Source organism: Mercurialis annua, linkage group LG3 (assembly GCF_937616625.2).
Source record: "Mercurialis annua linkage group LG3, ddMerAnnu1.2, whole genome shotgun sequence".
Taxonomy (NCBI): domain Eukaryota; kingdom Viridiplantae; phylum Streptophyta; class Magnoliopsida; order Malpighiales; family Euphorbiaceae; genus Mercurialis; species Mercurialis annua.
The window spans coordinates 63,134,840-63,206,928 of NC_065572.1; the positions used below are offsets into that span (position 1 = coordinate 63,134,840).

At 30.6% G+C, this 72,089-nt stretch overlaps 6 protein-coding genes and 1 long non-coding RNA gene across 11 annotated transcripts; 3 read left to right on the forward strand and 4 right to left on the reverse strand.

Moving 5' to 3' along the window:
* The first annotated feature begins 8,899 nt into the window (after window positions 1-8,899).
* LOC126673068 (flavonol 3-sulfotransferase-like) lies at window positions 8,900-10,440 on the forward strand. Its single transcript, XM_050367034.2, has one exon. It carries the CDS (start codon window positions 8,995-8,997, stop codon window positions 10,183-10,185), a length of 1,191 nt encoding a protein of 396 aa, XP_050222991.1. The 5' UTR covers window positions 8,900-8,994; the 3' UTR covers window positions 10,186-10,440.
* A 5,479-nt stretch (window positions 10,441-15,919) lies between these two features.
* On the forward strand, window positions 15,920-17,228 carry LOC126673069 (flavonol 3-sulfotransferase-like). The gene has a single exon (XM_050367035.2). The coding sequence runs from the start codon at window positions 15,990-15,992 to the stop codon at window positions 17,022-17,024; it is 1,035 nt and encodes a 344-aa protein (XP_050222992.2). The 5' UTR covers window positions 15,920-15,989; the 3' UTR covers window positions 17,025-17,228.
* Window positions 17,229-30,235: 13,007 nt separating this feature from the next.
* Window positions 30,236-31,516, forward strand: LOC126673070 (flavonol 3-sulfotransferase-like). The gene has a single exon (XM_050367036.2). It carries the CDS (start codon window positions 30,342-30,344, stop codon window positions 31,380-31,382), a length of 1,041 nt encoding a protein of 346 aa, XP_050222993.1. The 5' UTR covers window positions 30,236-30,341; the 3' UTR covers window positions 31,383-31,516.
* A 1,612-nt stretch (window positions 31,517-33,128) lies between these two features.
* On the reverse strand, window positions 33,129-38,287 carry LOC126674822 (isoprenylcysteine alpha-carbonyl methylesterase ICME-like). 3 transcript variants are annotated; one of them, XM_056105218.1, is made up of 12 exons: window positions 37,792-38,287; window positions 37,566-37,686; window positions 36,622-36,698; window positions 36,439-36,508; window positions 36,241-36,321; window positions 35,845-35,919; window positions 35,022-35,123; window positions 34,790-34,930; window positions 34,648-34,713; window positions 34,391-34,534; window positions 33,790-33,880; window positions 33,129-33,402 (listed from the first exon to the last, which is right to left on the reverse strand). In XM_056105218.1, exons 1-12 carry the CDS (start codon window positions 38,009-38,011, stop codon window positions 33,241-33,243), a joined length of 1,350 nt encoding a protein of 449 aa, XP_055961193.1. In that variant the 5' UTR covers window positions 38,012-38,287; the 3' UTR covers window positions 33,129-33,240. The 3 variants fall into 3 exon arrangements, with proteins under 3 accessions (XP_055961193.1, XP_050225301.1, XP_055961194.1); XM_050369344.2 differs by having other exon boundaries at window positions 37,566-38,287; XM_056105219.1 differs by lacking the exon at window positions 37,566-37,686 and having other exon boundaries at window positions 36,622-36,693; window positions 37,792-38,286.
* Window positions 38,288-39,416: 1,129 nt separating this feature from the next.
* Window positions 39,417-43,429, reverse strand: LOC126674837 (disease resistance protein RPV1-like). 3 transcript variants are annotated; one of them, XM_050369360.2, is made up of 6 exons: window positions 43,203-43,429; window positions 42,773-43,075; window positions 41,584-42,696; window positions 40,924-41,504; window positions 40,739-40,767; window positions 39,417-40,445 (listed from the first exon to the last, which is right to left on the reverse strand). In XM_050369360.2, the coding sequence occupies exons 1-4, from the start codon at window positions 43,359-43,361 to the stop codon at window positions 40,944-40,946; spliced, it is 2,136 nt and encodes a 711-aa protein (XP_050225317.1). In that variant the 5' UTR covers window positions 43,362-43,429; the 3' UTR covers window positions 39,417-40,445; window positions 40,739-40,767; window positions 40,924-40,943. The 3 variants fall into 3 exon arrangements, with proteins under 3 accessions (XP_050225317.1, XP_050225316.1, XP_050225315.1); XM_050369359.2 differs by having other exon boundaries at window positions 39,417-40,767; XM_050369358.2 differs by lacking the exons at window positions 39,417-40,445; window positions 40,739-40,767 and having other exon boundaries at window positions 40,789-41,504.
* Window positions 43,430-43,611: 182 nt separating this feature from the next.
* On the reverse strand, window positions 43,612-47,535 carry LOC126674838 (cationic amino acid transporter 1-like). Its single transcript, XM_050369361.2, has 2 exons — window positions 47,360-47,535; window positions 43,612-45,498 (listed from the first exon to the last, which is right to left on the reverse strand). The coding sequence occupies exon 2, from the start codon at window positions 45,479-45,481 to the stop codon at window positions 43,754-43,756; it is 1,728 nt and encodes a 575-aa protein (XP_050225318.1). The 5' UTR covers window positions 45,482-45,498; window positions 47,360-47,535; the 3' UTR covers window positions 43,612-43,753.
* Window positions 47,536-66,568: 19,033 nt separating this feature from the next.
* Window positions 66,569-67,353, reverse strand: LOC126671493 (uncharacterized). The gene is made up of 2 exons (XR_007639020.1): window positions 66,759-67,353; window positions 66,569-66,659 (listed from the first exon to the last, which is right to left on the reverse strand). It is a non-coding gene; the product is annotated as an uncharacterized LOC126671493 (long non-coding RNA).
* Between the last annotated feature and the right edge of the window lie 4,736 nt (window positions 67,354-72,089).

Consider the following 72,089-nt stretch of genomic DNA (forward strand, 5'->3'; position numbering starts at 1 on the left):
TATACCAAAGTGGTATAGTCGTATCGACAAGCTTAGATAGCACTAATGAGATTATACGCGATTAGAACTCGACGAGTTACGTATAAGTTTATATGTCGAGTTTAATGTCTTTAAAGTTAGATTCTTACTCGAGTTATGTTTATTTTCTTCCTAAATCCGGCGAGGCAACCAGCTACCGGACAAGGAGCTCGTGAAACTTGACGAGAGTCGTGTGATTAAAGTTTTTAGAATAGCAAGTAGTGAGTTTATATGTGTTTACTTTGATTTATTGAAAATGCATTGCTTTTTAAATGCAAAGTGATTTATACGAATTGCATAACATGATTTATTATCGAAAATAATTTGTATGAAATACACGCATCATTATCTGGAAAACCAGTATAGATCCGATTAAACATGCTTTCCTATTGGACGTCAATAGGAACTACGTGATCATTAGTTAAGTCCAAGCTATATGCTTCTTCGTTGTTTATGAAGCCGATACAATGTCAGTTTAGTGGAACTATCCCGCGACCTATATCTAATGAGTCACCTAGGTCGAACTATCTCGGGACTCATATCGATCGTTGGATTTGAGTAATGGTACTAGTCACCTTGGTTGAACTATCCCGGACTCTACCAGATGGTATTGGTTGACTTGGTTGAACTATCCCGTAACCTACCATCAGGATTAAGTTAATCGTTTTGATCGCAAAGAACATTCAATGAATCGAGGATTACGGTTTCAATCGGAAGTTATATTCAGATGCATATAATCGAATGAATTATAGCATTGTTTTGTTTTATAGAATACTCACTTGTAAACGATGAACTCACTCAGTTCTGACTGACCCCGTTGTTTTAACCACTTTCAGGTAAATAGTCTTTTGACGTGACAAACTTCTATCCTTACTTCAAAAGTCTGTATCTAGAAGTATGTACAAAGAAAGTTTCAATCGATAGTACTGAAGTAGTCTAATCCTAAATGTTTATATAGGTTTTGTCAAACGGTTTTATGTATCGTTTATACTCTGATATTTTGTAAACTTGAATGGTTTATCTGCGCTTTAAACCGTTTGCTTTTGAGGTGCGAAACATGACAATGTTTGATGTTGCATCGCATTGTAAGACCCTAATTTCTATGTTTAGTTTTCAGAATGTGAATAGATATTTGATATCGTACCGTTTGAAAAGCTTTTCTGAAAACGTTTTGCATGATTGCTATTTGTTTTGATCGCAAAAAGTTTAGGGTGGTTTTAGGCTTGCTACGGGTTTCGGATCTAGCACTTCCATTCCCTAGCGCCGGTCTCGGCTCAATAATTTGGGTCGCGACACTTTTTAAATCAAATCTGAATTTTTTAAATTTGTGTTAAAATTGCAAAACACGCTAATTTTTAAAGTAATTAAGCATTAAACGATTTTTTTAAATAATACTCCCTCCGTCCCACAAAGATAGGCCACCTTTCTATTTTGGGCGTCCCAAATTATAGACCACCTTCTATTTTTGGTTAATAATTTTAACACTAAAAGTCTTAGTTACCACTAATAAATATACATTGTTATTTTCAACTTAATTAATTGCTCCATGTTCCAATATGGAATAAATGTCAACGTTTAATACCAATGCAAAATACACCAATACAGAAATTAGTTATTAATATATTGCTTATTTATTTTAAAAATATATAAAAGGCTAAAAATGGAAAAGTAAATAAATAAACTAATTTTAACTAATCTAAATATTTTTTTATTAATTCCCGTGTTTGTTCAAATTGCCTATCTTTGTGGGACGGAGGGAGTATATAAAATACATCATTTTTTATTTTAAATATAAAAAACATATTTAAACTTTGTTTGACCTCTAAACTTTACCCTTTTATTTCATGTGACCTCTAAACTAATTTTATATATTATTTTAAAAAATTAAAGCGCATTTCCACTTGCTCTCTTGCTCATTCACTTTAGACGAATTGTGTTAACCATTTTACTTACGTTACTCAGAGATGGCAAATGATATTACCGTTTAGCTCCCTTTTCTTTAGATCTGTTTGTTGTGAATAACGATATCCATAATTTGTTCTATCTTACAGTTCCATCCTCCGCAATAATCCCATTTAGGAATTTATCATGAAAAAAACCCTAGACTCTGAGATTTAGATTCAACTTTCTGATGAAGAGAACCATACCTCATACTCTACGCACTGATCGATTTTACACTATCCATGCCACCTCTGCCATAATCATAATCTGGGTTTCCCTCAATCACCTCTCTCGATCCATTCATCACTGCAGTATTCATCTCAACAATTGGTTCATGTACCGGCTCTTCATAGTCCTTATCGTTTTCACTATTTACCACATCAAAAACAATCTATAGCTTCAGATCACACAACTGGTTACAGTGGCAGATCTTGACCGAAAAATTTGGGGGCCAAACCTCCCCCCCATCCCACCCCACCCCACCCACACACACACTCACACCCAAGAGAATGAGATACACTCTCCAATTTTTATGGTGGTTTATTTTTTCCAAGGTGGTTTTTAAAGGAAAAAATTTAAAATAGTCCTAATTTTTTTAAACATTGTAAATTAATACCTAATAATTAAAAAAAAACAAAAATTAATTTCTTTAATTTAAAATTTTATATAACAAATTAACCTCCAAATTTCATATATACAACAAATTAACCCCTCAAAATTATATTTTTAATAAAAAAAATTGATTTTTTTTAAATCAAACAGACCAGGGGTCTGTTTTTCTTCCTTAAGAACAGACCCCATGGATATGTTCTTGAGAAGAACAAATCCCCGTCTGTTCTTTTGAAGAGCAAACGTGAAGGAGAAGACCCGCGACTGTCTTCTCCTTCAATGGGGAAGACCCAATTTCTGGGTTTTTCCATTGAAGGAGAAGACCCACAGCTGGGTCTTCTCCTTCAATGGAGTGGTCTTCTCCATTGAAGGAGAAGACCAAATCTGCTGGTCTTCTCCATTGAAGGAGAAGACTAGTGCAAGTCTTCTCCTTTAATGGAGAAGACATAGATTTGTCTTCTCCATTGAAGGAGAAGACAATTTTTTTAAAATAATTTTATTTTAAAAAAATTAATTATTCCTTAATAATTTAATTTTAGTTTAATTATTATGTGGTTTGATTTTTTTTTTGAATCGAGTTTGGTTTGGTTTAAATGTGCCACATATGATTTTAGTTTAATGTAGGCGATGACATGGCTGTCTGGTTGTCAATAAAATCCGGTTCGATTTACTAATGGCTATAAAAGAAGCAGAGATAGTAAAAAATGGTTATATGTGCCGATTTTTAAACGTTTGGCTATAACTGACCTCTCGCGCATACGTTTGGCATTTTATTATGATTAAGCCTTTATAATATTATATTTTAAAATTTAAAATGCAAGGTCAACAATTTAAAATAGTTTAGACTTTCGGTTTTACGGGTGTAGTATAACCATGAAATCAAACTTTGTACAGTAAAATTTTAGGCATAGTCTAAATGGCAAAATAGGATTCTATTCCATTTAGTTTGTTTAGTATATAAACTATGCTATAAACTCTCTTTTGTTTATTTTTTATTGTAATCTTTTTGGATAGAAAAAATAATTTATTTTAAACATTTTAAAAAATATCTAGAGTATTATTTATATAACTTTTAATTGGTTAACTGCGGTGTTTAAAACTTCAAATCTTAAACCTAAAGTATTAATCGTAAAGTCTAAAATATCAAACCTAAACTCTGGTATTGGATAACCATATTTTGCGTTTAGTTTTCTGATTTTGATTCGGTTTATCTGTTTGATCGGTTATTTTCCCAATTCTATTTAATCATATTGTCAGTTTTGGTATTACATGTTTTATCTAAATTAATATCCACAACGAGAGAGCCGACTTTCAACTATAAATTCTTACCTGAACAAAGAACCAATTCACCTTTTGTATTTCACACGAAATAGCAAATGAGTTATTTTCGAAGAAAAAGGGTCAGACAGACATGTACTTTGTCACTTTAGCATCAAACATGCCTCCCCCACTCTCACCTCCGCAAATGAAATACACTCTCCATTTAACATGTAAAAAAAGTTTAAAATGGTCCCTAACTTTATTTTATTTTTTTAAAATTGATACTTAATAATTTTTAATTTTCATTTATAATCTTATATTTTTAAGGATTAAGGTCATAAAAATTCACTGAATTTACACGTTTTTTCATTTTAATCACGCAGTTTAAATTTTGTCATTTCCATGCACAAGCTACCACTTTTTTTCAAATTCATACACGATGCTGAGGTGTCACGACTCCTTTGGTATAATTCGCTGAGGTGGAGGTAATTTTAAATCAGTGAATGAGTGTTAACTCAGCGCCGTATATGAATTTGAAGAAAAATAATAGTTCGTGCATGAAATGATAAAATTTAAACTGCGTAATTAAAATGAGAAAACATGTGAAGTTCATGATTTTTTTTAATATTAACTCTATTTTTTAACTTCAAATATCAAATTAATTTTTATATAAAATTTTAAGGGCTCTTTTAGCATTTTGTCCCTTAAAATTCTTCAGCCACCATACGCTAACACAAGGCTTCTTCCTCGAGAACGAATATTGTTCATCTTAAAGGATGAAGATTGATCTATTCACACCCTTGGAGAGAGAACACCTTCTTACCGGAGTAGGTGGTGTACGATGGTGGAATTGGGCGTCTACCAGTGGGATTGGGGTATCAGGCACTGGATTAGGGTGGATGGTGGCGGTTTTATATTTTATAATGTTTAATTAGTGTTAAATTAGGATTAAGTTTGAAATTAGGCATTTTCACTTTTTTTATGTGTTTTTGTCAGAGGGGAGATTTTGATGCTAAAGTGACAAGGTGCGGATCTGTTTGACCGTTTTTTTTAATGACTCATTTAATATCTCATGTCAAATATAGGGGGTGAATTGATCCTTTGTTCGTTCTTTACTTCAACAAAGGTGAGACTTGATTTCGGCATCTCATCAAGCGATGCGAAGTGTCTTGTCACATAACCAAATTTTGGTTAAATATTAAATAATTGAAACGAATATGTTATACTATTTAAAAATCCAATTATGCATTGGATGTAATCCATCAGCTTTACAACTTCAATTGAATCATGCATATAACCAAGTAGTACTTTAAAAAATTCAAGGCCAAACCCATTTAAAGGCCCCTGTACTTTACACTTTTTTTTCCGTAGGTCCTTATACTTCATTTTTGTATTATCTGATCCTTCTACTTACCTATTTTTATTTTTCAGGTCCTTTTTGAGTGTTTTTCAGTCATTTTGTGTGACTGGAGGAAAAAAATATTGTAAGTATAGGGACTGGAGGAAAAAACAATTGTAAGTAGAGGTACTGGAAAAAACTCAAAAAGGACATGAAAATCGAAAATAGGTAAGTAGAAGGACTAAATAATACAAAAATGAAGTATAAGGACCTACGGAAAAAAAAGTGTAAAGTACAGGGGCCTCTAGATGGGTTAAGCCAAAATTCAAACCTTACATTCAAAGCTTTATTTAAATATATATGTTAAGATCTATTTAGTAAGAATAGGTTAGATGCAAAGAAATTTTATATATTCATACATATCTTTTACTGAAACAATAAATATATCTTAAAGGATTTTGTGATAATTTAATCCGTTAACTTTACGATTCGTAATAATTATACCCCTACATTTAACCTATTATCATGATTTGTTCTTATGGTTGAGGTTTAATTTTTGATCTATGAATGATTTACACATTGATTTTTCATTTCATATTCGAAAGTGTTATAAATTATTGTTATTTTAAATTGAGAGTTATGTGCTCTAAAATATATTTAAATTAAAAGTCTAATATAATTATTACAAATTAAACAATTAACGGATCTAACTATAATGTTGTTAAGAATAATTTTATCATTTTAGTTAAAGGTATTGATAATTTGATATATAAAATTCGTTTACCTAAATTGAAGCAGAGGCAACTAATAAGTTTTTTTTGTGTGTCAAAAATGGTAATTGACTCTTTAGATTCTAAACCGTTAGTTGTTAGTTACGGAGGCGTGGTTTAAAACCACAACCTCTTGATGCATTTAGTGATATTTTAACTATATAAATTAGGCCCAAATTGGCAAGACAATGAATAAGTGACCAAGACTATGTAGTCAATGTATATACATAATTTAAGACAATTCAAAAAAGGCAACAAATAAAATATCGTTTGATTGGTGACTATTTATTTATATTAATAGACTCCAAATCATTTCTGGTGTTGATTAAAGAAGAAATTGACTTAATGTTTTATGATCATTTACTTTGATTGATTCAACTGGTTGTAAACTTTGCTATTACATGTTATATAATTTAGTTTTATTATTATTATTATTACAATAAATAAGGATATTAAACCTCTCTGCGTCACTGAATTATTTCAATATTATAAAAAAAGTATTAAAATTTAAATAGTTAAAAAAGTCACTAAATTATCAAATTATTTCACAGGATGTCACTCGAAGTAAAACACACTAATTTTTTTTACGTTTTTTCCTACGTGACAAAAAATATATGTTTCAGTATCCTTTTTTAATAAAAATGTAAGATTTAATACATATTTTGTAATCTCTGATTAAGTTAATGACCTTCTTTTAAGACGTTGATCTCCCTAAGAAATAATTCAATAAATTAGTGATTGTTTACTAACGATTTAAATTTTAGTATTCTTTTTTTTAATTTTGGAATAATTTAGTGACCTAAAAGAGTTTAATATCCAACAAATAATTTGAGGTTTAAATTTAGAATTTTTAGATTAGAATGGAAGGCAAATTAGTATGTTTAAAACTCTTTATTATAGGTGTGTCTTAATTATTTTCCAGCTATAGCTGATTAAAGAGAAAAGAAGAACAAATTGTCAATTTTCAGCAAGTCAAGCGTTTACATTACAAATTTTCACTAGTCAATATCGTCCTTTATTATTTTTCAATTGATATTTTATTAGTCAAGTGTTTCACACTTGGTTAATTAGATATTATACCACAATTATAATGAAATTGATAAATATACAATGAATAAAGAATAATTGCAAGTTAATCCATAAATTTCATATTCTGAGACATTTCTATCCAAAAGGTAAATAAAATATTTGATGATCTATATATGTAATAAGTTATAACTTGATATTTTAAATTATTTATAACAGTTTAGTCAGTATTTGGAGAAACATTTCCTAAATGTTTTAATAGTTAAAAAAAATTAATAACCTATAAAGTTATGATAAAATTGACTAAACAATTTCTTAAAATTTTAGGAGTTCTTAACCTAAATACAATTTAAAGTCCAACAAATAGAGTATAAATAATACATCCTTTTAGTAGCTTCGATAGATTTTTAGCGTATTAAACTTTAGAGGTCACTCAATTATCATCATATTATAATTTGATTATGAATTATTTTTTAGCAAATTAATATGAGAACCCCCACATATATCATTATTAATAATTTGATACCCTTTATTTTAAAATCTTACTTAATTGTCCCTCACTTTCAATTTCTTTAACTATCAGGCCCTTTTGTTAATTTGGGGTGTAACATCGTTAACGGAATTGAAAGTGAGGTATCAAATCGTTTGAAAGTGAGGTATCAAATCGTTTAAAAGTGAGGTATTAAACTGTTAACAAAATTAAAAGTTGAGGAACCAAATCGTTAATAAAATTAAAAGTAGGATACCAAATCATTTGAAAGTAATTGCTAAAATTAACTAAGGGATGTAATAGCTAACGGAATTGAAAGTGCGAGACTATTAAGTAGAATTTTAAAATAAAAAGTATTAAATTATTAATTATGATATAATCGAAGAGTTTTAGAGTAATTTGCTTAATTTTTTTATTGCATTTTAGTTCCTAACCATTATACTTCATGTCAACGGAATTCTCCTTCATAACTTCAAACTTAGATTGTCATATGAAACCGAATTTGTCATACTATACCCAATTGTTTGCAAGTGAGGCCTACTCTTAGAAGTTCAGTTTTCCGGGTATATTTTTTTAAAATCGTGGGTTTAATTACGACTTTTAAGTAACTTCTGCTAACTAATCTAAGTTAAAAACAGATTATTTTGGACTTTTTAAAAAAATAATATCTATTTTAACTAAATATTTATAAAAATATGTTAATAATCTTTTATTTTATTTTAAAATATGTTTTTTTAGTAAATTATTGGTAGATCACTATTAGATTATCGTTAGATGTCTGATTTTTATAAAAATATTAAAAAAGTATATTTTTAAAACAGCAAAAAATTAGAATGTATTAATATATATATATATATATATATATATATATATATATATATATATATATATATATTTAAGCGTATGAATATGATGCGTAATTTCTTCAATTATTTTCCATGTGCACCCAACCAACTCACATCAACTTTTAAAAACATTATCAAACCATTACTTTTCCCAAAAACAAATATTAAAAATTAGTATAAAATAATTTATTGCATAATATGTATATATTTAATTAATAATATAACAATATAATAATTAGTAATTAAGTGGTTGGCACATGGAAAATAAGTGATCACACATAACTTCACATAGGATAATTTAGATTTGGAATTTATGAAGAACTTTTCGTTAAAATGAAATATAATAAAGTTAGTAACTCAAATGAAACTAAAAATAATTTAGTAACTTATATGCATAACATTTTAATATCTGCAAGACAATTCAAAGATGGCAGCAAGTACAAGTTGATTTGAATAAACCTAAGCTGATTAATCTACAACTTATGAAAGCGATTGACTAATTCTTGTAATTAGACAATATAGGCGGCTCAAATTGCACATAATTCAAAATTTAAAATAATAATAATTTATTTTATCTATAAATATAGTATTCTTCCATGCTTCATTCTCACAAACGAGATTCATCAATAGCATCTTTATCAAAATCAACCTTTTTTTGTAGCCAATTTTTTCTTCTTATTCTTTTCTCATCCCTAAATGGATCTTACTTGCGGCAGAGTACTAAATATAGCTCCTAAAACTTTTGTTACAAACAAGTCCTCGAAAATTATGGCTATGCGTCCTATGTTTGTTTCACAACTCGGCGGTTCTGGTTCTCAACAAATGGTGTCGTCTAGCAATAATATGCAATTACGAAAGCCGATTTTGCCGAAAGCACTCCCTCAAGCCCAGGAAGGCAAAGAAGCCGAAGCACAACAACTTTCAATGCCACCGTTGAAATATGGCGAATTTATCGCAACCCTACCGGTGCGAAATGACTGGAAATTCATGCCTCTTCACCTGTACCAAAATGCATGGTACTTCACTCTTTACCTAGATGCTGTCTTAGAGGCTCAAGAAAAATTCCAAGCTCAACCGAACGACATCGTCGTTTGTACTTACCCTAAAACCGGCACTACTTGGATTAAGGCCTTAGTTTTTGCCCTGACAACACGCTCTCGCTACACCATTTCTGATACTCCTTTATTGACATCTACACCGCACGATTTGGTTCCATTTTTGGAAGTTGAATCAGCCCAAAGAGAAACCTACACTCGTGACCCGGAAAACCCACTCATTGCTACTCATATTCCTTATCATTCCTTGCCAGAATCTATAGAGACACTGGGATGTAAGATTGTGTATCTTTGCAGGGATCCGAAGGATACGTTAGTGTCGATGTGGCATTTCTTTCGGAAAAGATTACCCGAAGGAATCGACAAAGATGCATTTCTTAGCATGGAAGATTCGTTCAATTCGTTCTGCGAAGGAGCTGCTTTCAATGGACCGTATTGGGATCATGTTGCTGGATACTGGAAGGCTAGTCAGGAAAATCCTGACAAGGTTTTGTTCATGAAATATGAAGATTTGAAGGAGGACATTGTTCCCAATGTTACGAAGCTGGCCGAGTTTCTTGGCTGCCCTTTTACTTCCGAAGAGGAAGAACAAGGCGTAGTTCAACAAATTATCGATTTATGCAGTTTCGAGAGTTTGAGCAAATCGAAGGTGACCGAAGAAGGTGCTTATAGTTCGAATTCGCCTTATGCCATCAAGAACAGTTTGTTTTACCGTAAGGGTGAAAAGGGAGACTGGAAAAACTATTTTAGTGAAGAAATGGGTGCTCGTTTGGATCAAATTATTGAAGAGAAATTGAGCGGGTCTGGGTTCTCATTTCTTACTCCACAATAATTTATGTTATTGAGTTTTAACTTTTGATTTTTATGTTTAAATTCTAAGGGAATAAATAGAATTATGAATAAGCTATTGCATCAGTTTGCATGGCTTATTGTGTAATATCCATTAATAATTTGGTTGTTTGTTTTTCTTTTTAGGCTTTATTGTTTGATATATATATATTTGTTGTTAAAAGAAGATTATGAAAGTGGAAAAATAATCTTGAGTTTATTTCATATTATAATAAATAAATATGACTATTGTTGTTTACATACCTGTATGCTTGGGTTGTGCTTTCTTTTATTGAATTTTCAAAAGTGGGAAAGTGTTGATCCGGAATTTTAATTGGGGAAGTGTTCATTCTGGAGTTTTAATTGTAATCAAATATTATTTTAGGTAACATATATGTAAAACTTTATATAGCAAAAATAAAATCTCATACTATATACACAGCACACTAGATGTTTACTTGCTTGTTGCATTACTTAATATAAACTCTTTATACATGTTAAAACTAAAGTTTAATATGAATATTTAAAAAAGTTGAAGTCTTTAAATAATAAATATAATAATTTAATATCCATTAATTAAAATATAAATAATAAAAAAAGTTAAATTAAGAAGGATTAATGATTAAAGATGTATCTGGAGATGCGGTATTGTTTTCTATCATCTCGGGATCAAATTTCTGAATTTGGTTTTTGGAAAGGTCATTCTAACAAATGGCGCCAAATGATGAATCTGAAGAAGCGGTGTAGGATCTTTATGAGAGCAACTTGGTTTAGTGACCTACGGATATAAGACAAACGAAGAATGCAAAGAGAACTTAGACTCCGGGGTCTCAGGTTTACTTTAATGGTTAAGTCAGTGAATAAATTGGATATTGATTGATAGAAATAAATGGCCGTAATCCGGGGCTTGAGACTGCTATTTTTTTTATAGACTTCTTGGCGTGGTCCTCTTCTTGCCAGTGACGTGGGATTTCAGTTATTTTATACTATCGCATCTATTAATAATGAACATTCTGAAATGTGAAATAAGAAAGTGTTTGAATATAATTAATGTTTAATAACAAATAACATTTACAAAATAAAACTAATTTAAAAATTAAATAATTTTTTCAGAAAAAAAGTATGAAAACTAAGAAAAAGTATACGACTACAGACAAAAATCATTTTGTCATTAGATTATATTTAGAGCAAATTACGGACTCTCAGACTCTTCACATATGACATAATTCATATTTTTATTTTCGTTTGAAAATCAAATTATACGGTACTCTATTTTTTTATTTCCGTTAATATTTTAGTCTTTTATTTATTTTAATAGTTAGTTAACTGTTAATTTTTTTTAATTAATTCGTTTGACTTAGTAGATAATACACATATTTTATATAGCGTTTTTCAAGTTTGATTGTCAGCAATACTTTCTATTTTTGAGAAACTTATGCTTGGAAAGGTGTTGTTTTATAGGTAAATTATGCGAGAAAGTCATGTATCAAGAATCAAAGGAAATTGCAAAGAATGTTCATGCATGGATAGTTTTGTCCTTTTTCAAGACCTCAAATGAGAAAGTTTTCTTCATATAAATTGTTGTAGACACCCTAAACTTTCCAAAACATCAAGAATTACAGAAATCGGAGTTACATAGCTCAGTCTATGAAGTTTTGAAGATTGACGAATTGCACGTTGCATTAGATGGCTTGCAGATTTGACTCTTTTCCTGGATATTTCGGAGTACCTAGAGATCTCGAATGAATTTATCTTCTTCATATGAAATAAACTAGACATCTCAAGCTTTCCAATGGTTCAAGAACCAAGTCATTTGGAGTTATGTACGAAGAGTTATGGCTGCCTGACGTTGGTGCATGCACTGAAATTAATCCGGGCGGGCCTGCTGGAAACACTTCGGAGTCAACCTCCTGCCGGTCATGAAGGATTCCTGCCGGCCGTCAGGAATGCCTTGGGTGGCAGGAATGTGCAGCGAGGCAAAACCCGAATTTCCTATTTTCTCAAGGATTTGACTTCAAAACGACTTTCCGATTTGTATAAGGACTCCAATATCTTCCCCTATATAAAGACTACTTCATGGCTATGTAATCGATCTAGTTTTTCATTATTTTACATTCTACAACAATTTGTTTTAGGTTAATTTTTTTTAGTTCTTAGTTTATTTCAAGACTTTAATTTTCGAAGTTTTGATTCAAATACTTGTGTTCCGAATAATTACAGGTTTTTAATTCAAGTATTTTTCTTTCATATTATTTAATTATGATTATTACTTTTGAAATATTGATTTCTTCAATTATGTCTAGCTAAATCTTTAAATCTAGAATATTGTGAGTAATATGAGTTAATTCAAACCTGAATTTTAATATTTTATCTTCCTTTATTATTACAATTCTTATTATTGGAATTAATGCTTGTAATTACTTGATCACCAATATCAATTTGTGAATAAATGTCATTAAAGTAAGTTGGTTGGAAAAGATAATAAGAACGTATTTATAAAACATGTGTCCGTCTGTCCATTGTGTTTGCGTTGCGTGGCATGTGTGGATAACTATACTTAGTGCTTTATTTATAATTGTCGGGTTATTTTCTATTATCCTCTAAGCCGTGACAGTAAGGACGACTCGGGATAATCAGGTTATAATTGATAGGTTAACATCGTCTACACAATAGGGGGTTAACGAGGTCAGATCTATCCGTCATTGCAAAGAATAATTAAAGTTAGGATTGATAGAGATTAGAATAAAGATTTGAAGAATTGCCCATATGAAAACAATATTCTAAGTTTGCTTTTTATCATCGTATTTTTTAATTTTATTTTATGTTTTAGTTTAATTAGTTAAAAATCGAATCAATCAAAATTTATTAGTTGAAATAATAATTAGTTAACTATTTTCGTACTTGATTTATTCCTCATGGGTTCGACTTTTACTTATCATTATATTACTTGATTTATCGACATCGTACACTTGCGATTTTGTGCATCAGTAGACTAACCCAAAAATTGAATGAAAAAAATACAATGCTATAACGTGAATATAAGTGGAAAACTATATAATTTGATTTTCAAATAAGGTGGACGAAAATATTAAATATGACATATGTGGTGATCTTAAAGTAATTTAACAGTTTAGTCACTTACATACCTCATTTATAAATACCTCAGTACTATTAAAATGTATGCAAAATGTTTTTTTATTTTTATAATTTTAAATATTTTTTAAATATTTATAAAATTTAATTTGTACATTATGATCCGTCAATACGCTCAAATGTTATGGTGGATGACAAGTGCTTTAAATGCCAGTTTGACGTGTCATATAAACATAATATAAATTATTTTAAAAAAATTGTATAGCATCTTAGCCAAATAGGAATAGGATTATAATTTTTAAAAAGTTTAAATAGATTTTTCAAAAATTAAAAAATTTAACTTTTTAACGCCAAGCATCTCCAATGCATTGCTAAAATGATGTGTTAATGCCATAATTTAGCATTAATTTTTAAAATGCAACTCCAATGCAGTGCTATAGTCTGTGCTAAATTTAGCATATGCTATATCACGTGCTATTTAGCACCGACTATAGCATATGCTAAACTACAACAACCAATAGCAATTCATTATTAATTACAATTTTATCATGGTAATTTTTTTGTATTTATTATTTGAATATGTTATTTTATTTTTTTACTTTCTTTATTTTAAATTTTATACTTCTTTTTAATTTTACGATCTCGGTTTGATTTTTTAATAGTATAACATACATCAATATAATAAAAAAATTATTTTTATATTATTCATTGATTCACTTAATTTTTTATTTTCAATAGCTCATTATTATATCAAAACAAATATTACATTAATTTTTGTTTAAAATATAATCAAATAATTAAAAATTAATAAAATTACGAAATAATTAACATAATAAATAATTATGACACTTATTTTTAATATTATGTATTGGAGAAAAAATTAAAATGCTATACTATTTATAGTATTTTATCACTTTTTCATGCTAAATGTAGCATAAAAAATAGCACTCCATTGAAGATGCTATTAGAACAAAAACAAATATTTCTATAGTCAATTCCAACTGAAGGTGGAATGCAAAAATTCCTACCCGAAGTATACAAAGAATCAAAATTTTAAATTTCAGTCACAATATGTAGACAATTCTTTTATATTGACTCAGTCATGAAAAAGATTTGAAAATGATTTGCTGTCCATCATCAATTGACCGCAATTATAATCTGACTAATTAACGAATAATCAGCGGAAGGCAACGTTAACTGAGATAGTTCAGTTACATGATTTCCAAATCTTTATTGTGTGAGTTTATTATTTTATGAAGGGGTAATGTCATAAAAATGCACGAATTTTATACGTTTTCTCATTTTAATCATGAACTTTAAATTTTATCATTTTCATACATGAACTACTACTTTTCTCAAATTCATACACGGTGCTGAGGTGTCACGGCTCCATTGGTATAATTCGCTGAGGTAGAGGTCATTTTACACCAATAAATGAGTGTCATCTCAGCACCGTGTATGAATTTGGGAAAAAGTGGTAGTTCGTGTATGAAAATGAAAAAATTTAAACTTCGTGATTAAAATGAGAAAATATGTAAAGTTCGTGATTTTTTTTTGACATTAACCATTTTATCAACAATAATAAACTTGTGTGGATAAATATTATTTAAATTTTATAGATTTTAAGTTGAACCTATGAAAAATTTGTGGATAAATATTATTTTATGAACAATATTTTCCTGCGCAGGAACTCCTGCTATCTTGCCAACGTGGCAGCCCAATATGGGCTGTACATATAATAAACAATTTAAGCGATAAGAATTTGTTTGATGACTATTGTATTACTTTTGATCCAAAAAAAAAGATGACTATTGTATTACTGTTTATTCCTTAGTAATACTATTCTTGGTTAAAAAAATTATTTAACCTATAGCTTACATTTAATATAATAAATTAATAATATTGTTTAATATCATTTAATTCATTTCTTCTTCATGTGTGTTTTTTTTTATTAATTTTATTATTTAGCTAAATATAACTAAATAAATATATCAATTAGAATAAAAAATTATTATATAAATTTCTCTTAAAAATAATAATATTCTAGCATGAAATTATTTATCCGTTTGTATATATAAATTTCTCTTAAAACAATTATTTAAGAAACATAATAGAAAGAAAGAAAATAAGAACTAAGCATAATACAAAGATAAACGAATATTTTTGTTATGGATAAAATAATAAATTATTACTCAAACATCAACATAATATAATTCAAAGTGGCAATTTAAAAAAGATAAAACAGAGAAATGGTCTATATATTTAGGACATAATTCTTGATAACATAATAAAAAAATAATATAATTGTTTTTACTATATTTATTATATAAACAGCCTATGTAAGGCTGCCACGTTAGTAAGGTAGCAGGAGTTCCTACTACCGAGCTTGTAGGAAATTATAATTCTTATTTTATTGTTGTCTAATTGTTAATTTGATATCACTATGTCATTACATAATAATATATGATATGTGGTACTATTATACTATAGCTGTTGAGTTTGAATTTGATTATAAATTGATTATACTTAGTTTCCATTCTTAAGTTTACATATTAAATAATAAAAAAGTTTATTAAGTAAATGCCGTCTTAATTGATCCTGAAGTAGCTAGATAGCTATTATAAATACAAGTATATTTCAGACTTGATTCTCACAAAACAATCGAAACCATTAATTCTATCTCATATCAAACTTTCATTTCCTCCCAAAACCCTAATGGATGTCATTGAAACCTCACAACCCTCTACAAACATTGCCATGCACCCTGAAAAACAACAAAATAACTCAATGCCACCACTAAAATATGGTGAATTTATAGCAACCCTACCAATGAGAAATGACTGGAAATTCATGCCTCTTCACCTGTACCAAGGTGCATGGTACTTCACCATTTACCTAGATGCTGTTTTAGAAGCTCAGGAGAAGTTTCAAGCTCAACCTAACGACGTTGTCATTTGTACTTACCCTAAAACCGGCACTACTTGGATTAAGGCCTTAGTTTTCGCCGTAACCACACGCTCTCGCTACCCGATTTCTGAGAGTCCTCTGTTGACATCTACACCGCATGATTTGGTTCCATTTTTGGAAATTGAGGAGTCTCGGGGAGAAACCTGCGCTCGTGACCTGGAAAACCCGCTCGTCTCAACTCATATTCCTTATCATTCCTTGCCAGAATCTATAGAGACACTGGGATGCAAGATTATTTATCTTTGCAGGGATCCGAAGGATGTGTTAGTTTCAATGTGGCATTTCTTTAGAAAAAGACTGCCCGAAGGAATCGACAAAGACGCGTATCTTAGTATGGAAGATTCTTTCGATTCGTTTTGCGAAGGAGCTGCCTTTAATGGACCTTATTGGGATCATGTTGCTGGGTACTGGAAGGCCAGCCAGGAAAATCCTGACAAGGTTTTGTTCATTAAATATGAAGATTTGAAAGAGGACATCGTTCCGAATGTTACGAAGCTGGCCGAGTTTCTTGGCTGCCCTTTTACTTCCGAAGAGGAAGAACAAGGCGTAGTTCAACAAATTATCGATTTATGCAGTTTCGAGAGTTTGAGCAATACAAAGGTGACCGAAGAAGGTAATTACAGTTCAAATTCGCCTTTTGTCATCAAGAACAGTTTATTTTATCGAAAGGGTGAAAAGGGAGATTGGAAAAACTATTTTACTGAAGAAATGGGTGCTCGTTTGGATCAAATTATTGAAGAAAAGTTGAGTGGATCTGGCTTCTCATTCCTTTCGCCACAGTGATTCAAGTGATTGGCTTTTTTTTCTTCTCAATTTTATATGTTTTTAGTTTGAAAGAATAAAAATGGATATGAAAAAGCTATGGCATCAGCTTGTTGCGTAGCTTTTTGTGTAATATCCAGTAATGATATGCTTGTTTTATTTTCGAGTTTTCTAGTTTGATGTATTTATTATTTAAATGAAATACTAGTGTGTGTTTATTTTCTACTCCCTCCGTTTTTTTTAGTTGTCCATTTAGCAAAATATATTTGTCTCTAATTAGTTGTTCATTTAGGATTAAATATAACTTTAACTATTGTCTTCCAACTTTACTCATCCATAATAAATGACTCTATGTTTTAATTTAAAAGGCATTTATTAATTAATAGGGCTATATTAGAATTTTTCCTTAGAAGTTAAGACAAAAATAACACTATCTTAGTATGTACAATTTTTGCTAAATGGACAATTAAAAAAAACGGAGGGAGTATTAATAAATGTAATTATAAACGTTCAGGTAATTAATTGCATATATGTGTTATAGCCTTATAGGGATTTTTTTGTCAAAAATGGTAATCGACTCTTTCGAATTTCAATTGTTAGTTATTAGTTATGGAGGCGTGGTTCGAATTCACAATCTCTTGATGCACTTGGAGGTGCCTTAACCAATCAAGCTAAGCTCACGTTGACTGTTATAGGGATTAGCATCGATCGATTTGGTTATGAACTTTCTAAAACCAAAACAAATCTGTCTTTTGACCAACTAAAAATAAACTGAAATAAGGGAAAAGTTGAACTCGTTTCGATCGATTACAATAAAAAATCAATCTTTTTTTTCGTAATCGAAAACAATATTTATATTTTTACTATTGGTATTACAATAATTATGATTTTAATCTTTTATTATAAAAGCATCAGTGACATTATAATCTCGGTATCATACTTTTAATTTTTGGTAAAAAATTATTTTCGTACGTTATTATCATACTATTATCATAGCCGTATAATATTATGATACTGATATGATAACATTATGATACTAATACGCTAATGGAATCATACAAACATTTTTTTTGATAAAAAATCATTTTTCTCTGCAGTGTTATGATACTTATATGATAAACCGATATGATAATGAGACGCTATTTTTATAATTGGAGAAGAAGAAAAATGAAGAAGGTGGAGGAGGAGGAAAAAAAAAGAAGAGATAGAAAAAAAAAGAAATAGGTGTAAGAGTAAAAAGAAAATGCTTAGAATAAAAAAAACAAGTATTATTATAAAAAAAAAACCTTTAAAGTAAAAAAATAAAAATACTAAAAAGATGGGCTATAATGAGCTATGGCACTCCAACTTAAGGCTCCCTATCACCAAACCCCCTGAACTTTAAAATCGGCGGCTAAACCCTATAAACTTTAACTAATGCTCAACTAAGCCCCTTCAAAACTGCCCCAAAGAAAACCGCCCAAACCCTTTATTTTTTCAAAAATGCCCAAAATATTTCTAAAGTCAATAACAAAAACCAAATCTACCCAATCTAATCAAATCTAAAGTCATCCACCCAATCAAATCAAATATAATCCATCCATTCAACCAAATCATGCATAAATCACCAATCAACTCAATTAAATCAGACCACTCAATCAAAAACCGCCACCCGCTGCCGCCATTTTTTTCTGGCAACCACCGTCTATTGTCGGAAAAAAAATTATCCAAATAATAAATACAAATTTTTTAATTTTAAAAAATTAAATAAATAATTATTTTTAATTTAAATAATTTAAATAAAAAAATTAATTAATCCAGCAGACCCACCACAATGGGTCTGCTATAAACAGTAGGTCCACCGGCGTGGATCTGCTCTTTGTAGCAGACCCACGCCGGCGGTGGGTGTGCTGTCTGTAGCAGACTCACCAGAACAAATCCATCATCGTGGGGCTGTTCACCGGTTAATTTAAAAAAAAATTATTTAAATTGTTTAAACTAAAATTAATTATTTATTTAATTTTTTAAATTGAAAAATAATTATTTATTTAATTTTTGAATAAATTTCAGTTTGGTTAGATTATGTTTGATTTGGTTGAGTTATGTTTGGTTTGATTGAGTGAGTGATTTTAGGTCTGGTTTGATTGAATGAATGATTTTAAGTTTGGTTAAATTGAGGTTGTTTGATTTGTTTATATTTACTTATAAATTTGAAGAGTATTTTGGTTAATTTATACCAAAAAGGGTTTAGTTGATTATTAGTTAAAGTTTACGAGGTTTAACGGCCGGTTTTAAAATTCAGAAGATTTGGTGATAGGGGCTCTAAATTGAAGTGCTATATCTGATTAATAGACAAAAAAATGAGGTATTTTCTCTTTTCTTATCTTATTGAGGTGAAGATTATTTTTATTTTAAAAAATAAGATATTTCCCTAAATTTCTCTATTATAAAAAACCTGATAAAACCTAGCAGTCAACTTTCTTAGAATAGTGAAATCGTCCACTTTATCATGCTTTACTTCTAAACTAAACAAAAAAAAATTATTTTAAAGTTCTTGAGATATATTATAATTAGTAGTATGGTATCTGTTATTTTAAACGTCTATTTAATGGTCTCTCAGTTTCAATTATGTTAACTATTAGACCCTTCCATTAATTTTGATATTTATTTTCAAACTATTTAGTACCCCGCCTTTAATTTCGTAAACGGTTTGATCCCTCATTTTTAATTTATTAAACGATTTGGTACCTCACTTTTAAACGATTTGGTATCTGTTTTAGTTCCATTAATTAAACGATTTAGTCCCTCAAATTAACGGAAAGGTCTCTCAGTTAACGAATTAAAACTGAAATGACCATTACGTAGACTTTTAAAATAAGAGTTATCAAACAATTAATTAGAATATATCTCAAGAATTTCAACGAAATTTGCTTAAAAATTTATATTATTTTTTAACGTTATAAACATCGCCTTCGCACTTTAAATAAAAGAAGCATATGCCCCATTAATAATTTGCACAAAAGTAAACAAAATATTAAATATATATATATATATATATATATATATATATATATATATATATATATAAAAGTCAATTTTGATTAATTCATCATTTAGATGGTTACAAGCTGATTTGTTTGTATCCTAACATGTTCTTGTTCTTATTTAAGGACCAGTAAGAGATAAGTTTGGGATGTTTGATAGGAGTAGAAAGACTCCTATATATAGTTTATGTGTATTCTATGTTATATATATGCATCTAACATTTGATTTTAAGTTTTTTATACTCATTTTGTGTTTGATCATTTCAACCATATATAATGGAATATGTTTCATGAGTTTCAAGATATTTGGAAGTCATCGGGATCACAATTGAAAAGTAGTAAAAAGTTGTACAAATATCTGGAAAAAATAAACGCTAAAAGCATAAGTATTTACTTGTGAACTTGACATGTTGCATTGAGTGAAGAATTTGAAATAGATATTTTTGATGAATTTATATTCTTTACAAGAAATAAGATAGACATCTTAAATTTTTTAGGGGATCAAGAACTCCTATTTAGAGTTGTATACATCAAATTATGTAGTTTTAAAGATGTGGGTCATATAGTAGCTCACCTGCTCAATCATAATAGAAATTGAGAGCTTTATTGATTGAAAAGAATGATATTCAATACAATGAAATCAGCTCTAGCAACTGATTTATATACTCAAAGCTCAAAACAATAACTGCTCCTATTCTGTTACAAAAACGGTTATACGTTGACCTCACACACACATTCAATCCTCATGAGCACAATAGCTGGCAACAGCTGTCAATAAGGAATCTTCAGATTGAAGCTTCCTCAGCAGGATCAGCTGCAGTGTGGACCACATTCTCTTTGGTGTTGCTGACTTCAATCTGTGCTGGATCTGCAGTTAAGCTTAATACCCCCCCACAAGCTGGAGCATACAAATCTTGGAGGCCCAGCTTGGAAACAGCAATAGAAAACATTGCAGGAGGCAAAGCCTTTGTGAAACTATCAGCTAACTGATTAGAAGAGGAAACAGGAAGAAGATGTATAACCTTCTGATTGAGCTTGTCTCTAACAACATGACAGTCAATGTCAATGTGTTTGGTCCTTTCATGAAACACTGGGTTGTGAGCCAGTTGAATGGCAGATTGACTATCACAGTATATGACAGCAGGGTGAGAATGAGATTGCTGCAAATCCTTTAACAAGTAAAGCAACCACTGTATTTCACAGGTGAGAGTGGCAAGTGCCCTGTATTCAGCCTCTGATGATGATCTAGAGACTGTGTTTTGTTTCTTGGATTTCCAAGAAATTAAAGAAGTACCAAGAAACACACAGAAGCCAGAGACTGATTTTCTGGTATCAACACAGTTTGCCCAATCTGAATCAGTAAAACTCTTCAGAGTAATGGAAGAGTTAGAAGGAAAGAATATTCCTTTACCAGGGGAACACTTGACATATCTGAGAATGCGATGAGCAGCTTTAAGGTGGATATCTGTAGGACAAGACATGAATTGAGAGAGCTGTTGAACAGCAAAGCTTATGTCAGGCCTAGTAGTACACAGATAAAGGAGCTTTCCAATGAGTTGCCTGTAGGCTAAAGCATCAGCAACTGGAGTGCCATCAGTTTGAGACATCTTATTTGAGTTTACCATTGGTGTAGAGACTGGTTTTGAATGAAGAAAACCAGAATCAGTAAGCAAATCCAATGCATACTTTCGTTGACAAAGATTGATGCCTGACTTGCTCCTAGCCACCTCAAGACCAAGAAAAAACTTCAAATTGCCTAGGTCTTTGATCTTAAATAACTGATGTAGATGCTGCTTGATGGAGGTAATCTCTGAGACAGAGTCACTAGCCAAGATAATATCATCAACATAAACCAACAATGCTATAAAGGATTCAGCAGATGACTTTATAAACAAAGAAGGATCTGATGAAGCAGAACTGAAACCTCTGGAAATAAGAGCTTGGGTTAACTTTGAATGCCACTGTCTACTTGCCTGTTTCAGGCCATACAAAGATTTAACCAATCTGCAGACTTGACCAGGACCTGCTTGATAGCCTGGTGGGATGGACATGTACACTTCTTCTGAAAGGTCTCCATGCAAAAAAGCATTATTAACATCAAGTTGATGTAAATGCCACTTGTTGATGGAAGCTACTGCTAGAAGAGTTCTTATGGTGCTCATCTTAGCCACAGGGGAAAAAGTGTCTAGATAGTCAAGCCCTGGTTGTTGAGTAAACCCCTTTGCCACTAATCTGGCCTTGAACCTCTCCACTTCACCAGTAGCCTTGTATTTTGTTTTATAAATCCATTTGCAGCCAATGGGACTCTTACCAGTAGGTAAAGCTGTCAACTTCCAGGTTCCATTATCTGTTAGAGCTTTAAGCTCTGTGTTCATAGCATCTTGCCAATGCTTGTGTTTGGTTGCCTCAGTGTATGAGGTTGGGTCTCTGATAGGGGTGATGGCAGTTGAAAAGGTTTTATGTGAAGCAGAAAGATTATCATAAGTATGAACAGCAGATAAACAATGGGGTGAGGTCTGTTTGGATGTGAGAGAATTAGGAAGTGTGCAATGATAATCTTTAAGGTTTGTTGGTAAAGTGGTGATCCTTGAACTTCTTCTTAGGGGTGGAAAATCAGAGTTATGAAATAAAGGAGCAGGAGAAGACAATGGGGATGGAGGATTAGTCCAAGGATTAGAAGTGGTAATTATGGGAGGTTGATCTGTCATAGGATCAATAGATTGAGAGAAGGAGGGTTGGATAGAAGATTTGTTTGGTTCAGAAGGAGGGGAATGATGTTGTAGTAATGGAAATTGACTCTCATAGAATACAACATTTCTGGAAATAAACACTTTGTGTGATTTGACATCAAAAAGCTTATATCCTTTAATGTAAGCTGGAAAACCTATAAAGATGCATTTGACTGCTCTCGGGTCAAATTTGGTTCTTAATTGAGGTGTTGTTCCAGCAAATGATAGGCAACCAAACACTTTGATATGTTGATATGAAGGATGAGTGTTAAATAGCTTATGATAAGGTGTATCATTATTAATGACAGATGAAGGTAATCTGTTAATGATATACACAGCATGCTCAACACAATGGTTCCAGAGGTAGAGAGGCAAACCTGATTGAAATTTCAAGGATCTGGCCACATTCAGGATATGTTGCTGCTTCCTTTCAACAAGTGAATTCTGCTCAGGAGTATATGTACAAGACTTTTGATGTATGGTCCCTTTTGAGCTGAAAAAGTCTATCATCTCAAACTCTGCTCCATTGTCAGTTCTAACACATTTGATGCTGCTAGAAAACTGAGTTTGCACATAAGAGAAGAAGTTCTGAATATAACTTCTTGTTTCAGATTTATTATGCATTAAGAAAATCCAAGTATACCTACTTTTATCATCCACAACAGTAAGAAAATATCTATGTCCATTGATAGATGGTTTTGCAACAGGGCCCCATATGTCCATGTGAAGTAAATCAAAAATACATGAAGTTTTTGACTCACTAATAGGAAAAGACAATTTCTTCTGTTTTCCTAAATGACAAAACTCACAAGCAAACTTCTTTGAGCAAGTAATACTTGAATCAATATCATGAAGTCCTTTTATTTTCTGTTCAGATGGATGTCCCAGTCTGAAGTGCCATAAAACTGCAGAATTAAAAGACTCTGTAATAGAAGAACTGCAATGTGCAGTAGCAGGAAGGTGCAGTTCATAGAGACCATCCTTCTTATTTGCTGATCCAATCATCTTCGAGTGAATCAAATCCTGAAGTAAACAGGTGTTTTGATATAGAATTAAGCACAGGTGAGGATCATTGGTTAGTTTACTTGCTGAAATCAGATTGAAGCTGAAATGAGGCACATAAAGAACATCTATGATCAACAAAGTAGGTGTGAGTTGTATATCCCCAATACTTTCAACAGGAACTTGATGTCCATTTGGCAATTTTACCACCATGTTTTTCACAGGTTTAGACTTTATGAATAACTTTGAGTTGCAAGTTATATGATCAGTGGCTCCAGTGTCTATAAGCCAATCAGTAGATTGAAAACTTTTTGACATTAGACAGAATGCAGTGTTAGTACCTGTGTGATCCTCCTGTTTGTAGTGAGCAGAAATGTGGTTGACTTGAGCTGTACTTCCACTTTGTTGAATCAATGAAAGTAACTTTGTGTATTGATCTTTTGTGAAAGGAAAATGATTGTTCTCATTTACTTCTGCTGCATCAAAATTCTCATTCCTGTTGTAACTGTCATTTCTATTGTAGTTGTCTGCATTATGTTCATCAGCTACTGATCCTTCATTATGAGTACCATGAAATTCAACTTGATTTGCAGCAATCTGATTCTGCCTCTTGTATTTTGACTGATAGTTTGGTGGGAAACCATGTTTCCTGTAACAAATGTCCACAGTGTGCCCCTCCATTCCACAAAAGGAGCATATAGGTTTCTTATTCTGACTGAAGTTAAATTTCTTTGGTTTATAACCAAAACTGTTTCCTCCTGTGTAGTTAGAGTTTCCAGCATTTTGATTTCCTCTACTATAGCAAGCAGTGGATTCATAAGAAGCATTATATTCATCCTGTTGAGCATTTCCTTTTGCATAAAAGATTTGTGATTCAGCATTAGCAACCCCTAAGCCAAGCTGTCTTTCATGTTGAACAATCATGGAAAAGACTTTATTTATGGGAGGCAAAGGCTCCATCATCATGATCTGAACTTTGATAACTCCGAAGCTGTCATTTAGGCCTTTTACAAATCTAATAACTCTGTCATTTGAAAAATAATCTTTGATAGTTCTTAGAAGAACACAAGAGCATACTGGATTACAAACACAACTAGGAATAGGTCTGAGATTAGACAATTCATCCCAAAGCATTTTTAAATGAGTGTAGTAATCAGTGACATTATAATTGTTTTGCTTAAAAGAGTAAATTTCCTCCTGTAATTCAGCAATTCTCACAGCATCAACTTGTGAAAATCGTTCTCTCAGATCCTCCCAAATATCTATAGCATTATCAATGCAAGAAATGCTATCAGCAATAGAATTACTTACAGCTCTCGTAAGCCATGAGCTCACCATAGTGTTACATCTCTCCCATGCTGAGAAAGAAAAATCATTTCTGTTTGGCATTGGAAAACTTCCATCGATGAATTTCAATTTGTTCTTGGAGATGAGTGCTTTCTTCATCGCTCGACACCAAGAGTGGTAATTAGAACCAGTAAGAACATTTGTAACAAGAAGAAGTGATGGATTCTCACTTGGATGAACATAATATGGATTTGAAGGATGATCTTCTGGTCTTCCCTGAGTTTCTGCCATTGTTGAGTAAAGAAAAAATAACTGTTTTCTTGAATCTGTTTAGAGAAGAAAGGGGTGTTTGGTTGCTGAGAAAATTTGAGAGCACAATGGCTCTGATACCATAATAGAAATTGAGAGCTTTATTGATTGAAAAGAATGATATTCAATACAATGAAATCAGCTCTAGCAACTGATTTATATACTCAAAGCTCAAAACAATAACTGCTCCTATTCTGTTACAAAAACGGTTATACGTTGACCTCACACACACATTCAATCCTCATGAGCACAATAGCTGGCAACAGCTGTCAATAAGGAATCTTCAGATTGAAGCTTCCTCAGCAGGATCAGCTGCAGTGTGGACCACATTCTCTTTGGTGTTGCTGACTTCAATCTGTGCTGGATCTGCAGTTAAGCTTAATAAATCATGTGCCGGAGAATACAATCAATAATTCATGCTTCCATGCTCGAGCCAGCTAGCTTGAGCATCGACTCGGTTAGAGTTTGTTTTCAGACAATTTTTCACGCGTTTTGACCGCAGTTTGTACCCAGATTCGGCCCGTGAATGTTAGGAAATAATAAAGGCATAAAATATATTTGAATAGGGGTAAATTGTCCATTTCAAACCTAAAGAATCACAAAAGAAAAGAAGGATTTGAAAATAGAGGCAAACTTGGACAAAAACAGAAAATCAACACATTTAAAGAAGTTTTAATTGATAGTTTTACATTTTCAAGCAACACGATCATTCAAGGACTCAAAGGAGAAGAAGAAGACATCTTATTTGCAAGGATTATTTGTAGGATTCCATCTACTATATATTCTCATATTTTCATTGTTGTTTGCATTTAGATTATGGAAAACTAAACTTTCCATTAGGGATTAACTCTTGAAGTATGATAGTTTGATTTTATTGGATTATGAAAGTATGATCACTAGAAGAAATATATATAGCAACAGAAACAATTGTGGGATGTTGCTGCTAATAAAACGTTGTTTTAAGTAATTGGTAACAAAATTTGCTATAAAATGCTGTTATAACTTAACTAACTGCAGCAACTTTCAAAATTATTACTGTAAAATGTCTTTTAGCAAAAAAAAAATTAGCTGCAAAATTATTGTTACCAAATGCGGAATTTCTTGTAATGGATTTTAATTATGTGTAAATTATTGTACTAAGAACTTAGTTTATTTTGACCATTTAAACTATTGATGTGTGTTCTAATTTTTATTTGAAAAAACTTAATTAGAATAGATGAAATACTTAAAAGGAGGGTGAATTAGATATTAATGATTAATTAAAAAATTGTTTAAAATAGAAAAAGATGAAGTTAGGATTTAGAAAGACAAAGAGATTTTTAATATGGTTCAGACTACACACAAATCCTATCTATATCCACTACTCAATTAAAAATTGAGATTTTACACTAGAAAATAAACTTGATTACAAGTCATGAAAATGGTGCTTTATAGCTAAACGCCAAACTTGGAGTTATTTCAAAATTAAACCCCTAACTTACAACTAAGTGACTTTTACAAGACTTAATCAACAATCTTAAAAAAAAGCAATAAATGACCTAACAAACTAGAACAACAAGCAATCAATGTTAAGGAATTGATCCAAAATAAATTTGAGAGAGTTTTAAGTTGTTGAGAGCTTTTAATGTTGCAATAATTGTTCTAATCAAACTCAATGGATTAGAATAAATTTTTAAAGGCTTTTTGTTGATGTGGCAAAGTCCCATTGGTCCAATATAACATAATTCTGTTATTTTGTCTTCATGTTCATCAATTGATATGGATTTCTTCTAATTTTAACTAAAGGGAGATTAATTAGTACATACACATAGTTTGAACCACAATTAATAAATTGTGCCATAATCCACGAATCAATTATCATTGTAATAGTTTCAATTTCTAATTTCAATTCCATAAATTCAAATCCTTTCGATTTTATTTTTTGTTTATTCTTAATACCAGTAGGGTTTAAATTATATTTGCATCTAGTTTAATTTTAAATCCAATTAAATTTTTAATTGTTAAACAACGTGAACTAGATTAATTAGTGGATAGATTGATTTTCTTCATGGAATCGATAACCGGACTTCATAGTTCTACACTACTTGTTCAGGCTCTATATGTTTTCAGATTTTCCTCAATAGGGTTGAAGGAAGGCAATAGCGGGGCAAGAGGCGGCTCAAATGTCGGAATAAATATGAAAAAGATTAGTATCATTAGAGGTGGCCACGGTTCATAACCCGCCGGTTTCGGTTTGGAACCGCCGTCTCACGGTTCAAGAAAAAGTTGAAAGTAAAATTGAAATTTAATTTTTAAAAAGTATAATTTAAAAATAAAATAACACGTGAAGATAATATTACAAGAAAATAATAAATAAAACAAATTATAAATATTATGTTAATTAAAAAAAATTAACTAAAAAAATATAGTATATATCATATATAATATATATAATATTAAAATTAATTAACCTTTTATCGACGGGTTCGCGGTTCCGACCCAGAACCACCGATTCACAGTTCAAAAAATTTAAAACCGGCCCAAAATCGATCTTTTCACAGTTCCGAGCCGGTTTTAATCCGGTTCCGAGTTTGACCGGTTCCGGACCGGGTTTGACCGGACCGGTTCCGGGCCGGTTCACGGGCTAACCCGGCTCATGCCCAACTCTAAGTATCATCAATTAATAATAAATAAATAAATTATCATTATTATTGTTTTTATTATTTTTTAAATTTGCAGGGAAGACAAGTTTTTAGTACTATTTATAACATTAAATGTTATTTACAGTATATGTTAAACATATAGGATATATTTGAATTTTTTGAATAAAAAAAAATACTTTAATATTTTAAAGTACAACTGAAAGTAAAAGGTGCATATTTGGATAAAAAATTTAAATTTATAAAATAAGCATTTAATTGAAAATTGGCTTAAAAATGAGTGTATTTTTAAGATATTTTGGCTTTTAAATTGAGATTATTTGTCAATACACTATTTTAAAAATTATTTATCACTTTTTACACCATATTTTCATAATTGTCCACTCTACACTTATAACAAACATATTTATAGAAATACCTATTATATATAGGAGGCTTATTTCGTTTTAATTTAAAATTTTACATAGTCAAACTCTTTTTTCTTGTCTTCTCTCTTTTTATCTCAAAATTGTCTGTTCTTTTCTTCTTCTTTTTCGTTTTATTTTTCGTTTGTCTCTTCTGGTTGCTTTTCCGTCGACTCTTCCGTTTGTGATTCCGTTCGTCTACTTCCGATGGATTTTTCGTCTCTTCCGGTCACTTTTTTGTTCGTCTATTCTGGTCGCGTTTTTTCGTTCGTCTCTTCCATTCGCGCTTTTCCGTTCGTATCTTACGTTCAAGTTATGGATTTCTCGACATCGGTTTTAGATTTTTTGTAATTTTTTAGATTTTTTGTGATGATGTAAATATTTTCTAAATAAATAATAGTAGATTTATTATTATTTTTTTATAATTTTTTTATTATTCATATAATTATTTTGTCTTTCTCTTATTAATAGATTTATTTATTTGTTTTGATGCTACTGATTTTTGTAAATAAGAAATTGATTTATGGTGTATTTGCTGTGTTTTTATAATGTATTTATGTTATAGTGTATTTATAGTGTATTTCTGGTGTTTTTCGGTGTATCCATGTGTTTTGGCGTATTTTTGCCATTTTTCTAGTATATCTATGGTGAATTTGCAGTGTTTATGGTGTATCAGTGTTTATGATGTATTTGCAGTGTTTTTATGACATACACCATAAAAACACTATTAGAATACTATAGATACACTATATATACACTATTGTTACATTATAAAAATACCATAGTTATACTAAAACGACACAATATATACATTATAATACACCATAGTTATACTAAAAAACACGATAACAAAATAAAAAACAACTAAAAAATCTATATAAAAAAAATACATCATCAAAAAGTGAAAAAAAAAGTATTTATAAAATTTAGCAAATATATATATTTTGTAAAAAAAATTAAAAAAATAAAGACAAAAAAATAATATAAAATTATAAATAAAATATGGAATGGTGTAGTGTATGAAATTTAAAAAAATTGACGAAGTCATGAAGATTAGTATTTGAAAATGATTTTGCTACCTATCATGATAGTTGACTGAAATTCATATAGTTGACATATTAACGAATAATCAACAGAAGGCAACCAGGAAGATACGTTATTCGCGTTGATTTTTTATTTTAATTCGACCTACAATAATTAATTAAATTTATTCTTTTTTCGTCAAACTAACTAATAAGATTGTTCAACTCAAAAATATTATTTTATTTTGAGTTGACTGTATAGCGTTCCTATTTTATGAATACAATTATATTATAGCTGTTAAGATTGAATTGGATAAGTTGATTATGCTTAGTTGAGAGTTAAGCTGACTATAATTGTTCAGTGTATCTCCACAAGGAAAGTGACTTTGTTTCACTTTAATAACTAATAGTATTTTTTTTATTTGCCCATCTAATTTTCAGTGCTTCTGACTAATCCGGATGTAACCCACATCGCGCATCTGGCATGGTAGGTGAATCTGCCAGCGAGAATTTTCTGCACTCATACGACTCGAACCCGATACTTTGTTTAAACGATAACAAACCGCTTACCACTTGAACCGACCTTGTTGGTTAGTAACTAATAATTTATTATTCAATAATAATAATAAAAAAAAAAAGCTAAACCACGTTATATCTTTATCTTTAATTAGTTTCAGGTTCAATTTCTTTTTTATTATAATAAAAAAAGTTGAGAAATTGATGGTCAAAGATATCATAAGTTTACTTTTAAAATGCCGTCTTGATTGATCGATGCTAAATATATATGGCCGCTAACTATGGTGGTTGGGTGGCCATATTATAAATACAAGAACATTTCGGACTTGATTCTCACAAGCTCCACTTTCATTTTTTATCATCAAAACTATTAATTCTACCTCTATCAAATTTTCATTTCCTCGCAAATGGATGTTATTGAAGCCTCAAAGCCCTCTACAAACATTGCTATGAGCCCTGAACAAGAACAACAACAAAATGCTTCAATGCCACCGATCAAATACGGCGATTTTATCGCAACCCTACCGGTCCGAAATGATTGGAAATTCATGCCTCTTCACCTGTACCAAGGTGCATGGTACTTCACTCTTTACTTAGATGCTGTTTTAGAAGCTCAGGAGAAGTTTCAAGCTCAACCTAACGACGTTGTTGTTTGTACTTACCCGAAAACCGGCACTACTTGGGTTAAGGCTTTAGTTTATGCCCTAACTACGCGCTCTCGCTATCCCATTTCGGAGAGTCCTTTGTTGACATCTACACCGCATGATTTGGTTCCATTTTTGGAAGTCGAATCGGCTCAAAACGAAACCTATACTCGTGATCCCGAAAACCCACTTATCGCAACGCATATCCCTTATCAATCCCTGCCGACTTCTATAGTCACAATGGGATGTAAGATTGTGTATCTTTGCAGGGATCCGAAGGACGTGTTAGTATCAATGTGGCATTTCTTTCGGAAAAGATTGCCCGAAGGAATCGACAAAGATGCATTTCTCAGCATGGAAGATTCGTTCAATTCGTTTTGCGAAGGAGCTGCCTTCAATGGACCGTATTGGGATCATGTTGCTGGATACTGGAAGGCTAGTCAGGAAAATCCTGACAAGGTTTTGTTCATTAAATATGAAGATTTGAAGGAGAACATTGTTCCCAATGTTACAAAGCTGGCCGAGTTTCTTGGCTGCCCTTTTACTTCCGAAGAGGAAGAACAAGGCGTAGTTCGACAAATCATTGATTTATGCAGTTTCGAAAGTTTGAGCCAATTGAAGGTGACCGAAGAAGGCGCTTACAGTTCGAATTCACCTTATGTTATCAAGAACAGTTTGTTCTATCGGAAGGGTGAAAAAGGAGATTGGAAAAACTATTTCACTGAAGAAATGGGCGCTCGTTTGGATCAGATTGTTGATGAGAAACTGAGTGGATCTGGCTTTTCATTTCTTTCTTCACAATAACTCAGTGCATGGATTTTACTTTTAAATTCTTAAATGTTCTCCTGCAGAATAAAAATGGATTTGAATAAGCTATTGCACCAGCTTGCATGACTTATTATGTAATATCCATTAGTAATATGATCATATTTTTTTTTTGGGTTTTCTTGTTTGCTATATTTGTATGAATGAATATGACTACCGTTTTTTAGCCTTTGTTAAAAAAAAAAAAATATGACTACCGTTCTTAAGTTTATTTCATATATTAATGAAAATGACTAAAGTTACTGAACTATGGCCATGTTTGGTTCATGGAATAGGTGCGGAATGGAATAGCTATTCCGTATAGAATGAAAATTCTTTACTTTGGTTCATGGAATAGGTATTCCACGGAATTGCTATTCCATGATTTTGTGGAATAAGTACTCCTCTCAAAAATTAAAGAATGGCTATTCCATTCCTTATGAAATAACTATTCCATTCCATGCTATTCAATTCCATGAACCAAACATGGCCTATATACTTATATACTTATATACTTGTGTTGTGGTGCTTATATACTTCTATAGGATTTTCAGAGACCAAACTATTTTTTAAATTTAAAGTTTTGTACTTATTAATGACAACGAAATTTTTTAATTTTTATAATTATATCCAATTTGCAAATTCTCTTCTAAATACAACTTTTAAAACTTAGCGGAAACAAGTCTGATCTTTAATTATTATTATTTTGGCATATTCTAACAACAAGACATGGTTCTTTACAAAATCATGTTTTTTTACGGTTTTAATGACTTAAACGACATAAAATAAAGACTTCTAGATGTAAAATGCCATAATGACTTTGGACACTAAAATGTCATGATGACTTTTGACTCTAGATGTAAAATGCCAAAAAAAAAATGAAACACTAATATTTTTATGCCAAATGTTACATGTTAGTATATATAAATTGCAATATTTGAAATTTTATATGCAAATAATCCCTTTATTTTACACACATTTTAATAAAATACTCCCTCCGTTCTTTTTTAGTTGTCCATTTAGCCAAAATTGCACATATTAAGATAGTGGGATTTTTGTCTTAAATAATAGGAGTAAATACTAATATAACCCTACTATATAATAAATGCTTTGTAAATTGAATTATAGAGTCATTTATTAGAAAGGGTTAAATTTGGAAGATAATAGCTAATGTTATCTTGAAATTTTAAATGGACAACTAAATATAGACAAATTCATTTGGCTAAAGGGACAACTAAAAAAGAACGGAGAGAGTATTAGTTTATATTCATCAACGTCCCTTAGTTATCCTTATTAATTAGTAATAATTAGGGCTATTGTCGCTATATATTCCCACCTTTAACGTTTTTTTTTTAATTTAAGCACAATCTAAAAAACATCTCACCTCGCATCCTAACCTTTTCAAACTATTCACCCTATAACCCGGTTTGCATTTTATAGATTATGTTCCATAAAAATGATATCGTTTTTGGCCGTGTTAATGACCAAAACGATGTCGTATAAGACATTTAGACTATATTTGTCATAAAATGAAAGGTTGTTATATATAATGCCACGTTTTCTATATTGTGCTTAAATCGAAGAAAAAAACGCAAAAGATGGGGATATATAATAACAATAACCCTTATAATAATATCATAAGATACTCAAAGTAATACTAATTTATTTAAAAACATAATAATGTATAAAAGAAAATTAACTTAAAGTGTTTCTAAAAATTAAAATAAAACATTTTGAAAAACAAAATTGAACCTAAAATGATCAACATATATAATTCCATTAATGATATGTACATCAGTAGAAAGAATACACAAGAAATTGAACTAGTGTGGTTTTGTGGTAAATGGTTTACAAAGTGTTAGAAAGGGCTAACTTTACGAGCAATCTGAATCATAAATTCAGGAACAAGGCGTCTTTTTGGAGGAGCCACTGCATCTTTGGCCTGAGCTTCTGGATCATTAGCATGAATTATTGCAACTAAATCTTCAAACATTTGATCTTTGCCGCCTCTCATCGGATCCTAAGTTGCATATTATAATCACCATCATAAGAATTCATACAAAAACTTTATGCGCAAGCCAATAACTATAGAATATTCAATGAATGCAAATATTCTTGAGACCGAAGTAGGGGTGAGCAGCCGTTGGTTCAGACATGATGCATATTTAATATTTTATACAAATCGATACATTTCATATGTTTACTTAAACCAAAACTTTCCACACTCAAAACTGAGATGAAACCAAATTATATTCGGAATTTTTGTTTCGTTTTGATTCTGTCAATTCGGTTTTAACAGAATACTGCACACCCCTAGACCAAACTGAAGCATTAAAAAAGTATTGGATTGCAACAGATTCGAATGTGATATGCATTCTAAGTAGTGATTCAAAGTATCGGCCCTTACCTGAAGAAACACATCTGTATGAGTTTTCCCTTCATATAAGATGGATTCAGCTCTAACTCCAACTCTTTGAAGAGTTCCAGCAAAATTTTTACTGTAAAATCACACATTTCAAAGAATAAGGTACTAGAATACATGGAATATCGCTTATCAACCAGATGTAAATGGTTTCTGCTTAAACAGTAGATCAGGCATGGTCCGACTATTTGGTATAAATTGATTTAATTGAAAACCGCTTGATCCCCCAGGCTGATCTAAGATACATAAGCACATACGTGTGTATTCATTTTGAACCCGAGCTTAGCATTTTTATCTTTCAAACCGAATCAATTTTATAAGAATTTAAAACTTTCAAACCGAATCGAACTGAACTAGTAAGTTTGGTTGATTTTTCCATTCGGTTTGTACCAAAAATGAACTAAAGTTTTTTACTTTCAAAATCTAACAAAATCAACAGTCGATCTTTAAAAGAAATTCAATTCCAACCAAATTTGTTGATTTGGTGTAGTTATTCGATTTAGTTTAGTTTATGCACACCACTATACATAAGCCGTCTAAATATGGAAGATGTTTGGAAACAATTTCATCAAAGAACTGAACAAACCTGGCATCTGCTGGAATAGAATAATCTGCACTACCATGAAAAAGAATAATAGGAGGCAGGAGAGAAACTGCATCTTTCAAGTTGGGATCCTGTACAATTACTTCAGGAGAAAATCTTTGTAATGATTCTTCTCCTTCCATTATGCTATATAAGAATTTGAAAACATCAGTTCAGAAGTTTAGAACACCACAAGCAAACAAGGCATTAAGTAAAAAACAGAAACATATGCACAATAATCAGGGAAAGAAGAACTATACCTTAGGAAGACGGACTTGTATAAACCACGACCATGGAAGTAATCTATAAGATTATACAAATTGTACCTATATGAAGAAACTTTTTGTCAGTGTCAATACCAGGAAAATTACGAGTTTAGAAGAGTGTTTTACAAAAACAAACCCTCCGGATAGCCCAAAATACGCCTTAATCTGAGAAACATTCCAAGTGATGGTTTCTCGTGTTGTGGCCTCCTTGATTGCCTGGTCCACGAGAGCACAAGCTGCAATATGTGCGCCAGCAGACTGTCCCATCAAGTAAATCCTAACGAAACAAAGAACAGAAATAACAAATAATATCAGTTAGGTGCATCAGTTTGTGAAAGGAAAAGGAAGGAAACATATAATTCAACCACCTGTTAGGATCACCTCCATATTGAGCAATGTTGTTACATACAAAAGAGATGCCTTGAGAAGCATCACTCACCATGTCGCTCATGGTTCCCTGAGGGAAATTTCTGCATGTGCAAGTCAATTAGGACCAGCATTACAGGCGATCTTATGATATTCACCAAAGGAACATCCATTTACAAACAAAAGAATTTAAGCAACCAAATGCGTCAAACTGAAGCAACTCTGAGGAATGATCAGTCTATAAAAAAGATTGCTTATAAAATTATAGCATATGTAACATTTAACATAACCTCTAACTAGTTCTGAAGTCAAACAAAATTTTCTAGTGTCAAAATTCGTCCAAGGGCATAGACGTAGGTTACAGAAGATAAGAAAGTAATTAAACAGAAAGGTTAGAAAAGAAGTAAATACAGCAATTATCAATCGGGAACAAAAAACAGCTGAAGAACCAAATGCTCATTTACCAATTTTCGACTAATTGAATAGCATTGATCCCAAATCAAAGTTCTCTGAGTGTTTAGTTAAAATATATACTACTATTTATATTAAATATAGATAGTAAACATGCATAGGAAGATCTATCTTTTGAAAAAAAAGAAAAAAAAACATCCACAGGAAGACAGTGATACTTGAAACGTAATTGCTTATGTAATATGAAGCATTGTTGGAACTATTCACCAAAAGAAATGAAAAACACCAACACTAAATAAGAAGGTAACAGTTAAGAACATAGTGGGAAATTTAGATTACAGAGCTTTTCTCTTAACAAAATAGGATCTTCCGTCTACAAAGAAAATTGTTAATGAACAAGTAAAATCAATTCACCTGTAATCTATGCAGGCTACAATAATATCTCTTTCTGACAACTGTTTTCCTAAAAGAGAACCCCATGCTTTATATCTGCATCAACATATTCAAGACTTGTTAAGGGTACAAAAGCAGGTATAGATTTTAAGGATTAACAGTTGATGATTGAATCTTAAGACCTCACTAGGCAAATCATTCTTGTTCCTAATCCATAATGATTAAAAAAATTCATTAAAACGTCGCATCTATCCAGACTGAATTACATTTTCCTCTTGTATTTTCCGATTATTCAGCTAGATAGTCGCAACAAGCTATTGCATATCCTAAATTGAGTAATGTTGGGGACTTGGGGTTAATCAGCTCAAGTATTCAATACATAGAAACTGAATACACCAAAAACAAAATCTTACACACCCAATAATCCATGCTCCACCAGTTACAAATGCAACAACTGGCTTCGGCCTATCAATATCTTTCGGTAAATATAGATCAAGCCTGCATAAAAAGAATCTCCTCCGGTCAGGCAGGCTGCCAACCCATGGATATACACGGGGTTCGTGAACTTAATAAATGGAATTGCGAAAGAAATAACAACATATCATTACATCGAACCTATTTCTCGGTTGATCGCCATAAACTATACTTCTCAAAACCTGTTTAGAAAAGAAATAGTAATAACCAACTGCAAAAGAATAACAGGCTAGTTATGATCCACTACAGATAAAAAGCGGCATGTATAAGGATTACAATCATGCATGCAAAACGTTTTGCATAGGAATACTGGATGTAACGGACCTTGAATAAAACCTGGAAGAAGCATGAAAGAGTAGCAACCAAGGGCCATAAATCTCACCATCCATTTGTAGCCTACCCTAAATAAAGTAAATAATCAAGAAGTATGCGGAAAAATTAGATAAAATTGGGAAAGCATCTTGAACTGAAGTCGGGAAATACATGTTAGATTCGCAAAGCCAAAAGCATATAACGAGCAAAAATGAAATGCATCTGCTGCAAGTTTGTTATTATCATCTTCATCTATAGCATGTCACAGACCTAGATAACTCAATTGCCCCCATCATGTTAGTTTCATCATCTATTTCCTTCAAGAATTATATGATGTTACTGTGAATGTGAAGACAGAAAATCTTACGGAAACAGTTTTGTCTTTCACATGACCGAGATGCATATCATAGAGATGAAAAAATTGTATTTTCTTAATTAATCAAGTAGAGCCAGATGAAATTGGAGACTATTAAACTTTGTATGATCTCCTAACAAGGAGATAACCAATAAATAGAGCAGCCATTTTATAATGCTGAGTTCTGACCTAAGCAAAACAAACTCCGCATTACGACATTAAACACTTTGAAAAGTACATTTCCCTAAGCTTGAGCATATCCTCAAATTTGGGGACACCCTAAGGATAAAATAAGCAAACTTTTACGTACATTTTTCCTCGCACCAAATCTAGTATAGAATTCATTACATACATTCCTATACAGCCTGATTCGCATAAATTAGCCCACTCTAAGATCAACTTCAAAGCACACATTTCTATCAAATAATTAGCCATTCAGCTCAAATTATGCATTATTTCACTCAATAGCCTAACATATCAAAAACCAACCAAACCAACAAACATGCCTTGGACAACTTTCACAAATTCTAAGCATCTAAAAGTAATCAAAACTCACAAAATCATTAATTATAAAACAAAAAGATGAGAGCTTTTTGAGTACCCAAGATAAGATAAAAGCTTCAAACTCAATCTAGTAACAAGAAAAGTCTCAGCAGCAGCATGCCCCACTTCCTGACCAATAGATTGGCCACGTGGAGTGGCATCACCACCACCATCACTCCCTGAAACATCATCCAAAAGCGAAGGAATGGAGCTTTCACTAGCAATTCGCCGTCGTCTCTGTTCAGAATTGACAACAGTAGTAGCACTAGAAACACTAGAAATACCTGCAAAACTAGAAGTTCTTGACAAAAGTGGCTTACTTATAGAAAAATTCGTTTCTTTTTCTTCATCAAATTGAGAAGAAACTAAAAAATTCCCAGTTGGGTCATCAAAATTAAAGATTTCTTGTTGTAGTAACATTGGATCAGGTGGATCAAGATAAGAATTGGGTTTTGAATATGGTTGTTTGATGGTAACTGGAAGAATTGGATTTAAAGATGGCATTTTTTTAACTTTTATAAAGATTGAAACTTTTAGTAACGGTTTGTTTTCTGTTGGATTTGCGTCTGATTTTGAGGTGGTTGCTTGTAAGAATGATGAGATAAAGAGGAAAATTGCCAAATCAGGGGAGTTTTTTTGGATTGGATTATGAAGAATGGGGAGATAGTTAGTTGGGGATTGACAGATGGGTTTGTATTATTGAATTTTCTGTTTGTTTCGTTGGAAAATTTTGGAATTTGTTGTTTGCATTTTGTCTGCCTATCAACCAAATATGCTTTGACACCTAACTTCTTGTAGTCTTGATTTTTTTTTTATTATTTTATTTGTATAGAGGTTTATGAAATATCTACTGTGCGACGGTATAATTAAATTTTTCACATTCGAACTAATTTTAACTCGAGCCGTGTAGGTTTTTTTGCGGAAAATAAATTTTAGTCTCAAGTTGTAAACGGCTGCACACACATATATATATGGTGTAAACACGTAATCTCACTTAGGAGAACGTCTTATTAATTCAATTGCGCTTTGAAATTTTGTAGTTTTGATATTTAATTTAAGCTTCAAGAGACTTTTTTTATATGATTGATTATACTTAATCTAAATAAAATTAGCTCTGAAAATTCAGGAATTATGTTTTTCAAATGTTCCGATTATTAAATAGATTTTTAATTCATGTGTTTTTTCAATGAAAGAATTTTTAAATTCAAAAATCTAGCGGATTTATTAAATATATTGAATAAAAAATGACAGTTTTTTCCGATAATATTATAATTTATGTCAATATTGTCCAAACAACAACAAATAAAAATGATTTCTTTAGAATGATTTGAATCCATAAAAGAAGCTGATTTATTTGGTCATATGGTTAAAAACATTAATGATTTTAAAATTTAGCAACTGCTGCATATTCAGGGCATTGCGAGATCAACTCCAAAACTCATCTCGGTTTAGTGGCATCCATTAATTTGTGACTGGATAAAAGTAAACATTGACGGCTTACAGGCTCTCCGGGATAAGCAGGAGGCGGAGCGATTTTCATGAACGCATTATGTGATGCAAGAGGTGCATTTGCTTTTCCGATGGGTAATAGATTTTTTTATTGTCGAGCTTGCTAGTGAATATTGCTTGGAAAAAGGGATAACATTTCCTTTAGCTTGATTGATTAAATGACTAAAAGTCGATTATGTAACTCTGAGTTACAAGTTTAGAGACCGACATGAAATGACCATTTACTCGATTAAATTTACAAAGCTTATTTATTAAAATGTCTATGCAACTTTCTTGAAAGGCAGATGCGACTCGAAAATATAAGTTTGTTGTATCTTGATTTGATCAATATCAAAATTGGTTAGAGTATAATTACAAAAATTAAAAAATTAAAATACAATAATATTAATTTGTCAAAAACTATAAATAATTATTGTTAATTTATATATTTTTTATTGCTTCACAAGTTTGGAAGTATTTTTTCATATTCATGTGTTGGATCCAATACTTGCACTAAAATCCCATCTCTTTAGGACCTGATTTGGGGCCTCACTCATTATCACAAGAACAAATCTAATCTGCAACTTTCCAGCTTCTAGCCACACTTCACAAAACTCTTTTCTGGATAAACAAACAAACCATAATACGATTCTATAAACAAGACATGATATCAGATCACTCAAATCTGCACCGACCGGATCAATGTTCCGCACTTCCGCTATACTGTCATTACATCGCATATTCGACCTTCATCATTTTTATCAAAGAATCACCACTCAACAAAATGCAACATCTCTTTTTTTCAGTATAGTAATGACTAAATTGCAGCTTCTACAAGCTACAACCAACTCTATTTAAATAGTATCATTGATAAGAGTTTAAACGAGAGACATCATAGCAAAATCGAAACCTCAAATCAACAAGAATCTCATCAATCTGATCCAGTCATCAGTGAACACAGAAAGAAAAATAGAAATTCCAATAGATGTTGCTGATTTGGCAGAAATTCCAGAGAATTTGAAATAGAGATTTGGAAACAGATGACAATCCACAATCAGATAGAACAATACACGAAGAATAAAGAACGAGAGGATCCGAATGATATTAAGCTGAAAACTTGATTATGAATCAAAACATATCTGAATCAAAAGAAGAACTGAATTCAAATAGAATAGAATCTGAAATCAAAATTGATCATTGTTAGCAACGATTTGAATCTAAAACTGAAATCAAGTCGCCCGTAGGGATGAACTTGAAACCGAAACTGAACTTTGAAATGGAGTCACCAATAGCCATGCTCACAAACTGAAATCGAGTCATTGATAGTAATGCTCACAAAGTGAAATAGAACCAGATCGCTGGGACTGGACATCAAGATCATTACATTGAGAAGAAACTGAAACGCGGCAGCAACACCGGCGGCAACGCCTGATCCGGGCTCGGACCCGCTCTAATACCATATCAGAAAACAGAGAACACTATATTGACTGAGTTTGTAATATACAAAACTAAGAATAAACCTAAAGCTGAAAGCTCTACATACACAAGGCAAAACAATAACCGGTTTTCTCTAACAAACTCAAAACAGAAATCACACACTAATCCACATAGCTAATGTGGCAGTAACTTAAGATGAGGTATAGCAGTAGCAATGTATTAGCATACATAAACCGTGTTACAACCCGCAACAGAAATAAACAACTCCAAACGATCGTGATTTCAAAACCGAAAGAAACAACTTACAGATGAAGGAAGGAAGCTTACGTGACCAACTGATTTAAAACACAAAAAAATGGAAAATTCCCGTCAATGCATTAATATATAGCAACAGAAAATACAAAAATTATCGGTTCCAATGTGAAGATAACTGTTAGTTGTCTTGTTGGCACCAATAAAATGGAATTAATGAAAATAATTAACATTTTTACCGATCCACACCAAGAAGAAACTAGGCTTGTTTTGGTCTTTTAAATGGTGGTTCCTCCTCCTTTTCCCTTCCATTGGTGTTCCAGTGGCCATCTCCTTGTTTTTCATTGTCATTCTCTTCCAATAGCATTAGACTGCATTTCTGTGCACAGCTGCACAGAGGATATATTCCACACTTGCTCACCTCCAAAAACCAATTTTCACCATATATCTTGATTTCTAACCAAGGATACTCTCCTGTTCCATAATCACGCCGTGGAGCCGTGACAGGATAACATAAGGCTACGTGCTCCGACACATACACAGACGCAGTGGACTTATAACTCCTGAATGTGAAAGTCTCCTTGTCATAGTTTGACAAGTTGCATTCAATTTGTAGCAAGCTGTCAGGATTCATGTGATAGTTATCCGGAAATGCGATAACACAGCATACTGCAGCCTTGTCCCAACAGAACAAGCCATCATTAGAATGTTTACAATACGGGATTTTAATTGAATTTCCAGTGCTTGTATATGTAAACCACTCTGGAATTTCATTTCCAGGATACATCATCATCCTTCTAGTATCGTTTCTCCTATCACACTGCAAGCAAAAGATAAATAAAACAAGGTGAATATCAGTAACAAACTAAATGACAAGAAAATAGGAAATTTATCCTTACTTTATTAAGCACACTCGCCGATCGTTGCAGCTTCATCTCCATTTCTGCCAGAACCATACCCCATGATTTGTTTCGATCCAACTTCATGCAATTAGTAAATTCAAATTTCTTGTCATCAATATCAAACCTCATTTCGTCGTCAAATTCGAAGAAGGGTATAGGGGCAGATACACTTTCTAATGATCTGCAGTCATGAGCATTTAAGTACATTAGAGACCAGGGAAGATGTACCAATGATTTCAGCCTATCGCAAAAGCTTATATCGAGTTCCCACAGTTGGTGGAGCTGTTGTATGCTTTCCGGAAGTGACTCAAATCTATTATTGCTAAGATCTAGTTTCCATATCGAGGATAAACTGCTCAACTCGGATACAGATTTCAACATATGACATCCACTAGCTTGTAGACTAAAAGAAACCGTTAAATTTGCTGGCATATTTTCAAGTTTTTGGCATCCAGACAATTCAACGTTGAGAAGTGCTTCCAAATTACTGAGGCTTTCTGGAAGATGAGTAAGGTTTCTGCAACTTTGAAGCTGTAAATACTGAAGAGATTTTATATTGCCAAGGGTTTCTGGAAGATAAGCAAGGTTTCTGCAATTTTTAAGTCTCAGTGAACTAAGAGCTTTTAGATTATCAATCGATGATGGTAGCTCTTCAATTGCTGTTCCTTCCAGAAAAAGAGACCGAAAATGATCCATGGTCTCCGAGATTTCTGGGAATTTCTTTAGGCGAGAGCAGCCAGATACGTCAAGAGTTTCAAGAGATTTCAAGTTACACATGCTGCTGGGGAGAGTTTCAAGATTCATGCAGCATTCGAGTTCCAAAATAGCCAGCCTGCTGAGGGAAACGAGTGATGATGGCACTTCTTTTATTGCTGTATTACTTAAAACAAGGCATTTTAGGCTCCTTGAAAGCTCTGGAAATGCCTCGAGTCTCAAGCAACCAGAAAGGTTTAGACCTTCAAGCGACATCAAACCAGTTGTACTCGGAAAACTTATCATTCTTTCACAACCAGACACATTTAGAAGAACGAGATTCCTAGCCAATGTAAGCTCTGGAACTTTGATAAGGCAGCTGGAGTGATGGAGGTCAATGAATTGCAAGGTTTTAATCTGCAGTAAAAAAAAGAACCGAAATGTAAAAACAAATAAAGCAGTAGGAAATCGAAGTTTGTAATATGAATCATACCATTTTTCCGCTTGGTGGCGTTTTCAGTTTGCTGTAAGGCAAATGAAGCTCTACAATTTTCAGCTGATGGAAATTAGCTGGCAGAGTTTCCAACGGGTATCCGTGCCAGTACAAATATCGCAGCTCGTTGGGGAAGCTTTGCAGGCCTTGAGAAAGGTGCACCTCATCACCTGTTTCTGTTTCAGACCCATAGAAAAATGACAGTAATTTTAGATGAGGCATTCCCTCAAAAACATCTGGATTTAAGTCAATGGCTTTAATTTTGGACATGTCCAGGAATATTGCTTCAATTGCATCAGTTCCCTGCCAACGGAAAACATGCATAACAGAATGTCATATCATATTATTTAACATTTTGACACTAATACTTCAACCAAATTTCAAAATGAATAATACTGTAAAGAATAATTAAAATGTACGTAAACCTTACATTATTTTTTGTGAGCACACTAACGATTTCTTCATGATCCCATAATCTACTCCTTTTGCATGGCTCTCTAGATTCTTGGAGAACAATTTCCTTTCCCATTTCTTGCAGCAAGTCATGCATTTCTATCTTACCAGAAACAGCTATAAGAGATTTATCCATGAGAACACATAATCCAATATCTACATTCAAGCCACAACATCTAAGAATTCTTGCAGCAGAAGCTCAAGATGGTGAAGCTCAGGTTTGGATTAAAGACATCCCAATTCATTGGAAACAGCTCTGGGAGGAAGACCTTCGTTTTGGCCTTTCATGCAACATAGATAGCAGTAGTTAATTTTCTTGGTTTTTCTATTTTGTCTTGCTGTGCAAGAATTAGTTTTTTCTTAAAAAAAAAAATCTAAAGATGATCTAGTAAAACCACTTATTTGTTATATTTAGCCGATTTAAACACCAAATTGAAAACAAACATTAAATTGTCACTTTGAACAAGTTCAGACATCAAATTAATAATTATCCCAAAAATATACCCAAAAACACTAAAGAAAACTTCCCTAAATGTTGACAGCTACTTCTATTTGCAATTTCTTTGCTGCATCATAAGAAGCATGCAGTGCCACAAGCAGATAATAGACAAGCAATACCCCTGTCCAGATGGAAAATCTAATGAATGATGCCCCGTCGATGGATCCCATAATAAAAACATTTAGAGCAATCGAAGCAGATGGTAGCCATGGCACCAATGGTACTCCCCACAGTTTAGGCTTTCTTGCTTGATTCAGTGTCAGCTGTAGTGCTAATGTGGAGAAAAACCAAATCGGTACGGTTATTACATAACCAACCCAGCCATCTGAGACTGCCCAATAAACAGCGCAGGCAATTGAGGATGCTACGATTAACCCCAACAATCCAATAAGCTTCTTTCTGTCAACATTCAACGTCTCATTAGTCACATAGTATCGTCTCACCAGCAATGCAAGAGCCACAAGAGAAAATATGAAAAGGGTGGAGATGGACAAGAGGTTTGCCAAAACATCAAGGCTTGTGAAGAAAGCAACAATACAATTTGCTACAGTCATGCAAACTGTGGCAATCACTGGGGTGCCAGTTCTTTTATTGACGGAAGCAAGTATAGGCGGGGCCATATGGGTTCTGCCGATATGAGTGAAATATCGAGATTGTCCGAGCACATTAGTTAGCAAAACTGTTGTCATCCCTTTCAACGCACCCAATCCAACGATATATTTCGCCCAATTCATACCCGTAGCTTGAAATGCCACTGTGAATGGCGCATCAACATCAATCTGGGTGTAAGGCTGCATTAAGCTTAGCGTTGCTGCAAGAACGCAGTAAAGTACCACAATAACCGACATGGAGCCAATTAGTCCTAACGGAATATCTCGACCCGGGTTTTTAATCTCCTCACCTAAAGTTGCTACTCCATCAAATCCTATATATGCAAAGAAAAGCATAGATGATGCCTTCAGAATCCCGCGAATACCAAAAGGTGCGAAAGGTGTGAAATTAGCAGTATTCGCCTTCGTAAGACCGGCGATGATGATGAATGCCAAGATGAACATGTGGACTATTGTAGCAATTGAGTTGAATCTTGATGAACCTTTGATACTCCAACATGCTCCAATACAAATAAAGATCGAAATCATCACAGCAATGGGATCTAAATAGTTATAATTATCTGCAAGAAATGGGGCGTGTATGCGGAAAGTGTTTGGTTCATTGTTAAAGAGGGTAGCCAAATACGAAGTCCAAGACCGAGCCACGCCAGCACCAGAAATAATATACTCAAACAAAATGTTCCCAGCAGCAATGAAAGCTACAAAATCACCCAGCTCCACTCTAAGATACGAAAATGAACCTCCGGCTACCGGTAATTCCGTCGCGAATTCGCTGTAGCATAACACTGATAACAATGCAGCTATGCCCGATATTAGGTATGAAAGTATAACCGCAGGACCGGCATCATTCCGAGCAGCTTCGCCAGTAAGTACAAATACTCCTGCACCCATTATAGCTCCAATCCCAAACCAAAAAATATCCAACCAATTCAGAGTTTTTTTCATCTCATTATGGCTTTCGCCACGCACTTCCTGCAGCTCGACATTATCTAGTGATCGTGCTAGAACACGATCCTTGAACCGGCTTTTTATGTTAGACAATGCATGAATATAAGAGTTCCAGCTTTGGAATGATTCTTCTGGCAAAAAATCTTCTTTCTTGCAGACACATCCTCTGTTCTGAAGGCCACTGCCATCACTAGCCATCGCCCTAGTTGCTTACCCTGCGAAAGAAAAGAACTAATCAAAATAAATGGTGGAAAAAATGACAAATTTAATTGGCAAGAAAAAAACTAAATAGAACAAATGGTGAAAAAGATAATAGAACTTAAAATACCACTGCATATAAAAAAATTGATGGTAGAGAATTTTCAGTATCTAAACACTATTAAAAAATGAGATTCTTTTTTATTCTTGCGGATCCATAAAATGGGGAATTTGACTAATGTAACTATTTTTTTTTGTAGCTAAGAAAGATGGTAACAAATGTATAAAAAAAAATTGATGATAGAGATTTTAAAGTATCTAAACAAACACTACCAATTCCTAATGAAAAAAGATTCTTATTGATTCTTGCGGATCCCTAAAATGTGGAGTTTGACTAATGTAAATGTAATAATATTTTTGAATTGTTACCTTCCTAAGAGCATCTCTAACAATGTTCTCTATTTTTTAAGAGCATCTTTAAATAAATAAAGAGCATCTTTAATTATGGAGAGCAAAAATTTAAACCTCATTTAATGGACTCTCTAAATTTATTTACTTTTATAATTATTTGTCTTTTTCTTTTTTATTTTCCCTCTTCTTTTAATTATATGTCATTATATTCAATTCTCCTCCATTGATCTTTTTCTTATTAAAGCTGAACACACACACTGATAACACATATTAAAAAAAATTATTACAAAATTAGTAAAAAGATACAGCAAAAGATGATCATCATTGCCACAGATGGTTGTATCCTAATTCCAAAGGCAACGTGTTTGAATCCTTTAGTGGTATTTTCACATAAATAAAATAACTTGTTGGATGAAACGATACATTTACGTTGTTAAGCTTATGTTTTCATTCTCTTGATTAGAGTGAGCGAGAAATATAATTAACACGTTGTTTTTTTCCCCTAAAAATAAGGAAGTAGTGGAAATATAATTAACACGTTGTTTTTTTTTAAATACAGAATTGGTTTGACTCTCTAGATGTGGAAAGCCAAACTCACTCTTTATTTTATTTTTTTTAAATAAAGAGTCCATTGGACTAATATTTTTTAGTTACACTCTTTATAATAAAGAATTTTAAAGAAATAGAGAGTCCATTGTGGATGCTCTAATGAAACTCTTTAAACTTATTTTTCAATCCTAAAGCGTACCAAGTTGTAAAATTTTCACGTGATTTAAATTTTAAATTAAAAGATCTTTTTTTTTGTGAATCAAATTTCAGATTTTTAGACCTTCTCAGCTTAAATGATATTGACAAACTACAAAATTATTGAAGAAAAATAATCAAAAAGAAATATATGTTCTATAGATTAATTTTAAAATTGGCTGAAAAACTCAGAAAAGTTTTCTTCCAAATTTTTTCAAGATAATTTGTTTAAACCAAAACTAATAATAATAAATTAAGTTATTATTTTACATAATAATATTGGCCGAAAAAGTATTAACCTAAAAATTAGTATTCACTAAAATGCAGTAATCCTATTGTTATGACTAGTGAAGATGATGAAACTTAAAGTAATTTATACAGTAGCAAAATTAAAGAGAACAGAAGTACACATAAAAAAAATCGTCTAATGAGGAAATTAATCAAATAAAAATATAACTAAAAATAATCGGTTAACCTAAAAACTAGTATTCACTAAAATGTAATAGTCCTGAAATTATTTGTTATGACTAGTGATTAAAAGCAATTTACACAGTAGCATAATCAAAGAGAATATAACATAGGAAAAAGAAAACAGCTGCTGGTAATGGAGCAAGTGAAGAATTAACACCAATTTAACATAAAATAAACAAGAATTAACACCAATTTAACATAAGATATAAAGAAGAATTAACACCAATTTAACATATAGAGAAGACGGCGTACCTGGATGTTTGATAATCAAATAATAGAAAAACGTGACTGCATTAACATGAAATTTTAAATAATGGTGGAATTGGTTTTAGAGTTATGGTTGGTGGTGATTGCTTTTATATAAGTACGTACAGTTCTAGTTTAATACTATAACTTTCTTTTGAGATAAAACCCTAATCTCCCAAGATTTGTTGTCTAATTTAATTTTAAAATCTAAAAATATTCCTAAGATATCTTTTATTTTGATTTTTGATACACCTCAACTGTTTCTGTTTTGATGATTTTATAATGAGATAATAGCTCAATTTGCGCATATGGTATTCTCCTATTTAGCAGTATATTGTATTGTATTCCAAATTAAATAGGAATAAGGAAAACAAAAAGGAAATTGTTAGCCTCGCATAAATTAATTAAATAGGAATAAGCTACTACTAAATAGGAGAATGTATATTGTGTTGTACTCCAAATCAAATAGGAATAAGGAAAACAAAAAGGAAATCGTTATTCTCGCACTATAAAAATAAAAGACAAAATGATTTTTATTTTTCTTTTAACAAATTGTTATATTACTTACAGTGAAAAAATTACCCTATATGTTGTCAAAATTACAATTGCCTAAGATAAGGGAAAAGGGTGTTTATGCATCCTTCAACCTTTGATGGATGATTATTCATATTTATAATTATAAAGTTTATATTGATTTAATCCAGTCTCTAAAAATATAAAATAAGTACAAATAAGTCTTTTCTAACAAAAATAGATTGACTTAATATGAAGGGCTTGTTTGTCCACCGACTTGCCCGAGTCAAAATTTAAAGACGTATTTGCACATTTAATTTACAACTTTAAAAAAAATGGTAGTTAATACCAGAATATTTTTTATTTTTGAAAAAAAAAATTAAAGTAAAAATAGAATCAATAAAGATAAACTTAATTATAAAAATTTATGATTAATATTATAGTTAATATTTAATATATATATATATATATATATATATATATATATATGAGATATTATATAAATATCACAATGAATAATTTTCTAAATATATTATGATAACTTAAAAAAAAAATTAAATTAATTCATCTAATTATTTTTAGCGTTATTATTATTATTATATATAAAAGGGATAGTGTAAATGTCGCTCACGTGCGTAGTGGGAAGGAAGAGGACAAGCAAAATTATAACAGTGGACTTTAATAACTATAAAAATTACACAGTTAGATACAATTTATATTAAATTATAAATGTAATAAGAATTTTATTTTTAATAGGAGTAATTTATGATATAAAAAATTACAAAATGCAGAATAATTTATATTAAATAAAAAATATTATAAAAAATTACTTTTAATAGGAGTAGTCTATAATAACTATATATTAATGGTGTGGATATTGGATTATATTTCTTACTTTTAAATTAGATTTAGTAAGATTTTTACATAACTAACACGCATCGTATCAAATTTTTTATCACAAGTAATAGTTTCTATGTGTTTTTTAAGGATTGGGATTCCCTCAAGTTCATTTTGAACTTGAGGGGGTCCTATTCACGATCTACACCGTTCATTAAATGAACGGTTTAGATCAAAAAAGCCCAATTTCAATTAAATTAATCTACAGCGTTCATTTTATAATGAACGGCGTAGATCGTAAACATAACCCTCTCAAGTTCAAATGAACTTGAGGGAATCCCAATCCGTTTTTTAATTTAAATTTTCAAGCCTTTTAATACTATATTAAAAATAATTTAATTAGTACCTAATTAAATAACGGGTCATATAAGTATCACTTACATGCATAGGACGTTTAAATAAAAAATATTATATAACAATTTATTAACAACTAAAATATTTCATTTTATATTTTACTTATTATCAAGAATATAACGGATCATGTTAATATTATAATAATGGTATAGTAAAATTTGGACACGTCACGGTGATTCGGTGAAATTAAACAATAATTTATTATAATCTATTTAAACATTAAGTAGTATATTTAATAATTTAATTAATATTTAATATACACAACGGGTCATGTAAATATCGCTCACGTGCGTAGCACGTGGCGAAACGCTAGTATTATATATAAAAGCACGGATGGGGGGGACAGACAAATTTACGGAATAACCCTTTTTAATTTATATTAAATAACGGTTTTATAGTAATTAACAAATTAGTTATTTAATTAATTACTAAAAATTATTATAATTAGAGTTTTAGTTAAAATAAAATTATATCATGACAGAGGAATACTAATTGAGTATAGAAAAAATAGCTAATCTTTTCCAAATTAATAGGAATACCAATCTTTTGATTTGACTACACTAGCAACGCAATTAATATTGTTCAAATATTTGTTAGTTATGTGTAAACTTACAAAAAAAATTAATTTGATTTTTTAATTTTTTATTAAAATAATAATACATGAATTGACGAGTCACGTTACGAGCCACGTGCGTAGCACGCAAAGCGAGACTAGTTTTATAAAATTCTTCATAAATTTTGAAATAAATAAAAAGCTTAATATGGTTTTCCAATAAATAATTTAATCCAACCAAATCGAAATAAATATTGAAATATTAATAACCAACTTAATGCTTAAAATTAATTTTTGAACAATTAATTATTTTAAGTTAGGTTTTAAATCTAAATATCCTAATTTTAATTTTGATAAAATACAAAATTAAATATTTGGACTTATTCTTTTTACCGAATACATCCGGGTATAAAATTTAAATTTTTTATTGAATTAATTATATCTTTATTATTTTTAATATTACTCACAAATGAATATATTTTCTTCCATCATTATATTAAAATCGTACTTTTATATATATTTTTAATCACTATCAATGTATTGTATTTTGTTCAACTCCTTACTATGCAAATATGTGTATGTATTTTATTATAAAATTTCACTCTATATTTATATTCCTCTTCAGATATGGACGCCATTTATTTATCTATTCGTACTCTTCAAATTTCAATATTATCCATATATAACTGATTGTATGCTCGTGCTATTTTCTTAATAAAAGAAATTATACCAAAGGGTCAACGCGCTTTTTAAATTTATGACACGAAATTATCTAATCTAATTTATATTTTTTTGAGCAACTAACCTCAAAACTTTTGTTTTGGGTCAAATAACCCCATAATTTATATTTTTATTTCAAAAAATAAATTTAGGATAATTATATCGCAATAATTAGTGAAGTATCTAATAATTTTTTGCATCCCTCACCTCCGATTTATATTTTACGCATTTTCAAAATACAATTCTGGGGTCATTTGACCAAAAAATGAAGAGTTTTGGGGTTAGTTGTTCAAAAACGTATAAATTGGATTAGATGACCCCGTGGCACAAGCTTAGGAGGCGCATTGACCCTTTTTACAAAGAAATTATATTTTTTGTATTTTCAAAAAAAATTACATTTATTTCATTTAAATTTTAAAAATATTATATCAGACAAAGTTTTTGATTTTCAGTTTATTAAATTATGTTAATTATTCTTTTACATATTACAAATAAAATTTATTAGATAAAATTTTATACTAAAATAAATCAATAAATTTGTTATCTATAAGAACAATAGAAACAAATAATTAAATCTCTTAAAGTAATTCTATAAATGTATGAATAAATTATTATAATATAACTCACATTAACATATTTCATATTTCAATTAGTCCATGTTGTTTGAAAATTAAATGATATGGCCTCTAACTTTTATTTCTGTCAATGATTTAATACTTCTTTTCATTTTTTGATGTTAATCAACGAAATTATATAGTCCTCCATTTTTATTTTTCTCAATAATTTCGTCCCTCATTTTTATTTTTGTCAATGATTTTCTCCCTTATATTTGAAAATTAATTTACCTTTAAGTTCTTTAACTTCGTTGACTAACACCAGAAATAGACGGAGGGACTAAACTATTGATGAAAACAAAAGTGAAGGGTCGCATCATTTAATTTTCAAACACGACGAATTAAAATATAAATTATGTCAAATGTAAGGGGTTTCATAGTAATTTGCTCTAAAAATAATATAAATGAGGTTGTATATTGCAAAATTAATATAATTTTTATATAAAATCTTTAAACATTTAATAAAATTAAATCAACTATAACACTTATTTAAAAAAAATCAAAATGTACTTTTTTGAATAATTATTTTGTTTTATATTTAAAAAGTTTTTTTTTTTTTTTGAGAGGAAAGATATTGCTTTATTAAACTAATTCAGAGTTTACAAGTTCGTTAACCGGAAAAGGAATATTTCCGTAAAACATACTATCCTTCCCAAAGAAAACGCCCCATTTTGCTAGTGCATGAGCAACTTGATTACGAGCCCTCGGAATGTAACAGAAATTAATATCCCGATTTGCCATAATAGATAAACAGTCATCAGTAATCAGTTGGATAGGGTCTAAAGCATCGCCTGGATTCAGCAGCCGACGAACTACTTCAGATGCGTCCAGTTCACAAATGATCTTCGTGAAATTCAGCGTAGAAGCTAACTGGAGTCCCATCCTAACAGCTCGAGCCTCTGCCATTTCTACATTCAGCACTCCATGCAGCAAGGAAACACCGCAGCAAAGAACTCTACCTGCAGAATCTCGACAAACAGCGCTGGCAACTGAGAAGTTGCGATCAACAGTGACTGCAGCATCGGTGTTCAACTTCAGAACCTGATCTGGGGGAGGGTGCCAAGCTTGGCTAACCTGTCGACTTTGCGCAATACCCGAAGGGTCCAAACGGTTGACCTCCGATAGAATGGTAAAGATGCAGTTAAACAAACTTGACGTAGGCAATCTTGTGTTCTCAAAAACAACATTATTCCTATCATTCCATATGACCCATAAAACCATCACAAACATCTGGAACTCTTCCTCTTTGAGAGAGTTTTGCATTTCTACGATCCAATCAGTTATGGATAAACCCGGGCGAATGTCGAAACGAAAATTTAGAGGAGAAGCCAACCATAAACCTCTAACAAAATCGCAATCCTTTAAAGCATGGAGGACTGTTTCGTCTCTCATTTGGCAGCGAGGACATATATCTGTCAACACCGCCTTTTTCTTTAATAAATTTGCATTGCAAGGGAGAACACCATGACACACTCTCCATAAGAAGTGCTTTACTTTCGGTGGCACTTTACATCGCCAAATTCTGTTCCAGAGGCTACTGTTTGAGTCAGGTGAAGCCGAAGAACTTGGGTTATTTCTGCCCAGCCATGCGCATGCTTGATAATATCCACTTCTAACGGAATAAAAACCATTCTTGCTCAGCGTCCAATACTGCTTATCTGGTGGCAAACGACAGCTAATGGGAATTTGTAGAATGCAGTTAACATCAGCTTCTAAGAACGCTTGCTCCAACTTTGCTTTATCCCACTGCACATTTTCTGCATCAATAAAAGAACTGACCGGGCATTGATCAGTTAAACCTCGAGTTACCATAGGTTTAAAGTTGGAGCTTGTTGTAATCCACCTATCATTTTTCGCACTGATAGAACGCCCATCGCCAATCCTCCAAGCGAGAGCGGAGTCCAGCACCTTTTTCCCTTCCATCAAACTCTGCCAAACAAAGCTTGATTGTCTTCTAACAACAGCTGACTTAAAAGGAATATTTAAAAAGTTAATAGATGCTGATTACACTAGTTTACAAATATTCAAATTAGTTGCTGAGAGTCAAATAGATCGGTTTGGCCTCGAAATAGTTCAACCAAATAACCGATTGATAAATATTCTTCAACAAACAGAATTAAAGTTTAGGGTTATTACTATTACCTCCATATAGTTTGGTATGTAATACTACTTTCTCTACAAATTTTTAAAATTCAGCTATTTATTCTCTGACATTTGTGTTTTTTTAATTAATACACTCCTTCATAAGATGGTTTTAGTTAGTTAAAATATAAAATTCAGGAGGAAATAGTCGATTTTTATAATTCATGAGGAAGTAGTATTTCGGACAACGCTCACGGGGATAATAGTAATTAGTCCTAAGATTTAAGATGAGTTTATTAAACTATCACGTGCTTTTTAATTTTGACATAAAAGGTCTTATGAAATTGTTATAATATAAATTGTGGTATGAATATTATTAAAAAATTGTCCAATTTTTTTAATAAAATAGATTTAGTTGATATAAATTATACAGTACATTTTAATCATCCAAATATAAATTAAAATATATAAAAAAATATGTCAATAAACTATGATATTTATCATTTGAAATATTTTTATCTACTGGATTATAAATATAATTTTTAATATATTCTTATATTTTATTTATATTTAAACTAGTTATAATTTAAAATAAATTGAGTGATTAATATTTTATTTATGTTAACAAGGTCATCTGATTTTATTAATGAAATTAGTCTTTTTTGCTAAAAATCATGCAGCATAACCTTTTAAGATGTAATTTTATTACCATTTGTATTAAAAGTCAAAATTTCGAGGTAGTTAAATGAATTTATTCCTTAAATAAATGTAACTTAATTATTTCAAAAATATATATAAATACTAAAGGGCTTTACTATATACCCCTTATTTATTAGGTATATACCGTTCCTCCTAATTATCTCTTTAACCTTTTAATAAAAAGAATTAAAATTTAAAAGAAAACCATATCGTGCTATTTAGTCCTCTTCTCCGGTTAGATTTCGACATTTTCATTCGAGATTTTTGTTATCCGTTTTTCGTATTTGAATGTTAGTTTAGAGGATTTAAATGTAGGTTTTATAATTAGGAAAAGGTAAAAAGGCATTTAGGTAAAGAAAGGGGTGGTACCTAATGATCTAGGTGCGGTATCTAATAATTTAGAGGCGGTATTTAATAGTTCACATATTAAACCCATTAAAAAGTTAAGCAGTAATGATATAATAAGTTGAGTAACTTCATGCAAGAAAATTTAATGAACTAATCTAACTTTGTTAATTAACACTCTCCAAACTAAAATTTATTAGTTAATTTATCTAATTGAATCACGCTGGCTGCCATCTATAGCAGACTCTTGCTTTAAATTAATATTGGTGATGGCAAATGAACCCTAAACATTTTAATTAATCCATTAATAATAGCAATCTTTGATATGCTAAGACCATAATGATGATGATTAAGATAACTATATATCTTATGGCTGCTAAATACTATATATTTTGCAAAAATACATTGTTCCTGTGCATAAAATGAACAGATATATGTAAATAAAGTTGCATTACTTCAGTGCATAAAAGCGAATGTTTCCATTTACTATAAAAGTATTTAAAAGAGAAGTGATTAAAGTGAGCTAATCATGGACTCAAAATTTTGTATTTTATAGATTTGTTTAATTAGCTTTCTTATTGGAGATTCTTGGGTGACGATTGCAAACATTTTTCACAGAAATAATTGTTGCTGAAGATAAGTATTGATTTGATTCTTAAATAAAATTTTGCTAATGACTTAATTTATCGTGATATAGGAGTCAAATGTATTGGAAAACTTACGTAAGTGACGCACAACTAAATTAAAAATTTGATTAAGACTTTTTTTTTCAATTCATCCTTGTAATTGTCAAGGATAAAGTTATTAATGAAACTCATGATATAACAATTTAAACTTTTAAATGAATTAGTTATTTGACATTATATCACACTCTCTCTGATCAAAAAAATTAAAGTTCAATTTTTGATAACTCAAATCAGATTAATTACATGTATAGAGCAAAATGAGTTTGTACGTGTTCGCGTTTCAAACATTATAAATATTCGCCAGCGATAATGCAATAGAGATTGTATTTATTCACGCTTCAAGTACAACAAACACTCATGTGCAAAATTAGAGATAATACTATTATTGAATAGGCTTAATACCTTAAAAAGACCCCGACTTTTTAATATTTTTTCAATTTTATCATGACGTTGAAAACTTGTCAATTTTACCCTATTTAGCATTTTCTCATTTCAATTGTACCCTAATTTTCTAATCTTTTACAATTTTTTATCTAAATGATGAAATCATTTAATTAACTAAGTTTAAAAATAAAATTAAATTTATTTTCATTCAAAAAAATACAAATAAGTCTTTTATTTTTAAAAACTAACTAAAAACCATAATTAAATTAAAAGCAATTTAAATTCTTAATTAATTTAACTAAGTCTAAATAAATTTTCAACATATACAATTAATATATATGCTAGACATGGAGAACATTTTTTAATTTTTTCCAAATGAAAAAGACGTCAATTTAATATTTCAGTGTATAATTGAAACACAAAAATGCGAAATAGGATAAAATTGACTGGTTTTCAACGTTAGGGTAGAATTGAAAAGGAGCTAAAAGGTCAGACTTTTCTGAGACATTAATCCTATTGAATATTCACATGACAATCTAACATTTTGCGGAAAGAATACCATTCGTCTTTTTCTAAGATTTATTTAAAAAAAAAACTGTATAATTTTAAAAATTACACTTTATACTTAACCAATTCCATAATTTTATTTTCTATTAATTTTATTAATAAAAATAAAGATTATCAAAACACCGGAAACACTAGAAAAACATAAAGAATTCACCAACAGAATCCGGTGACCAGAGACCGGTCGCCAAAAATTGTCCGAAAAATTTTTCAATCGGCGACGGTCAACACATAGTATGCTCAATGTTGACCAGCAATCTGTTCACTTTGTTGACTGTATTGTATGGTGTATTTCAAGTATTTTTGGGTGGATTTTAAGTGTTTTTGTTTTTTTTTGGTGTTTTTAGTATTATTTTCAGTGAATTTTTAATATTGTTAAATGTTATGTATGAGTGTTTTTTAAGTGTTTATTAGGTGTAGCTAAGTGTTTTATTTGGAATTTTTTGTGTTTTTTCAATGTGTTTTCGGTGTAATTTTGCATATACTAATACCGAAAAATAAACAAAAAGCAAATTTAAAATAAACCACTTTAATTTTTGTTAACTTTTATATTTTTTTCTATGTTCTTAATCCAGTATTTTAATAAATATTTTTTCCAACACCTTAAAAATTTAATTTTTCGCTAGTATTTTTGCAACCAATATTTATTTGGGACAATTTAAAAAAAATCTTTAATATTTTAGATAAATTGGTTATTTGATGATGATGAATATGGATTATATTTTTTATTAAGAAATTTTAATTGTAAGAATTAAAATTAAATGATTTATTTGCTTGCTTGTAATAAATAATTTTTTTCCACAAGATTAAAACAATTTATGCAAATAAATAAAAATATATTATAAATATATACAGCTCACGTATAAAGATTAAACATTTTCATAATGGTATCAAAATGTGAATTGGGTACACAAAGGGTAGATTTTTTTGTCCCCAAGATTTGGTGTTCTTTTGTGGAAGATGGAAGCGATTATATACACGATTCATGGCATTGATAAAGACATTGATTTGCCTATTTTGTTTGTTTCCTAAGAAAATGGAGAATTTTAGAAGCATCAAAAATTTCCAATGAAGGAATATCCCCTTATAGTCTTTACTTTCCATCTTAAAGCTTTTTAGGTTAGAGTTTTTGAGGTAATACTAGCTAGTCACATATAGATACTTTTTCTAACAAAAGTTCATTGACCCTTTAGGTTAAATTTATGACTTAAAAAAAACATAATTAAATTCGAATGTCTGATTCGTTTTATCTTTTCACTTTTAAATTGTTCAATAATTCCTTACCACCTTAACTTTAATTTGTAGTTAATGCCCCAGAAGTCTCCTATCACCTCATTTAAGAGAGTAAAATGAAATAGAATGTCAAATTTGAGAGTATTTTTTAATGCTAGGAACTTGACCCAATTTGATCTTTAAATTATTTTCAAGTAAAATTTCAATTTTTTGAGTTTCTAGCGATTTAAAAAAAAAGTTTAAAATGTGACACAAAAAACTAAACCTTTTATTTTTTGATATTTTCTAGTGCCAATATATTTTTCTACATCAAATGATGTTGTTTTGGCAGATTCTAATGACAGAAATAACATCTGATGGAATATTTTAACTTATTAACTCTGTTTTGATGAGCATGTACATTTATTGGTGAGTCTTAATTCCTAAAGCTGCTATCAATGGAGTTGAGGCTATGTACATGAATGTTTGTTGTAGAATTCAAACAATTATACTAGGGAGTCAAGTATTCTACTAAATATTTATACCGGAAATTTTTTTAGGAAAGATTTGAGGGTCATAAGCGGACCATTTAAATATCAACCTCCTATATAAAATTTAAATCGATATAACTAACTACACAATAGATAAACTCCAGCTAGTCCAAATCTTAGCTAATAAATAGACTATAAATAGAACGCCAAAATTTTAACGAGGTTCAGCCAAAAATGACTTACTCTCCCGCACATCAAAATACTCCACTAACGTTTATAAAAGAATATAAACTAGAAAGAGAACCAACTTAAGAGTTTATCAGGCTGATTGTGAGATTCAATGGGTAGAGAAAGCTCCTTTTATAGGCAAAGAAAATCTCCACCCCTCCCCTCCTAAGCAATATGGAATTTGTATACTATATATATATATAGCTTAACAAATACAAGTCCCTTTCCTAAATAATGTGGGACAAGTCTAAAATGAGACATATCCAATAAATCTCCACCTTGGCAAATTTTCTCTACCATCTCAGACTATTTTCAATAATGTCATCAACTACGCTTCAAAAGCGCCGACTCTTAATTGTAGCAATCAAGAGCGCGCGCACAACCAATATGAAATTATCCCACTTCAACACTCTCCCTCACGTGTAGCTTGACCGAGCAAAGCAATCAATTCCCTCTCACGCATCCTGTGGGGCCATGCCAAATTCAAATCTCAAATTATGAGAATACTGATCAAATCCAAATAATATTTGAATTTGACCGCTGTCGCAATCTTTGTCATCATATATGTAGAATTTTCCATGGTCAAAATCTTTTGAAGTAGGAGTCCACCTTCTTCTATAGCCTGCGGTACCAAATGATATCAAATATTAATGTGTTTCATCCTTGCATGGTAAACTTAGTCTTTTACCAAATGGATAGCATTTTGACTATCACAATGTAGCTGAATTCGATTTCCAATTTAAATTTAGCAAGCAACCCATGAAGCCAAATTGCTTTCTTTTTAACAGCCTCTACACTTTTCATGTACTCTACCTTTGTCGTAGATAGAGCAACAATTGACTAAAATGTAAACTTCAAACTAACTGAAGCCTTTGTTAGTGTAAACACATAGTATATAGTCGATCTCTGTTTATCTAAATCACCCGCATAGTCCGAGTCACAGTACCTAACTACATATTGACCATCTTTCTTGTCATGTCCAAATATTATACCAATGTCCACGGTGTTTAAAATATATTGTAGAATCTTATTTTCTTCTCCAGTCAACCTTGAAACCCTCTGTCCAAGTCATATTGATTTTCCATCCAAGACTTCATGTAAGAACACTGTTTCTACTTCCAACTAAACTACTTCCATATTTAAATATGCTACTAAGACCAACAAAACTCTGTTGAAGGAACGTTTAACAAATGAGAGAAAGCCCCAATTCCTTCCATCCGAACATAGGTTTTACCTATCAACTTTGTCTTATTGGCATTATCGTTCTTGTCATGAAATACTTTTTCTTTTCCATATAACAGTCCTTGAGTTGCCAAAACCTTCAAGGATTTTTCACCATCATGCCTCAAACATCTATGCCAAAGACTGATTTCTTCTAACTCCTTATCACCACTAAAAGTTACTATAACTGTCCCAATAATTTCATTACCCTGATAGTAATACAAGTTATTTTTCTTTCGAATTCCTTTTGTGACAACAATTTCACATGAGATTACTTTCATAACTTTATTTACTACAGTCACAATAAAGCCCTTGATTCCAGGACTCCTACAAAAATGTGTTTCTTTGTGAAACCAGTTACAAAACGAATATCTTTCAAAATCCTTATCTATCCATCATGGTTCCTCAAGTGAATTTAACCAATTCCCTTTGTCATACAAGGATTGTCACTTGTTGTGTAATCAACTCCACCTTCAAGCCTTTTAAAGTCGATAAACAATTTTCGATTGGGACACCTATGATGACTACAATCTGAATCTAGAAGCCATGTATCATGTATATTTACCAATGACACAACAACCAATGAAAGATCTGAATCCTCGTTGTCACACTTAACTACATTTGAAACAATCTTAACTTTTTCTTTATCAGTGTTGCCTTTATTTCAATTTGGGACAATCCCTTTTCCAATGCTCTTTCTCTCGATATAAGATACATTTATCTTTCTTTGTTTGAGATTTTGATCTCTCTTTCTTCCCAATTATTTGTCTTTTTAAACGGCCTTTATCAACCAAAGCTTCTGCTACACTACTAGTGTCTTCTTTCTTATCTTTTCTTATCAATTCATAACTATCACTAAGAGACACACCAACCTTCCTATGAAGGAGAGTAGTTTTAAGAAACCCAAACTCTTTAGAAAATGATCCCAACAAAATTAAAGTCAGATCTTCATCTCAAATGTCACACAAATTTAACAAATCGGCTACTAATTGATTGAAATTTATGATGTTGCACCATTAATAACTCAAAGCTATCTTCCCTTTCGCGGGGAATTAGAAAAATATGTGTTAATAATCAAGACATCTGATTTTTTTTCAAAGCTTCTTTATTTGTTGATGTTACAAATGGAGTTAATATAATATTTTGGCATGATAAATGGTGTCTTCAACAGCAGCAAATCTTATCGGTCATTGATCATCAGCTTTATCGTGTTGTAATTGCGTCTATTATATCTGTTAGTGATTTGTTGTTTCAACAGGTACATACGTCTGCTCCAAACTTTAGTTGGCATCGTTATCTTTGTTTAAGAGGACAGACCTTGCTGCAACTGTTAACATCAAACTTGTCGTTCCAGTCTTTTCCTTTTTCTGATAAGCATGATATTGCAGTATGGCTGAGTAGTACAAAGACTTTTAGTTAAAGTTCTTTTCGCATATTTAGGCTTATAATCATGGTTCTGGAAACCTATTTTGTGCTAAGTTGTGGAAATTTAAAATTCCTGATCGAATACAATTCATTATTCGGTTAATTGTGAGAGAGAGTGAATTGCTTCAAACTTATTCATTGCTTCTTGGGTTTATTAAATCCAACTCACGCTTTGTGTTCCCATTATTCATGCATCGAACAAGTGTTCATTTTTGGATACATTATGACTTCGCTCGATAATTTTGGTATTGTTTACTTCGGTTGTTCAACATGCATCGGGTATTCCCACACTTGATTGAAGATTTCTTTATTCAATGATCTTATTTGGCAAAATCACATTTATGTATTCTATAAAAAACGATTTGGTTCTCTATTTGGAAAATCTAAAAATCAAGGAATAAACGGGTTTCTCATGATGAAGAATCAAATATTAATGCACTAATATATTTGTGTATTAATAAGACGGTTTCATACTACATGTTTTACATGAAAAGTTTTTCATATTCGGGTAATGATGTTTTGTGGACGCGTAGATTATTTTTTGGATTGCAGATAGCTTTCTAATTAATTTTTTGTTTTAAAGTCCTTTTAGTCTTGTATTCTTCATTTCCCTTCTTTTGACATTCTATCGTCTTGTCGTGTTTTTTCATGGTCAATAATCGCTATAGCAAGCATCAATTCAAATGGAGATTATTTTAGTCTCAATATATTATAGGCTAAATTAATTTTGAAAATTTTAATTATGCGACTTTTGAATATCTGGTGTCTCGTCTTTAATTTTGTCTTTTCCAGATATTTTTTTGTCGATTGGGTCCTTTTAAAGGACAGAAGAAGGACCCAATTGCTAAAAAAGTAAAAGTTTAAGAATCCAATTGCTGGAAAGAAAAGTAAAAGTTTAAGGATTCGATTGCTGAAAAAATAAAAATTTATCGACTCAAAAAGGGAAATTAAAAGTAAAAGACTAAATAATAAAAAATTGTATAATTTAGAAACTCAAAATAGGTTTAGCCTACATTATATTCCTGTTGCTGCCAAAACAGTAATGTATTTTATTTTTTTAGAAGATGAGAAGGATAATACTTAGTATATAATTGCATATAAATATTCTTGCTCCTATATTTAGTTAGTTTTATATAAATACAGAATGACTTCTTTAAATGATTATTTTCTTGAATTGTAAAATTTATGAAAAGATTATTCTTTATTCTCCTAACCTAATAATTTTTGAAGTATCCGCACACATGAGATACTATATGATTAATTTAGTATAAATTGATCGTTTTCTGTTAATTTACATTTGTAATGCATAATGTATCGGAAGGTACGTACGTGATTCGTTTTGCCCATATTTGCATGCATTTACTACTTGCTCAGCATTTCTAAGCCAAAAGTTTTAATTAATTAAAAATCGTATTTGCTTTAATTATGTACGATAAATCTTCACTTTATTCCTTCGAATTCTTTGTAAGATCATGATTTCTGAAAATGCAATAAAAATTGCAAATCAATTTCGGCAACTGGATTATTATTAATACATCAATTAACTAACTATATATTCTGAGAGTTCACTAGAGTTTATATATAAATTTCTAAATTCATAGTAGGGTCTTTGGTATATTTTCCTGGATTCTTTTCTGGTTTGTTCAATTATTAAATAAAGAATCATGTTATATATGAAAATAATAACTTTTCATATTTTATTTCTTAAAAAAAAAGTAAAAATGTTAGACCTTAAGAAAATTATAAAAGACCATTTAAAATAATTAACAAATCAATTTGATTTATATTTATAAATAAAGTGTTGGGCCTCCAAATTAATTATTTTGATTTATATTTAAAATAATAAAATGTTATGTTTAATACAACTTTTAAAAATGCTAAATAACATGGGATAAGTTATTACTGTAATAGTTAATTTATTAATTTCACATATTTTCTCTTAAATACCTTATTAATAGGAAGAAGAGTGCGAAAACACCAACGAACTTTAAAAAAAGGAAATAATGCGTTAAAATAATAACTATAAATAATTAATTTAAATAATAATTTATAATTAAATGCAAAATCCGACATATTCAATATGAAATGTTTTGCAGATGTTAAATTTGGCGTTAATTATATTGTTTGTTAAAGTTAAATCTTAGAATTTAACGTCAAATTTATAGCATAGTTTTCTATTTTAATATTGTATTGAGATGCTCTTAGATACGATGAGCTTCAAATATGATAGAATTTTAATTTGGAGGGAACACGTCGAAAGTGCTATTTCAGTAACAAGTAATGAACAAAGAATCAACGTGTTCTTTAAACTTGTGACACGGGGTCATTTAACCTAATTTATACTTTTTTGACCAACTAACTCTAAAACTCTTCATTTTTGGGTCAAATAACCCTATAATTGTATTTTGAAAACACGTAAAATACAAATCAGAGGTGATGGATGAAAAATGTAATTAGGTATTTTTCTAATTGTTGCGATATAATTATCTTAAATTTATTTTTTAAATTAAAAATATAAATTATGGAGTTATTTACTCAAAAATGAAAACTTTTGGGGTTAGGTTTTAAAAAAAAAAATATAAATTGAATTAATTAGATAATCCTGTGTCACAAGTTTAAGGCACGCGTTAACCCTTTATTTAACAAATAATCCAATATGTGATCTCTTGCTATCAACTTTACTTTCCATTTTTTTATTAATTCCTCCCCAACTCTCTCTAGAAAGATTATGGTTCCTAACACATCTACAAGAATCAGAATCTCTTACACGGCCAGCTTCTCATGAATACCACACATTAAAAACTATATACTATAATTTATGCAAAGTTGAGCATATACTTAGAGACATCCTAGGTGGCTGTTATTAAATGTTGTACAATTAGGACCTCCATATCTAAAGAACAATTAATTAATGGCAGGTATATGCTCATCAAACTGAATCACATCAAATTCTAATTTACATGAAGAACAAGGATGGGTGTTATTATTGCATCAATTATTTGGGATATTAGGATATTCTCTTATTAATTATTTAAAATTTCAGTTTTACCATCAATTTCTTTCTGTTTCATGCAGAAGATGAGAGAAATTAATACTTTCTAAAGAATGGCATATATTCCAAAAATCCACATATCTTTCCAATTCCTTGAAAATCTGAAACAAACATTTTTTTATTAAAAACTATATTTAAATATAGCAGCAGAATTAGAAATAGATTAAGTAGGGAGAGAGGGAGGAAAATAGATGTTGAGAAAAAAAGTGAAATGGAACAAGATAATTAAATAGAAAAATAACACTAAAAGAAGGAGAACTGTAGAATCCGTGACTGACATTTCGGAGGTGATCTCTCCGGCCTGCTTTTTGTTCTATCGCGGTTTGTATATAATTAAATAAAAATAAAATTATGAACTATAGCGTATTTTATAATTAATTGCATAAATTTTAATTTTTATACATAATTAGAACTACAAATTTTATTTGCAACTCAAATATCTGATTCAAAATTCGAATAATCGGTGCTAATTTGGATATCAGAACTCATCTTATCATGTTTTTGTTTTTGGATTCTAACGTTAATATCAACATTCGTTATTCAAATTTTCAATCGGTGATTCGAACTATAAGAAAATAAAATCATATATATATGTTCATGTGTATAATTGAAGATTGGCATCTGATTCCCAGCAAATTAAGATCATGCATATGCACTCAAATTGTTTGGGACGATGAGTTTTAAGCTCATGAAAACAACTAAAGTGTCAAGATTGGATTGGGCAAGGGCATATTAATCTTCTACCATCAATATGCATGCCTCATATGAATCTTTGAAATAATTTAAATTCTTTTTGTTTTTTTCTTGGAGGTAAAATTAAGTGACGTGGAACCAATGAGTCATGGAATAGAATCTGAATAATTTGGCATTAGGAAGTAGATAAATATGAATTTCTCTTAATTAGTGATTGATTGAATATTTTAAGGACATGCTTCCTATATATCCTACCTGTCGGTTATACTTCCATAACAAAATCTAATTCACTCATTTTTTTATTATAAGAATAATCATTCGATTTTGTATATATGAAATTATAGTTAAAATGAGTAATTTGAAAGGAACTTAAGACTAATTAAAAATAAAAAAAAGTTGATTATTTATATCAAATTACGGTGGATTGTGTCACTCTCTCATCCATAATTAAATAATTAGATCTTTAAAAAAATAAACAAAATTTGATGACATTATCTGTTTGGATATTGTAAACGGTAAATGATTAATTAAAACTTAAGGTAAATGATTAATTAAATATTTACTATTGAGCTAGCTATAACTCATATGGTATAAGTGTTGAGCAGCAAATTGTTAGATCGTATGTTCAAATCTTCCCAAAAGCGTTCTCTCCTTTTCAATTATGAAATAAAAAAACTTAAATATTATTTATTCATTTATTTTAAATAAAACTTTTGAAACCGTCAGAAACTAGAACCGTCCGGTTCTGCACAACTTGAAAACGCCTAAAGATGCGATTTAGAATCTTAAATCTTGAACACACACACACACACACACACACACACACACACACACACACACACACATATATATATATATATATATATATATATATATATATATATAAGGGGCAAACATTTGTAGACAACAAAAATAGTTAGATTGTTTGTTGATGAATTTTTGATTAATAATGTGTAACTAATTAAGATGATAATGTAGTTAATAAGAGGAGAAGAAAGGAAGCGTATAACAGAGAGGTGGATTGGCTACTTGGGCGCACCCAAAATTGCAATCCGAATCACACCATTATTTTTCATGTCTTCTAATTGGTTCATCCCATCAAAGTCTTCATTTCATGGGAATATCTTTGTTTACATAATTTGTTTTTACTTCATTTATTTATTTATTATTATAATTTTAATTATTAACTTTTAACTAAACATTGATTAATTAGTATCCGTTTAGAAAAAGGTGCAAAAATGACTCTCGTGTATACCACGTGTTACTTATTGATATTTCATATATTTTGGATCAATAATATGACCCTAACATAGTGAAAAATATCAAAAAAAAAAAAATACAAAAAACGGCATTAAACAGAAATGTGTACGATATTAAACGAAATTTTGACGGAAATGTCATTTTGATATTTTTTTAAAGACGTCAGGTTTTTTTTTTTAAGATGCGAAATACATAAGGTACAAATAAGAGACACAGGATATATATTAAGGTCATTTTTGCACCTTTTCTCTATCGGTTTTCTAGCTATATATTTTTTAGAAGAAGATCACCGTGGTGATTTATCAATATATAATACACAAAAATAAAAATAAGATTACTAGATTTGTAAGAAACATTCTAATGTCAATTTTTTTACCATTAAAATAATATATTCTCATTTACTGTGCTATATCTGGGGCGACAAAAAAATAAAAGCTGGAAGATAACAAAAGGTTTTGTTTGCATGATAAGAAAAGGAATGAAAAAGAAAACTGTAGAGCGTATCTTTTTGAGTCAGCCAACTTATGGTACGCTGTCAATTTTCCACAATCATATTGTTGATGGTACACTATAGCCCCCCGTGCAAAATCAAGCCAAACAAAATTACTAAAACTAAATGATAAATTCAGTTCAATCTGAATAAATTGAATTAAAAAAAAATTAGTTTTAGTTCAATTCGGCTTTGGGTATAAAATTACTCATTGGAGCTATAGTGTAAATTAAACTGAAATAACGGAATTGAGCACTGGTTTAATTCGGTTTGATATTATAAAAGGTTTTAATTTTTTGGTTCAGTAACGCTAAACATAAAAGTTTCAGCTAAGTTTTAGTAATAACTAAAATAGGGGTAATTGATTCTGTAGATCACTCAACTTACTTAATTTATCAAAATGATCACTGAACTAAAAAACACTACAAACTGATCGTCAAACTTTGTTATTTGTAACACAGGGAAATCACTTAATGGATTCCGGTGAAATTTATCCAATGTGGCAGCCGGATTTTATTTACACCACATATCACAAGCCACATCACCTGAAAAAATCAATTTGCACCCTTTAATTTTTGCATATAATTTTAAAATAAAAATTGAACTTTTTTTTACAATTCCACCATCTCCCTAAAATTTCCGTTACCATCGTTCAACTCAAATTCATGAACCCATCCCCTCAGTTCCATTGAATCAGAAACACATAATAGCAAACAATAAAAATCAAAACAATAAGAAGAATTGGATTTTTTAATCATAAATAAAAACACCCACCAATCTGTTTTTGTCTTCGATTCAATGGAACCAAAACGCAGTAACCCACCTACGATTGCATAATTATTATCTTACAAAATAAGCTGGTGGTAATGAACCAGTTAAACAAAACCCAATTGCAATACAAAATGAAGCATACACAACAGACCTTGTAATGCATCAAATTACACTGTCATCAGATTTTTTTCAAGCACACAGTTGAAAAATTCGAATCTTTATTCCGTCCAGGTACCGAGGGTAGCTCTAGGGGCGGTTGTTGGGTTTGATTGTGGCATTTTGAAGGTTCTAAGAAGCTAAAGTCTGAAGCTTTATGGAAAAAGGGAAACAATTTAATAGATGTAAGTTGAATCTAGGAGTTAATTTTAGTGATTTTAAGTTTGTGTCTAGTTTGTGATGATGGGTTTAAAATGGTGGATGAGATAAAGAGGTGATTGAAAGAGAAGCCATTACAAGTGATTTAAGGGATGGGTTTTGGCTGTAAATAGAGATGGAGATCTTCGTCTGGTTCAAACCCAGACGAAAGCTTCGTCTGGGTTTGAACCAGACGAAGTTCCTCTTCCATCTGGTGTAACCCAGATGAAGAGTGGGGGCTTCATGGCGGCGGGTAGAGGTGGCGCAGCTGGTGGTGCGGGATGGAGGAGGTAGAAGATAGGTAGAGGTAGAAGATAATGAAAATGTAAATAAAATTAATAATTTTTATTTTAAAAATTATTTATAAAATTGAAGGATGGATTAAGTATTTTTTTGAACAAAGGATCAAAGCGCCCCCTGAACTTGTGACACGGGTCATCTAACCCAATTTATACTTTTTTGAGCAACTAACCCCAAAATTCTTCATTTTAGGGTCAAATAACCCCATAATTTATATTTTTATTTTAAAAAATAGGTTTAGAATAATTATATCGCAACAATTAGGGAAATATCTAATTACATTTTTGCATCCATCGCCTCCGATTTATATTTTACACACATTAAAAATATAATTATGGGTTATTTGACCCAAAATTGAAGAGTTTTGGGGTTAGTTGCTCAAAAAAGTATAAATTGGGTTAGATGACCCCATGTTACAAGTTTAAGGGGCGCGTTGACCCTTTGTTCGTATTTTTTTGAGAAAATTAGGAAAAATACTCTCTTTTTAAAAATAATAGGATTTCCTACCTCAAGAAGGAAAAGATAGAGAAAATACCTCACCCTTTTATTATAATTATTTTTTTACTCTAAGACATATTTATATTATAATTATACCTATTTTTTATTATTATTTTACTCTAATCATATTTATTTTACTCTAATCATATATTATCTGTCACTTTTTTTTCCCTTTCTCTTTCCTTTCTCTTTCTTCTTCTTTCTCTTCTCTGCTTTCTTTTTTTCTCGCCATTTTTCTTCTTCTTCTTTATTCTTCTTTTCTTCTCCATTTTCATTCTTTTTTTCGTCATCGTTCCTTCATCAATCCGTTGTCACTCCGCCATCGTTTCGTCGTCGCTCCGCCGTTCTTTCATATTTGATTTTAGCGATTTTTTCTTAATTCGTGGTGATAAATACAATTCATTTTAACTTTCAGATCTAAATAAATTAATCTTGATTTTTTTCAATTTTAGATCTAAAAAGCTGCATGAAAAACGATTTTGTGATGAAAAAAATGATTTTCTGCAAACAAAACAGCATCTGATTATCATATGAGTATCACTGCATTATCATCACATTATCATAACACTGCAGAAAAAATTATTTTTGTTTATAAAAAAACAGCCTCTGATTATCATATGAGTATCACTGTATTATCATGTAGTTATCATAACATTGCGGGGAAAAAAATTCTGCATAAAATAATGTTTGATTATAAAATCGTTATCATAATATTATCATATTTCGTTATCATAACATTATCATATGATACCGAGATGATGATATTTATGGTATCAAGATGATAATGTTATGATAATATCTATGATTATGTTATGATAAAACAATATTTGATTATCATGTCAGTATCAGTATATTATCATGTTGTTATCATAACACTGCAGTAAGATAACTAGATGATAATGAAATATGATAATGTTATGATAATATCTATGATTATGTTATGATAAAACAATATCTGATTATCATCTCAGTATCAGTATATTATCATATTGTTATCATAACACTGCAGTAAGATACCTAGATGATAATGAAATATGATAAGATTATGATAATTGGATGATAACGTGCGCAAAAAAATAATTACAGAAGGATTTATGATAACCAGATGATAACGGAGTAAAATCATAAATATTTTTAAACCCAGAGTAAAAACATAAATCTGAAAAAAACGTGAGGTATTTTCTGCAACTTTTCTGTGTTGAGGTAAAATGTGCAAATATTTTCATTTTTGGAGTAAATACCTAAACTTCCCTATTTTTTTCAAGTGATATAGCCCAATAGCTTGACAAGTCCGGTGTCCACCTATGCAAAAATAGGACGGAAATGGATAGTGACTTTCCCTGTGTTACAAAAAGCAAAGTTTGATGATCAGTTTGTAGCGTTTTTTAGTTCAGTGACCATTTTAATAAGTTAGGTAAGTTGAGTGACCTACAGAATCAATTACCCTTAAAATAATATAACCGAACTGAATAAATCAACTAATTCTGCTATTTAAATTTGGTTTAAAAAATAATTTTTAAATTTTTTAATTCGACTCAATTTAGTTAGGTTTAAATCAAATGCACACCCCCTATCAAAATCCATGTCAAGGAAACAACCTAAAATGAATTGAAAAATAAAGTTATGGCTGAAAATGTAAACAAGTTGTGAGTGGATGAGCAGCATATGTGATATATGAAAGTGTCAGTGGTGCTACTAACCAACAGAATAATAGAACATAGAACTTTCTGATTGGAAGTGCCAGTATGTTAATTGTAATAATTCACCAATCTATTTTACAATTTTGATATTAACGCGAATTTTTGTATTATTATTATAAAAAAATTATAAATTTAACTAAAGTTGATAATTTGACAATTTTAATTATTTTTTTAAAAATTGACAATAATTCTAGTAAAATCTCAAAAATTGACTGTAATTTGATTAGAAATTTAAAATTATCAATTAATGTACGACATGTTGTATTCAAAAATAATTTTTTGAAAATACTATGTGTAAAACTACATAATTATTTTCAAGAAATCAAGTCCATGTAGCGTAAAATTGCATATTTAATATTTATTTTTATTGGCTGGATAAATTGAGAAAACACTTTTTTATAATTGTTCGGAAAGAAATTTAATCTTATTTAACTTGCTGATACAGGCAAAATTAAAAAAATCAAATTGTTTAAAAATATTATTTCTAAGAGATATTTTATAATCCATCAATTTGGATCACATTTATTTTTTTATCTTATGTGTTAAATTTTTATTTATCCAATTTTCTTTTGAAGTGCTTCACTTATTTAGTATCACGTCTGGTGGAAAAGAGAGTTAAATAACAGTTAGATACCATTACTTTTATTTTGATAATCCAAACTAACTATAATTTGAATGCATAATCGTATAGGAAAATGATAGTTAACCCATCATACTGTATCACTTTCATTGTCCCTCCTTACGTGGCAGCATTTAATTCGTCAAATCCACCTCCAAAAGTGTATATTTTAAATTTCAACTTTTAATTCATCCACTCTTTTAATGACACGTAAGGTGGGTTAACAAAATGTGGGTTAAAAATGAGGGTTATATAGCATTACTCAATCGTATATGTACTTAATCATCAGTTAAGTCCTATATGCTCTTCGGCTTTGTCTTTTTTTTATTATTATTTTACTTTTCTGGGGTTATCCTAAGCACATTTTGTTCAATTTTCCTAAAATAGAAGTATATTTCCAAATACTTTTCCAATAAAATAATTATATTTGAGCTATCTAATGAAATAGTTCACTTATAATTATAGGGAAACCGCGTAAGTAACATTATATTTGGCATCCTATTCTAATATTCTTATATCAATTCAAGTCCACAATCTATTAAATAGTGAGTTTTTTTTATATAATTTAAAAGTTTAATTTATTGTGAGGTTTTTTGTATTTTGTATTTTTTTATTTCATATCTAGGCGTTTTATTTTTTTACTTAATCTTATACTTTCAAAAATATTCTTATAAATTTCTTTTATTTTTGTACTTAATCCCACTAGCGGATTCAGAATTTTTTTATAAAGTGGGCAAGATTATATGAAAAACTATAAGGTGGACAAAACTAGCAAACTATAAATTTTAAGGTGGACAAACTCAAAATTTTAAGGTGGTAAAGTTTTTTTTATGAATAAGATGGTAAAATTTTATTATTTAATTATATATTAATATTTTTTAAGAGATTTAAAATTATAAGGTGGGCAATTGCCCATCATAGGCTCTTTCTAGATCCACCCCTACTTAGTCCTTGTATTTCCGTAACTTTTTGCTCTCAAAAAATGCACTACGCTTTTGTATTTTTATTAAAAAAATTTATAAAATTATTTTTGAAAATATAAGGACCAAGTAAAGAAAAGAAAACGCTTAAAAATAAAGTAAAGAAAAATTTAAAAATATTTAGGCTTAAATTTGTCTAATTTAAATTGGAAGTTCTAATGAAATATCGGATCAAAAGACAAATAAATTTCAATTATTTACTTTCCAAAAAATAAACAAGTAAATATCAATTAAAATAAGGATTAATTCATATCAAGGTCCCTTAATTTAATGTTTTTAATTTATTTGGTCCCTAAACTTTCATTTGATTTTATTTGGTCCTTGAATTTTACATTTATAGTTTATCTGGTCCTTAAACTTTTATTTGGTCTTATCTGGTCCCCGAACTTTAATTTTTGCACTTCCTAGCGGATGAAAGTTGATAGAGTAGATAAATTAAAAAAAGGAATAACTCACTTCTAGGTCCCTAAACTATACCTGTTTATTCATCCGGTCCTTAAATTATTTTTTGTCCTTATCTGATCCTTCAACTTAGCGGAAAATTATTTTCAAGTCCCTGGACGATAAAAACAACGTCGTTTTGTTATTTTCGAAAATGCAATTTGTTGACTTAAACGACATTGTTCTTGTCAGTGAAGGACTCGAAAATGATTTTTCGCTAAGTTGAAGGATCAGATAAAGACAAAAATAGTTTAAGAACCGGATGAAAAAAAAACAGGTATAGTTTAAAGACCTAGAAATGAGTTATTCCATTAAAAAATATTAAGTTCAAGGATCAAATAAGATCATATGAAAATTCAGGGGTCAGATAAATTAAAATTGTAAAGTCCAGGGATCAAATAAGACCAAATAGAAGTTTAGGGACCATATAAATTAAAAACATGAGGTTAAAAGACCTTAAAATGTGTAAATCCTCATCAACAATACCGAACCGGGCTGTTGGGAATGAATAATTAAATGGATAACCAGAATTTTAAAAATATGAGTGAGATTTTTTTTGATACCACATTTAAAATATTATTGATTAAATG

Excerpts from the sequence above, each read along its gene's own strand:
- LOC126673070 (XM_050367036.2), top strand. The coding sequence starts at position 30,342 with ATGGATGTTATTGAAGCCTCAAAGCCCTCTACAAACATTGCTATGAGC.
- LOC126674838 (XM_050369361.2), bottom strand. The coding sequence starts at position 45,481 with ATGGCTAGTGATGGCAGTGGCCTTCAGAACAGAGGATGTGTCTGCAAG.
- LOC126673069 (XM_050367035.2), top strand. The coding sequence starts at position 15,990 with ATGGATGTCATTGAAACCTCACAACCCTCTACAAACATTGCCATGCAC.
- LOC126673068 (XM_050367034.2), top strand. The coding sequence starts at position 8,995 with ATGGATCTTACTTGCGGCAGAGTACTAAATATAGCTCCTAAAACTTTT.
- LOC126674822 (XM_050369344.2), bottom strand. The coding sequence starts at position 38,011 with ATGCCATCTTTAAATCCAATTCTTCCAGTTACCATCAAACAACCATAT. Across the intron at positions 36,699-37,565 it reads AAGCTTTTATCTTATCTTGG|GGTAGGCTACAAATGGATGG; the intron begins GTACTCAAAAAG and ends TACTTTATTTAG. Across the intron at positions 36,509-36,621 it reads TCTTCCAGGTTTTATTCAAG|TTGGTTATTACTATTTCTTT; the intron begins GTCCGTTACATC and ends ATTCTTTTGCAG.
- LOC126674837 (XM_050369360.2), bottom strand. The coding sequence starts at position 43,361 with ATGGATAAATCTCTTATAGCTGTTTCTGGTAAGATAGAAATGCATGAC. Across the intron at positions 43,076-43,202 it reads GTGTGCTCACAAAAAATAAT|GGAACTGATGCAATTGAAGC; the intron begins GTAAGGTTTACG and ends TTCCGTTGGCAG. Across the intron at positions 42,697-42,772 it reads CGCCACCAAGCGGAAAAATG|ATTAAAACCTTGCAATTCAT; the intron begins GTATGATTCATA and ends TTTTTACTGCAG.